Source organism: Dermochelys coriacea, chromosome 3, assembly GCF_009764565.3.
Source record: "Dermochelys coriacea isolate rDerCor1 chromosome 3, rDerCor1.pri.v4, whole genome shotgun sequence".
NCBI classification, from domain to species: Eukaryota; Metazoa; Chordata; order Testudines; family Dermochelyidae; genus Dermochelys; species Dermochelys coriacea.
Genome location: NC_050070.1, coordinates 19,955,210 through 20,027,298, shown reverse-complemented (window position 1 = coordinate 20,027,298; position 72,089 = coordinate 19,955,210). Strand labels below are relative to the sequence as shown.

Below are 72,089 nucleotides of genomic sequence, written 5' to 3'. Positions count from 1 at the left end.
AGATCACCAAGCTGTCATAGAATCACAGAATCATAGAATATCAGGGTTGGAAGGGACCTCAGGAGGTCATCTAGTCCAACCCCCTGCTCAAAGCAGAACCAATCCCCAACTAAATCATCCCAGCCAGGGCTTTGTCAAGCCTGACCTTAAAAACTTCTAAGGAAGGAGATTCCACCACCTCCCTAGGTAACGCATTCCAGTGTTTCACCACCCTCCTAGTGAAAAAGGTTTTCCAAATATCCAACCTAAACCTGTCCCACTGCAACTTGAGACCATTACTCCTCGTTCTGTCATCTGCTACCACTGAGAACAGTCTAGATCCATGCTCTTTGGAACCCCCTTTCAGGTAGTTGAAAGCAGCTATCAAATCCCCCCTCATTCTTCTCTTCCACAGACTAAACAATCCCAGTTCCCTCAGCCTCTCTTCATAAGTCATGTGTTCCAGTCCCCTAATCATTTTTGTTGCCCTCCACTTGACGTTTTCCAATTTTTCAATATCCTTCTTGTAATGTGGGGCCCAAAACTGGACACAGTACTCCAGATGAGACCTCACCAATGTCGAATAGAGGGGAATGATCACGTCCCTCGACCTGCTGGCAGTGCCCCTACTTATACATCCCAAAATGCCATTGGCCTTCTTGGCAACAACGGCACACTGTTGACTCATATTCAGCTTCTCGTCCACTGTAATCCCTAGGTCCTCTTCTGTACAACTGCTGCCTAGCCATTCGGTCCCTAGTCTGTAGCAGTGCATGGGATTCTTCCGTCCTAAGTGCAGGACTCTGCACTTGTCCTTGTTGAACCTCATCACATTTCTTTTGGCACAATCCTTGAATTTGTCTACATCCCTGTGTATCCTATCCCTAACCTCCAGCGTATCTACCTCTCCTCCCAGTTTAGTGTCATCTGCAAACTTGCTGAGGGTGCAATCCACACCATCCTCCAGATCATTAATGAAGATATTGAACAAAACCGGCCCGAGGACCAACCCTTGGGGCACTCCACATGCTACCGACTGCCAACTGGACATGGAGCCATTGATCACTACCTGTTGAGCCCGACAATCTAGCCAGCTTTCTATCCACCTTATAGTCCATTCATCCAGCCCATAATTCTTTAAGTTTCTGGCAAGAATACTGTGGGAGACCGTGTCAAAATCTTTGCTAAAGTCAAGGAACAACACATCCACTGCTTTCCCCTCATCCACAGAGCCAGTTATCTCATCATAGAAGGCAATTACATTAGTTAGGCATGACTTGCTGTTGGTGAATCCATGCTGACTGTTCCTGATCACTTTCTTCTCCTCTAAGTGCTTCAGAATTGATTCCTTGAGGACCTGCTCCATGATTTTTCCAGGGACTGAGGTGAGGCTGACTGGCCTGTAGTTTCCAGGATCCTCCTTTTTCCCTTTTTTAAAGATGGGAACTACGTTAGCCTTTTTTCAGTCATCCGAGACCTCCCACGATCACCATGAGTTTTCAAAGATAATGTCCAATGGCTCTGCAATCATATCCACCAACTCCTTTAGCAGTGCATCCGGTCCCATGGACTTGTGCTCGTCCTGCTTTTCTAAATAGTCCCGAACCACTTCTTTCTCCACAGAGGGCTGGTCACCTCCTCCCCATTCTGTGCTGCCCAGTGCAGCAGTCTGGGAGCTGACCTTTTTCGTGAAGACCTAGGCAAAAAAAGCACTGAGTACATTAGCTTTTTCCACATCCTCTGTCACTAGGTTGCCTCCCTCATTCAGTAAGGGGCCCACACTTTCCTTGACTTTCTTCTTGTTGCTAACATACCTGAGGAAACCCTTCTTGTTACTCTTAACATCTCTTGCTAGCTGCAACTCCATTTGTGATTTGGCCTTCCTGATTTCTCTCCTGCATGCCCGAGCAATATTTTTATACTCCTCCCTGGTCATTTGTCCGATCTTCCACTTCTTGTAAGCTTCTTTTTTGTGTTTAAGATCAGCAAGGATTTCACTGTTAGGCCAAGCTGGTCGCCTGCCATATTTACTATTCTTTCTACACATTGGGATGGTTTGTCCCTGTAACCTCAATAAGAATTCTTTAAAATACAGCCAGCTCTCCTGGACTCCTTTCCCCCTCATGTTATTCTCCCAGGGGATCCTGCCCATCAGTTCCCTGAGGTTGTCAAAGTCTGCTTTTTTGAAGTCCAAGGTCCGTATTCTACTGCTCTCCTTTCTTCCTTGTGTCAGGATCCTGAACTCAACCATCTCATGGTCACTGCCTCCCAGGTTCCCATCCACTTTTGCTTCCTCTACTAATTCTTCCCAGTTTGTGAGCAGCAGGTCAAGAAGAGCTCTACCCCTAGTTTGTTCCTCCAGCACTTGCACCAGGAAATTGTCCCCTATACTTTCCAAAAACTTCCTGGATTGTCTGTGCACCGCTGTATTGCTCTACCAGGAGATATCAGGGTGATTGAAGTCTCCCATAAGAACCAGGGCCTGCGATCTAGTAACTTCCATTAGTTACCGGAAGAAAGCCTCGTCCACCTCATCCCCCTGATCCGGTGGTCTATAGCAGACTTTCACCACGACATCACCCTTGTTGCTCACACTTCTAAACTTAATCCAGAGACACTAGGTTTTTCTGCAGTTTCATACCGGAGCTGTGAGCAGCCATACTGCTCGCTTACATACAATGCAACTCCCCCACCTTCCTGTCCTTCCTGAACAGTTTATATCCATCCATGACAGTACTCCAGTCATGTGAGTTATCCCACCAAGTCTCTGTTATTCCAATCACATCATAATTCCTTGACTGTGCCAGGACTTCCAGTTCTCTCTGCTTGTTTCTCAGGCTTTTTGCATTTGTGTATAGGCACTTGAGGTAACTTGCTATTTGTCCTGCTTTCTTAGTATGAGGCAGGAACCCTCCCCTTTCATGGTCTCCTGCTTGTGCTTCCTCTCAGTATCCCACATCCCCACTTACCTCAGGGCTTTGGTCTCCTTCCCCTGGTGAACCTAATTTAAAGCCCTCCTCACTAGGTTAGCCAGCCTGCTTGCGAAGATGCTCTTCCTTCTCTTCGTTAGGTGGAGCCCGTCTCTGCCTAGCACTCCTCCTTCTTGGAACACCGTCCCATGGTCAAAGAATCCAAAGCCTTCTCTCCAACATCACCTGCATAGCCATTTGTTGACTTCCACGATTCGACGGTCTCTACCCAGGCCTTTTTCTTCCTCGGGGAGGATGGACGAAAACACCACTTGCACCTCAAACTCCTTTATCCTTCTTCCCAGAGCCACGTAGTCTGCAGTGATCCACTGCAGTGATCCAAGAAGGTCATTCTTGGCAGTATCATTGGTGCCCACGTGGAGAAGCAGGAAGGAGTAATGATTCAAGGGCTTGATGAATCTCGGCAGTCTCTCTGTCACATTGTGAATCCTAGCTCCAAGGACATCACGTGAGAGAGACATGGAGATGGTCATGATCATAGAATATCAGGGTTGGAAGGGACGTCAGGAGGTCATCTAGTCCAATATGATGATAGATCCTGCAGTGAGTCGTGCTGCCTGAATTTTACATGCCCAAGTGTTGGACTTTTGATAGTACAAACACACAGATATTATTCTCGCCCTGAAGAGCTTACAATTTAATAATGGACCTGGTGGACTGCAGTGATGGTAAAACGGGAAGGAGAGAGGAAGGATAAGGGAGATTATTCAACAAGGAGATTGTTCATTTGCTCATCTTAAGTATGTGCATATCTTGGCATTGCAAGTTATACATATTAATTATTGACAAAAATGTCCAAAGTAATTAGTGATACTGAGTATCTCAATTTTTGGGTGCTGAATATGAGTCATCCTAAAGAAGCCTGACTATTAAAGGGTGGTGCTCAACCCTTTCTGAAAATCAGATCTGTGCTTTTGTAAAAGGAAATGAGTAAAAACAAAAATAGCAACAACTTTTGCAAAGATGGCCTGGTCTACAGCTCTAAGCAGAAGAGTAGTAGCACCTCTGTTTTAAACCCAGCTCTACCAGTGATGCACTGTATGGTCCTGTGGAAGTCACTTTCACAGGAATTCTCAAAGGGCTCCATCTAGGGCATTCTGCAGAGGATTCGGGAAGCCATTTGGGAATTTGGAAAGCAAAAGTGTGGGGAGCCACTGAACAATTTTCCAAGTAAAAGTGTAGCTACTGCTACTGGTCTGAAAATCTGCTGTCCTTATTGGGTGCACAAAAGGGTATGCGCTCCTGGCTGCCAGTTGAGCACTCGGGGATTTTCAAAACCTCACCACTGCTTCCAGCCAATATGCTAATGCCCATTTCAAAATTTCATACTTGCAAACTGCACCATCTAAGGTCACTTCTGACACTTTATCAATCCCATCACATGGTCCTTGTGTTCCAGGAGAACAGTAGGATAACATCATCAGCCCTTGAGCCGATAGAGAAGTGGTATAAGTAGAAATGGAGATAGCAGAGACAATAGGTTGTGTGTACAACTGACAATAGAGCTGTTGGATGCTCATGTTCCTTCTATGCCTACCTCTGGGCCCCCTCAGTACCTGTTTGAGCCAACCCAGTCCTATGAAAATTAAGATCCTCTGTGCTTGAGTTGTCCTATCTATAATATGGAGAGAATACGTACATACATCCTTCATAGGTGTGTTGTATTGCTTAATCAGGCAAAATCATCAATGGTAAGAATGGGTTATCAGTATCCAGAGATGGGGCTGTGCTAAGCAGGGTTGGGGAAGTCTCCCTTCTTTCCCTGCTTCATTTCAAATACTCAGCCTGAGCTATGGTGATCCTGCAGATTTCTACTTTAAGTGGGTAATTTATTTGGATTGCAGCAGTGGCAAATTTCTTATCATGATCCACTTTACAAATACCATTTGTTCATGTTTGTTAGATAACCTTAGACTTACAAGTTCTTCAGATAGATACCTTTTTGTCTGGTAATTCAATACAAGTAACTTAGTACCTTAACACAAGCGAACTCTCAGCTGAGAATTAATTTGTTGGAGAGTGCAAGTATTTGTATCTGTTCATGTGTTTGTAAATGATAAAGTCAATTACTAGCACTTTAAATAACTTTGTATGGTACTTAGCTCTCTTGCAACACTCTATGATTCTAAGCTCATATTTAAAACTATGCACAATTTTAATCTAATGCATTCTTCCCACTGTGAAATTCTGTAGTTCATCCCAATTTAATGCATAGTTTGTTTCATATGGAATATGTGAAAGTGTTCAACTTGAGCTTCAGTCTGTCTGAATTATAGTTATAAAATATCCTTTATCTACACTGAATCCGAGAGGGTTTTAAATATCAGTTGTCTGTCTTTTATTTCAGCTGATTATAATATGATCTAAGTTAATAAATCAGCCATATAGGGCAAGAGTCTGATATCTGTACTCTGGTTTAGTAGCAGCTTAATCCACAAGTAGTCATTCATTTCAATGTGACTCTTCCTGGACTGTTCAATAGAAGGATATCAAAATCTTGAATAATAATGAATGAAAAATAATAAAAGATATTCTTTGGGATAGGGATATATCTTTGTGTCTGTACAGTAACTAGCACTTATTGGTGTGGTTAGGGCCTACAAAAAACTTGACAGTGCTTAGTCTGCTCGTGTGTTGAGACCACAGCCTATCATGCTGACCAATATAGTCTCTGTTTCTTTGAACTCCCCATTCAGTCTGTCTGTATCCATCTGTTGTCTCTTGTCTCATACGTAGATTGTAAACTCTTTGGGGCAGAAACTGTCATTTTGTTCAGAGTTTATACAGCACCTCACAGAATGGGGTCCATGACTGGGACTCAATAATAATCATTAAAAAAAGACTGACTGGCACTTTAGAAGGTAACATTGTGGGGCTCTTAGTAATGGTTCTAAACTTATTCAAAGACATCAAGGTTCCTGGGATGATAGATTCTCAATGCTACTCGTGTAATGTTTTGGTCTCTTTGTATATACAGCCCTAGTATGTACTGCTCAGATGTTTACATGTTCCCTTTAAGAGTTCCGTTAGTATAAACTCGCATGCCAGTGTTTTTGGAACAGGAGACAGTGAACTAAACTCAGCAGGGAACAGAACTATAGGAAAAGTAATTTGAAAATAAGTAACTTTGTTCACTACTCCTTGTGGGGTCCTATTATTATTTATTGTATGTGAGTGTTAAGAAAGGCCCCAGGGCTTAATGAAAATATTTACAAACCCCCTTATTTTACAAATGTTAACACATGAAATTAGTTGTCTGAAAATTCATACCAGGAAGTGATTTGTTTGCTATTCATTATTCATTATTCTCTGTGAAAGGGTCAGACCAGCTGGCTACAGGAGAGTGATAGAATGTAGATCTATTAGCCTCATATTAAGCAGGTCCCTTTTCCCTGAGTAAGATCATGGGCTGTTCCAGAATATTCAGGAAGTTGCTGGTTCTAGTTAAGGCAGGCTAATTAGGACACCTGGCGCCAATTCAGACAGCTGCAGTGGCACAAGAGCTAGCAAACAGAGCTCTAAACAGGGGAGTTTGAAAGGGGAGTTTGGATTATGGTGCTTGTTTGGGGTTTGCTTTTGCTGGGGGTGTGTGTGGTCTTTTTGGTGTGGCTTGTGTTTCCCAGATTAACAGGATTTAGGTGGGAAGGAGATGACAGATACAGAGGCAGCTGTGGGAGTGACTCCTGTAGTGAAAGACACATTGAGGATGACTGGATGTGGAAGCTGTGGTATGTACATGATCCTGGAGGGGGAAACCGGTAAGAGTTTTTTCTGCATGAAATTTTCTGATAGAGCTGATGGAGCAAAAGATCCGAGGTTTGGAGAAGCAGGTGGAAAGTCTCGTTTAGTTTAGGAAGGGGTTTGAGCAGATGATGGAGCAAAGATATGAGGTATCTGAAGGGAAAAGCTCAGACTCACAGATGGAAGCAGGGCTGGGGAATTTTGAGGAGAGACTGGATGAGGAAAGTGGTCAGTGGAAACATGTGACTCAAAGAACCAGGCAGAGAAAAAGACGGGCTAATGAAGGAGAAATAGAGCTTAGGAACAGGTTTGCAGAGTTGGAAAATGAAGAAGGGGCTCAGCAGGTACTTGTTGAAGGTGGAAGGGTAAGGAAGAAGAGAAGAGAGGCTAGTTCTATAGAAAAAGGGGAAGAGTCAAGGGAAACTACACCAAATATGAGCCCCAGGAGTATACAGGATGGGTTGAAGAAGATTGTAAGGGAAAATAGGAATGGAAAGAACTTTCAGCCAGAGGGAACAGGGGAGAGACTGGAGAATAGCACTGTCACCAGGAAAAAGCAGGTCTATGTGATCAGGGACTCTTTATTGAGAAGAATAGACAGGCCTGTAACTAGAGCTGATCCTGAGAATAGAAGGGTGTGCTGTCTTCCGGGTGCTAAGATACGGGATGTAGACCTGAGGTTGAAAAGGATCCTAAAGGGAGCGGGAAAGAATCCCCTAATTATCCTTCATGTGGGAACAAATGATACGGCTAGATTCTCGCTGGAAAGTATTAAGGGAGACTATGCTAGGCTGGGGAAGACGCTTAAGGAAATTGAGGCTCAGGTGATCTTTAGCAGGATCCTTCCTGTTCCTAGAGAAGGGCAACAAAGGTCTGACAAGATTATGACTGTCAACAGATGGCTTAGGCAGTGGTGCTATAAGGAGGGCTTTGGGATGTATGGCCACAGGGAGGCATTCACGGACAGAGGTCAGTTCTCTCGGGATGGACTTCATCTGAGTAGGGAAGGAAATAGACTTCTAGGATCGAGGCTGGCACAACTGATAAAGAGAGCTTTAAACTAGGAATTGGGGGGAGATGGATGGGAGATGTCCAGAAAATCTCCATGCCAGATTTTAGCATTGAGAGGGAAGAAGACGAAGTAAGAAAGGATACAGCCGTGGGTAGGAGAATGTATATAAGGAGCGAGGGTGGTGTGGATACTAGTCTAATAGGTTATACTGGCTGTAGAATGACTGTGCCTAATAGGGTACAAAATGTGAGTGAGTCCAAACAGCAAAAATTAAGATGTTTGTACACCAATGCGAGGAGTCTAGGTAACAAAATGGAGGAACTAGAGCTACTGGTGCAGGAAGTGAAACCAGATATTATAGAGATAACAGAAACATGGTGGAATAGTAGTCATGACTGGACTACAGGTATTGAAGGGTATGTGCTGTTTAGGAAAGACAAAACAAAGGTAAAGGGGGTGGAGTAGCATTGTATATGAATGATGAGGTAGAATGTAAAGAAATAAGAAGCGATGCAATGGATAAGACAGAGTCCGTCTGGGCAAAAATTACATTGGGGAAGAAAACGAGTAAAGCCTCTCCTACAATAGTGCTTGGGGTGTGCTATAGACCTCCGGGATCTAATTTGGATATGGATAGAGCCCTTTTTAATGTCTTTAATAAAGTAAATACTAATGGAAACTGCGTGATCATGGGAGACTTTAACTTCCCAGATATAGACTGGAGGACCAGTGCTAGTAATAATAATAGGGCTCAGATTTTCCTAGATGCGGTAGCTGATGGATTCCTTCATCAAGTAGTTGCTGAACCGACTAGAGGGGATGCCATTTTAGATTTAATTTTGGTGAATAGCGAGGATCTCATAGAAGAAATGGTTGTAGGGGACAATCTTGGTTCAAGTGATCATGAGCTAATTCAGTTCAAACTAAATGGAAGGATTAACAAAAATAAATCTGCAACTAGGGTTTTTGATTTCAAAAGGGCTGACTTTCAAAAATTAAGGAAATTAGTTAGAGAAGTGGATTGGACTGAAGAACTTATGGATCTAAAGGTAGAGGAGGCCTGGGATTACTTTAAATCAAAGCTGCAGAAGCTATCGGAAGCCTGTATCCCAAGAAAGGGGAAAAAATTCACAGGAAGGAGTTGTAGACCAAGCTGGATGAGCAAGCATCTTAGAGAGGTGATTAAGAAGAAGCAGAAAGCATACAGGGAGTGGAAGATGGGAGGGATCAGCAAGGAAAGCTACCTAATTGAGGTCAGAACATGTAGGGATCAAGTGAGACAGGCTGAAAGTTGAGTAGAGTTGGACCTTGCAAAGGGAATTAAAACCAATAGTAAAAGATTCTATAGCCATATAAATAAGAAGAAAACTAAGAAGGAAGAAGTGGGGCCGCTTAACACTGAGGATGGAGTGGAGGTTAAAGATAATCTAGGCATGGCCCAATATCTAAACAAATACTTTGCCTCAGTCTTTAATAAGGCTAAAGAGGATCTTGGGGATAATGGTAGCATGACAAATGGGAAGGAGGATATAGAGGTAGATATTACCATATCAGAGGTAGAAGCGAAACTGAAACAGCTTAATGGGACTAAATCGGGGGGCCCAGATAATCTTCATCCAAGAATATTAAAGGAATTGGCACCTGAAATTGCAAGCCCATTAGCAAGAATTTTTAATGAATCTGTAAACTCAGGAATAGTACCGAATGATTGGAGAATTGCTAATATAGTTCCTATTTTTAAGAAAGGAAAAAAAAGTGATCCGGGTAACTACAGGCCAGTTAGTTTGACATCTGTAGTATGCAAGGTCCTGGAAAAAATTTTGAAGGAGAAATTAGTTAAGGACATTGAAGTCAATGGTAAATGGGACAAAATACAACATGGTTTTACAAAAGGTAGATCGTGCCAAACCAACCTAATCTCCTTTTTTGAAAAAGTAACAGATTTTTTAGATAAAGGAAATGCAGTGGATCTAATTTACCTAGATTTCAGTAAGGCATTTGATACCGGGCCACATGGGGAATTATTAGTTAATTGGAGAAGATGGGGATCAATATGAACATCAAAAGGTGGATAAGGAATTGGTTAAAGGGGAGACTGCAACGGGTCCTACTGAAAGGCGAACTGTCAGGGAGGTTACCAGTGGAGTTCCTCAGGGATCGGTTTTGGGACCAATCTTATTTAATCTTTTTATTACTGACCTTGGCACAAAAAGTGGGAGTGTGCTAATAAAGTTTGCAGATGATACAAAGCTGGGAGGTATTGCCAATTCGGAGACGGATCGGGATATTATACAGGAGGATCTGGATGACCTTGTAAACTGGAGTAATAGTAATAGGATGAAATTTAATAGTGAGAAGTGTAAGGTTATGCATTTAGGGATTAATAACAAGAATTTTAGCTATAAGTTGGGGACGCATCAATTAGAAGTAACAGAAGAGGAGAAGGACCTTGGAGTGTTGGTTGATCATAGGATGACTATGAGCTGCCAATGTGATATGGCTGTGAAAAAAGCTAATGCAGTTTTGGGATGCATCAGGAGAGGCATTTCCAGTAGGGATAAGGAGGTTTTAGTACCATTATGCAAGGCACTGGTGAGACCTCACCTAGAATACTGTGTGCAGTTCTGGTCTCCCATGTTTAAAAAGGATGAATTCAAACTGGAGCAGGTACAGAGAAGGGCTACTAGGATGATCTGAGGAATGGAAAACTTGTCTTATGAAAGGAGACTTAAGGAGCTTGGCTTGTTTAGCCTAACTAAAAGAAGGTTGAGGGGAGATATGATTGCTCTCTATAAATATATCAGAGGGATAAATATAGGAGAGGGAGAGGAATTATTTAAGCTCAGCACCAATGTGGACACAAGAACAAATGGGTATAAACTGGCCGCCAGGAAGTTGAGACTTGAAATCAGACGAAGGTTTTTAACCATCAGAGGAGTGAAGTTTTGGAATAGCCTTCCAAGGGAAGCAGTGGGGGCAAAAGATCTATCTGGTTTTAAGATTCTACTCCATAAGTTTATGGAGGAGATGGTATGATGGGATAATGGGATTTTGGTAAGTAATTGATCTTTAAATATTCAGGGTAAATAGGCCAATTCCCCTGAGATGGGATATTAGATGGATGGGATCTGAGTTACTATAGAAAATTCTTTCCTGGGTATCTGGCTGGTGAATCTTGCCCATATGCTCAGGGTTTAGCTGATTGCCATATTTGGGGTCGGGAAGGAATTTTCCTCCAGGGCAGATTGGAGAGGCCCTGGAGGTTTTTCGCCTTCCTCTGTAGCATGGGGCATGGTTGACTTGAGGGAGGCTTCTCTGTTCCTTGAAGTCTTTGAACCATGATTTAAGGACTTCAATAGCTCAGACATGGGTGAGGTTTTTCATAGGAGTGGGTGGGTGAGATTCTGTGGCCTGCGCTGTGCAGGAGGTCGGACTAGATGATCAGAATGGTCCTTCTGACCTTAGTATCTATGAATCTATGAATCAATTAAGAAGCTACCAGAATCAATTTGGACAGACGGGCTAATCAGGGCATGTGGTTTTATAAAGGACCTCACTTCAGTTAGAGGGGCGTGTGTGAGGAGCTGGGAGCAAGAGGCGCAAGAATCTGAAAGTGAGTAGGTGTACTGCTGGAGGACTGAGAAGTACAAGCGTTACCAGACATCAGGAGGAAGGTCTGTGGTGAATAAAGAAGGTGTTGGGAGGAGGCCATGGGGAAGTAGCCCAGGTAGTTGTAGCTGTCACACAGCTGTTACAAGAGGCACTGTAGACAGTTGCAATTCACAGGGCCCTGGACTGGAACCCGGAGTAGAGGGCGGGCCCGGTTCCCCCCATCCCTATCAACTCCCTATTTGAGACAAGAGGAGGTGACCTGGACTGTGGGTACCATCAGAGGGGAAGGTTCCTGGCCTATACCCCAACCCACTAGGTGAGTCAGCAGAGACTGTGGGGATTGTTCTCCTCCCTTTCCCTATGCTGGCCAGTGATGAGGTTAGCTGAGTAAACAACAGGTTTGAGCCACTAGCAAAAGTGGCCAAACTGAGGGCTGCTGTGAATCTCTGAGTTGAGCAAATCTGCCAATAAGCGCAGGACCCACCAAGGCAAAGGAGAAACTTTGTCACATCTCCTATTTAAAAAGAGCCAACCAATCCGGGTACAATACTATATGACTTAGATGACACACTAAAAATAGTGAACAGTCCATTGTTACAGATTTATGTTACCAATCTGCCTGGGATGTCAGGTGACCAGGGTGAGGCTACAGGATCGTTAAGGGAGGAGATGAAGGAGCACACCAGGTGACTAAATTTAAAGCTTTATTAACCAAATAACAGTGGTGAGTGCTGGGTGTGCCCCATGTAATATAATATAATATAAATGAAACTTTTCAAAAATATTTAAAATAAACAAAACCAAAACCAACCAGCACAGCCTTACCCAAAGAGGGAAAGCAATTGGTGGCTACATTATCTTAGGTAAAACCTCTGTTGTTTCACACTGGTAGACCCAACAACAGCTGATGTAGAACCTTGTTTCAGAGATGAGAGAAATCCAGCATGTTTTGTTCACATTGGCTTGTGACATAGTGGCACTGGTTTTGAGTGGCCTGGTTTTGTAACTAAGTTTTGCTCCGAGTTGCAAGTTTCAACAAGCCCAGAAACGCACAGTGATACTCATTCAAACTGAATGAGTAACTGAATTATATTGTCAGCTGGCCCAGCTTGGGTTCAATTATATTTGTGGAAGTTTTCATGAACGTGGTCTGAGTTTGTAACAAAAACCAGAACTTGGTAAGTTTCTCATGGTTTTATATTTAATTAGGGACATTTTACACAACTGCTTTCCATGAGCATCAAGATATACTGAACTTGTATGTTACCAGCATTAAAAATGGCATGTATAATAAATGTTTTAAATGTGTAGTTCCTTTCTTTGTATATTATACATGTATTATAAAGGCTGAAATGTCATCCTCATACTATATTACCTTTTTGTACAGCTCACTGTGGGATTTCCAGTAAAATATAATTAGATTGTGAGGTAACAAATGTGTCTACATATCTCTGTGTTTGCACAACAACAGTGTAATGCACTGTGTCATATAACCATATAGTGGCTGATCCACATAGAGGACAATATCCTAGAACTTCTGCCACTTAACCAAAATATTTCCTTAGCTCCACTGACAAAAGTCAATGCTTTGAAGCTGAAGATCCAGGGTTATTTTCCTACTGACAATCTTCGACAGGTAGGCTGTTGAATCTATCACTATAGAAAACTTCTCCTTATTAGAGCCCTGAGATGCTACCAAAATACAAGGAAATAATAACATATATTCTAAATGATGATGATTATTATGTATAGTTGTGCATGGCACATTACAGAAAATAAACAAGGCATAGATATTTAATAATACCGACACTAAGAATAAGAATGCTTCATTTTTATTTTTTAGCTGCCAATACACTATTATTTTCCCTTATGCCCAGTACAGCTGGGTAATTGATCAATGGATGTTACTGAGTGCATAAACAGAAAATGCTGTGTGAGCTGATGAGGAAGAAAGTGCCTGAGGAAAAGCTTATTCCTAAGCATCAAAACCTATAAACAACTGCTGTTTTAGTGAGCTATGTTTGTCCATCACTGGTATTCTAGCTGGGCAAAGTAATTTGGATGCTTGAATTGTCATAAATAAAAGTAAAGATTGTTTTGTTTTATTCCTCCTCAAGGTGGTTAAAGGTGATAACTGGTGAGAAAGACCAGAAGACTGAATGCACCTTCCCTCCATCTGCACTGTACAAGATGGGGGGGAAGCAAGGCCATAACCTCACTCCTTGTATCAATGCCTTCCCATCTCTTCTCGAGAGTCTAGTATCGTGAAATCAATGGGAGTTAGCGACGTAGATGCTTTTGAAGATTGCAATAAGCATCTGTATGCTTTTTAGGTGCCTAAATGCCTTTAAAAGTCTGGCCTTTTGAAAATGGCACTTAGGCTCCTAATTTACTTAGGCACTTTTAGAAATTGTACCCATACGTTTGTTCTTGTTAGAGTGATATAAAAGGATCGCATCATTAATGAGAATAAACTATATGTAGAAGTGGACAATTCCCATGACTAAAGTGAGTCAGAGTGTTAACAGGAATAAAAGGGAGTGTGTGTTTTCAAATAATGGAAAATGTGAAGCATTTGACTGCAGAAAGAATGTTTTTATTTTCAGATTCACAGATTTGCATACAACAGTCAGAAGTGGAGCGGAGCAGAAAAGTCTATGGATACTTAATCACAGACTATGAACAGAAGTCATGTTGTGAGCTAATGCTGGGCATCAGGATTCCCCACACTGCACATCAAGTTCAGTATCATTTGCTTGTCATGCGGTGTTGGTAGCTATTCTGCATTGTTCTGTCCTTTCCTAAAATTGGATCCTTTCATTGGCTACAATGGGATAACTTGCAGAGTAAGGCAATACTCAGTGTGAGTAAAAGCCCCATGACCTGGCTCACAGTCCTGGGAGCTGAGATTGTGTTAGATATATAGGGAAAAGTAACTTCACCTAGATATTCAAATAGCTGCAAAGTTCTTTATTTAACTGGCAACCTCAGTATTGTGAAGTGGTAATGATTTTCCTATCTGGATAAATAAAGAAACAAATGTGCTATTTTTCCCTTGTGGATTGGTGGATTTGTGTTAATTTATAAGGATGAACTCAATTAAAAAGAATGTATTAATTTCTGCTGTTTAACTTATTTACAGTAACTATCCCTGTCCTGTGGATGGATAGCTCTGCTGGTATATAAATATTACACTTTTTAGAATAAAAGCCTAGAATTGTTTGCAGAGCTTTTCTTGTCTCTGTCCTACTTTTTGCATAGTTTGCTTGACAAAAAGTTTCTATGGTTTACCTACCTGAATTTATTACAAAAACCTTTGGGACTAATTAGGATTTGTATAGTAAAGCAATGAGAGAGATTGTCTCTCTCTATATACATAGATCCCCAGTTTTGTGCCTTGGGTTATTCTTGGGGCTACCAGAGTCAGATTCAATTATAGAAGCACATTTGTTGCTCATCTGCATTAATAGGGCACAGTACAACACCACCAGCAGCAAAGATCTTGACAAATTCTAATATCTTCCAGTAAGCTAAATAATTTCCCAATTGTCTTCAAAAGACTCTCATGAAAAACAAAAGAGAACATGCAATCATTAATGTAGGAGAATGTGATTGTTAGAAAAATATTTTTAAAGAAATATAAGTAATATTTTGTTTTGTAGGTGAATTTAATCAGTCGACTAATAAAGGACTAGTAACATGGGCTAGAGCCAAGTACAGACCTTTCTGTTTCCCTCTGCAATTGTTCACAAAGCCATGATGCTGGCAGGTCTTACATAGGCTTTATTCTGGCTATGACGTTCACACATGTCAGCGGAAGGGAGTATCCAGTCCTTAATTCCCAAATCTGAAAGGTGCCAATTGCCTGAACTCAACTCCCATTGGGTGATGAGGGTACTGGCATCTTCCAACAGGCTCAGGAACTCACCAATCAGGTTCTTAGGCAGTTACTGGAGCAAGCTTCCTGACCTACTTCTGGAAATTTACCTGCATTCTATCTCTCTCTCTCACTCTCTGGCATCAAACACCATATACTCTAGTCTGGTCCCTTTAGTGCCTAAGCCCTGGTCTACGCTAGGCATTGAGGTCGAATTTAGCAGCGTTAAATCGATGTAACCCTGCACCCTTCCACATGACGAAGCCCTTTTTTTCGACGTAAAGGGCTCTTAAAATCGATTTCCTTACTCCACCCCCGATAAGGGGATTAGCGCTGAAATTGGTTTTGCTGGGTCGAATTTGGGGTACTGTGGACGCAATTAGATGGTATTGGCCTCCGGGAGCTATCCCAGAGTGCTGCTCTGGACTGCTCTGGACAGGACTCTCAACTCAGGTACACTGACCAGGTAGACAGGAAAAGGCCCGCGAACTTTTCAATTTCAATTTCCTGTTTGGCCAGTGTGGCAAGCTGCAGGTGACCATGCAGAGCTCATCAGCAGACGTGACCATGATGGAGTCTCAGAATCGCAAAAGAGCTCCAGCTTGGACCGAACGGGAGGTACGGGATCTGATCACTGTATGGGGAGAGGAATCCGTGCTATCAGAACTACGTTCCAGTTTTTGAAATGCCAAAACATTTGTCAAAATCTCCCAGGGCATGAAGGACAGAGGCCATAACAGGGACCCGAAGCAGTGCCACGTGAAACTTAAGGAGCTGAGGCAAGCCTACTAGAAAACCAGAGAAGCGAACGGCCACTCCAGGTCAAAGCCCCAAACATGCCGCTTCTATGATGAGCTGCATACCATTTTAGGGGGTTCAGCCACCACTACCCCAGCTGTGCTGTTTGACTCCTTCAATGGAGACGGAGGCAACACGGAAGCAGGTTTTGGGGATGAGGAAGGCGATGATGATGAGGTTATAGATAGCGCACAGCAAGCAAGCGGAGAAACCGGTTTTTCCGAGAGCCAGGAACTGTTTCTCACCCTGGACCTGGAGCCAGTACCCCCCGAACCCACCCAAGGCTACCTCCTGGACCCACCAGGCGGAGAAGGGACCTCTGGTGAGTGTACCTTTTAAAATACTATGCAAGGTTTAAAAGCCAGCATGTTTAATGATTAATTTGCCCTGGCATTCGTGGCTCTCCTGGATATACTCCCAAAGCCTTTGCAAAAGGTTTCTGGGGAGGGCAGCCTTATTCCATCCACCATGGTAGGACTTTACCACTCCAGGCCAGTAGCACGTACTCGGGAATCATTGTAGAACAAAGCATTGCAGTGTATGTTTGCTGGCATTCAAACGACATCCGTTCTTTATCTCTCTGTGTTATCCTCAGGCGAGTGATATCTCATGAATGAGACCATCATTCATGGTCACCTGGTTGAAATAGGGTGCTTTTCTTAAGGGGACATTCAGAGGTGCCCGTTCCTGCTGGGCTGTTTGCCTATAGCTGAACAGAAATGTTCCCCGCTGTTAGCCACGCGGTGGGGGGAGGCAAAATGCGACCTTGTAACGAAAGCACATGTGCTATATATGTAATGTTAACAGCAAGGTTTACTGTGAAAGAGTGTACCCATTGTTCTATAAAATGTGTCTTTCTAAATACCACTGTCCCTTTTTTTTTCTCCACTAGCTGCATGTGTTTCAAGGATCACAGGATCTTCTCATTCCCAGAGGCTAGCAAAGATTAGAAGGCGAAAAAAAAGACTCGTGATGAAATGTTCTCTGAGCTCATGCTGTCCTCCCACAGTGACAGAGCACAGACGAATCCATGAAGGCAGACAATGTCAGAGTTCAGGAAAACACAAAATGACCGGGAGGAGAGGTGGCGGGCTGAAGAGAGTAAGTGGCGGGCTAAAGAGAGGGCTGAAGCTGAAAGGTGGCGGCAGCGTGATGAGAGGAGGCAGGACTCAATGCTGAGGCTGCTAGAGGATCAAACTAATATGCTCCAGCATATGGATGAGCTGCAGGAAAGGCAGCAGGAGCACAGACTGTCGCTACAGACCCTGTGTAACCAACCGCCCTCCTCCCTAAGTTCCATAGCCTCCTCACCCAGACACCCAAGAACGCGGTGGTGGGGCCTCCGCCACCCAGCCACTCCACCCTAGAGGATTGCCCAACTAACAGAAGGCTGGCATTCAAGTTTTAAACTTTTAAAGTGCTGTGTGGCCTTGTCCTTCCCTCCTCCACCACCCCTCCTGGACTACCTTGGTAATTATCCCTCTATTTGTGTGATGAATTAATAAATGAATGTGAAGCAACAATGCCTTTATTGCCTCTGCAAGCGGTGATCGAAGGGAGGTGGGGAGGGTGGTTAGCTTACAGGGAAATAGAGTGAACCAAGGTGCGAGGGGTTTCATCAAGGAGAAACAAATAGAACTTTCACACAGTAGCCTGGCCAGTCATGAAACTGGTTTTCAAAGCTTCTCTGATGCGCACCACACCCTCCTGTGCTCTTCTAACCACCCTGGTGTCTGGCTGTGCCTAACTAGCAGCCAGGCGATTTGCCTCAACCTCCCCCCCCACCATAAACGTCTCCCCCTTACTCTCACAGAAATTGTGGAGCACACAAGAAGCAGCAATTACAAATGAAATATTGGTTGTGCTGAGATCTAACTGAGTCAGTAAACTGTACCAGCGCATTTTCAAATGTCCAAAAGCACATTCTACCTCCATTCTGCCCTTGCTCATCCTGTAGTTGAACAGCTCCTGACTACTCTCCAGGCTGCCTATGTATGGCTTCATGAGCCGTGGCATTAAGGGGTAGTCTGGGTCCCCAAGAATAACTATAGGCATTTCAACATCCCCAACGGTTATTTTCTGGTCTGGGAATAAAATCCCTTCCTGCAGCTTTTGAAACAGACCAGAGTTCCTGAAGATGCGAGTGTCATGTACCTTTCCCGGCCATCCCACGTTGATGTTGGTGAAACGTCCCTTGTAATCCACCAGTGCTTGCAGGACTATTGAGTACTCCTTGTGGTTTATGTATTGGCTGCCAAGGTGGTCCGGTCCCAGGATAGGGATATGCATTCCGTCTATCGCCCCACCCCAGTTAGGGAATCCCATTGCAGCAAAGCCATCCACTATGACCTGCACATTTCCTACGGTCACTACCCTTGATATCAGCAGATCTTTGATTGCGTTGGCTACTTGCATCACAGCAGCTTCCACAGTAGATTTGCCCACTCCAAATTGATTCTCGACTGACCGGTAGCTGTCTGGTGTTGCAATTTTCCACAAGGCTATTGCCACTCGCTTGTGAACTGTGAGGGCTGCTCTTATCTTGGTATTCTTGCGCCTCAGGGTAGGGGAAAGCAACTCACAAAGTTCCATGAAAGTGCCCTTATGCATGCAAAAGTTTTGCAGCCACTGGGAATCGTCCCAGACCTGCAACACTATGCGGTCCCACCAGTCTGTGCTTGTTTCCTGGGCCCAGAATCAGCATTCCACCGCTTGAGCCTGCCCATTAGCACCATGATGCCCACATTGCCAGGGCACGTGCTTTGAGAGAAGTCTGTGTCCATGTCCTCATCACTCTCGTAACCGCGCTGACGTCACCTACTCGCCCGGATTCGCTTTGCCAGGTTCTGGTGCTGCATATACTGCTGGATAATGCGTCTGGTGTTTAATGTGCTCCTATTTGCCAAAGTGATCTGAGCGGGCTCCATGCTTGCCGTGGTCTGGCGTCTGCACAGAAAAAAGGCGCGGAACGATTATCTGCTATTGCCCTGATGGAGGGGGGGCGACTGATGACATGTTTTACAGGGTTGGCTTTCAGGGAATTAAAATCAACAAAGGGGGTGTCTTTGTGAGAAACTGAATGGCCGCCTCAAGAAGAGAACTCAAAACCTCAAGGACAGAACTCAAAACTGGGTTTAGCAGGCCGTTGATTTCACAGAGGGAGGGAGGGAAGAGAAAATGAATACAAAACAAATTTGGTCTATTTCTTGTTTTGAGCCACTTCATCTATCTTTATACATCTTGCTGGCAGCAGACTGTGCAGTATGACTGCTAGCCATCGTCACCTCCTGGGTGCTCGGCAGAAGATGGAGCAGTAGGACTGCTGGCCATCGTCTTCTGCTGCAGATTAAAAGACAGTGCACTGCCAGTAGTACTCAATCGCCATGAGATGAAACAAGGGAAATGACCTGGCTGAGTCACTCCAGGCGCCCGGTTAAAAGAGCACCCAGAACTACGTTGACGACAGCTACCAGTCATACTGCACTGTCTGCTGTCAAAAGGCAATAAACTGCTGCTGTGTAGCAATGCAGTACCACGTCCGCCAGCAGCCAGGAGACATACAGTAACGGTTAGCTGAGCAGATTCCATGCTTGCCGTGGTATGGTTTCTGCACAGGTAACTCAAGAAAAAAGGTACAAAACGACTGTCTGCCCTTGCTTTTACGGAGGGAGGGAGGGAACGGGGGCCTGACGATATGTACCCAGAACCACCTGCAACAATGTTTTAGCCCCATCAGGCACTGGGATTTCTACCCAGAATTCAAATGTGTGGTGGAGACTGCGGGAACTATGGGATAGCTACCCACAGTGCAAAGCTCCGGAAGTTGATGGTTGCCTCAGTACTGTGGACACACTCCACCGACTACATGCACTTAGAGCATTTGTGTGGGGACACAACACTCGACTGTATAAAAACGCTTTCTACAAAACCGACTTCTATAAATTCGACCTGATTTCGTAGTGTAGACATAAGCACTTTCTAGATCTAAACACAATCTAGGCCTAAGCACTGATGATCAATTCTGCAGCTCCCTCATTCCCAGTTCTCCCCTCAGTGGAGACTGCAGTGTTAATCATGCTAAGTTTTGCAGTGATTTTGTGATATAGAAAAATGCTCAGTAGAGAATAAGTTGATAGCAACAGAGACATTTTCACTTAAAGACAGACTTCCAGAGGTGCAAATCTAGCCACTTACTGTGCCATCAAAACCTCAGCAGAGTTTTTTTTCTAATTGTGACATTTTTCAACAAGATGCTAGCATACAGGTCAATGGAAATAAATGTGCGTTAGATCAGGTTAACAGAAATAAGCTAGTATGCACAGAAAGCTTCACTATATTAGCTCAGCAGAATTTAAACTGAATAATTAATTCCTTTTACTATGTCAAAGTAAAGCCTGTTATTAAGCATATAACCTAAAAAGCAAGTCCCACAGATTCTGAAAATGGTTAAAGTAATATTGATAATACAGTTGGTGATAGTGACAAGTTTTCCAGCTTACACAGAGCCTTTCTTCAGGTCATTCTTGAGCACTTTGCTGGATCAGGGCCCTATAGTGCTTTCATTCATAGATCTAATAATTCTATGAAAGAAATGTAGTTAACAGTTATTCTTATTGTACTGAGACATAGAGTTTTTGCTCAAGCTCACCCACAGGATAGTGGCAATGCCAGGGACAGACCCTAAGTAGAGCTGCTTACGTTTTTTTATTCCTGCAGAAAACAATACTTTTTCAATGAAAATTCAAATACTGAAAAATTTTGTCCAAAACCTTAAATATTTAGATTTGGAAATGTTGCTGTGCTGCCTCAAGGGAGTTGTAGTTCAGTTTTCTCATCTCCCCATTCTCCTCTATGGGTTGGGCTCCCCAGTTGGACTACATCTCCCATGATGCATCACCATTTTCCCTCTGGGAGAGGAGAGGTGTCCCTGGTTGTGGTGGATCATGGGAAATGTAGCTTGGCCAGTGAGCCAGCCCATAGAAAAAAATAGTGACATGCGGAAACAGAACTATTGCTTCCATGAGGCACTGAAGTAACATACCCATATAGAATTAGTTCAGTTTTGTGGCCAAAAAGTTTCTGTTTTCAATTAAAAGAAGGTCAATTTTCCAAGGAACAAATACAGATTTTGAAAAAAAAAAAAGTTTGTCAAAAAACCAATTTTGCATTAAAAAACAAGTTTGATGGACTATTTTTTTAACCAGTCCTAAACCTGGGTTTCGAGGCTCACAGCTCTGCTTTTGTTAATTTACTAGAGATGGTCGAACAGGTTAGTTAAAAAAACAACTAACCCCCATATTTGCCAACCTTCATATTGTAGCAGAGCTTTTTTTTTTTCAAGTTTGAAAAAAGTACCAGTATTGTTTTCTCTTCACTTTTTTATTTATCTCATTGGTTTCTGTGATTCATATTCCAGCTGGTATTGGAGGCAGAAGTTCAAAATTACTGACATGAGAATTCTGACCTGACCTGAATCAGAAAGTACAGTACCAAAAATATCTTGAGAAATCTTTTCTGGCCAAGTTTTGCAGCAAGAAGGAATTTATAAAAGCACCTATATGAATTAAGCACCTTATTCCCTTATTGGCCCTTAACCTTCTTAAGCACTTTTGAAAGCCCCATTAGGCACCTAAATACTTTAAAAAATCTGGACCTTGGCTGTCTTTTTTTAAAATGTTACTCCCAATCTGTTAAATTTCAGGGCATGCTGCATGACCAATCTTTTAGGCATTTGAGAAGGTAGAGAGTTGTGGTCAAGAAGTTTTGTTTGTTGTGGGAGTTTTTGGCATGTTTGTATTTATTCAGAGATGGGAGGAATAGTCCACTGTATATTTTCTGTTATATTAAATTATGCCAACATAACAAGACCTTAGAATGGGCATCTCTGAGTGTTCATATAAATTAATAATGTTCAGTAGTAAACATTGCAAACTGAGTAACAGTGAAGTTGTGTCTTGATCAAGATCATAATATGATCATTGCTCAGCAAAGCATAAACCCCAGTCATCTGATTATCCCTCCATCTACACCAGTTTTACACTTGTGTAACCCCACTGATTTCACTAAAAAAAAGGAAGGAGGAGTAGTTGTGGCACTTTAGAGACTAACACATTTATTTGGGCATAAGCTTTGGTGGGCTAAAACCCACTTCACTGCATGCATGCAGTGGAAAATACAGTAGGAAGATATATATACACAGAGAACATGAAAAAAGGTGGGCTATTATCAGCAGGAGAAAAAAACACAGCGATATTGCAGAATTGGAATTAATTTGTAAACTGGACACCATTATATTAGGCTTGAATAAAGATTAGGAGCAGATGTGTCACTACACAAAGTAAAACCTATTTCCCCATACTCATTTTCCCCCTACTGTTACTCACACCTTCTTGTCAATTGTTGGAAATGGGCCATCCTGATTATCACGACAAAAGCTTTTTTTTCTCTCCTGCTGATAATCTTAATGATTGCCCATCTTAATTGATTAAATGCATCCGATGAAGTGGGTTTTAGCCCATGAAAGCTTATGCCCAAATAAATGTATTAGTCTCTAAGGTGCCACAAGGACTCCTCATTCTTTTTGCTTATACAGACTAACACGGCTACCCCCTTTCACTGTAGCTAAATACTGATTTACACTGGTGTGAGAGGAGACTTAAACCCCAGAAGTTCTGATTCACAATCCCATCCTCTAACTACTACAATCTACTACCTCTGTTCAAAAAAATTCAGCCTACACACAGTATAGATTTAAAACTAATGTAATGGAATATTTCCCTGAAGACATACATTTCCTGACTTTTTTTTCCCTAATGATAGTTATAGATTGTACGACATTAGCTAGCTTGGAGGTGCAAACACACCCCAGAGGAATAGCCTCATTTATTTTTCATGGAATAATTGCTTATTTTAAATAATGTATGCAATGGCTAGGTAATGAGTGGAAAAACAATATCTAAACTTGATTTGGTACCACTTTCTATTGTGTCTGTGGTTTGACAGCATATCATATTGGGGTTGGTCTCACTGGACAGGATAACTTATGTTTTCCTCTGATAGTGAAAAATCACCCTACGTTTTCCCAAAGTATTTCATATGTAGAATTCCCAGATTTCACCTTTTGATTTGAGATGCTGCTACAGTGAGAATAAAACAGAATTTTATTAGGTCTGAAAACTTTCATTGGAATGATTTATTAGAAGGGATGGAAACAAATAAGAGAAAAGTATTAAAGTTGAAATAGGACTTTGAGGCATTATGGGAATTGTAGTCTGACTGGCAAACCTGGCCAATAGGCACAAAGGGAGACATGAGCCATCTCAACTACAATTCCTAGGAGATGGTGAGGCAGCAAGATGGACGTAGAGATCCAACCCAGAACTCGACATTTTCTTTTGGGTCAAAAAACAAAAATAAAATGTTTCAACATTTTGAAACATCAACATTTTCCTTGGGACACAAATTTTGTTTTTTTATTAGCTAAGACAGATAGTATAAGTATTGGGGTTACTCTGTACCCCAAAACCCTAGGGTACCAGTAGCATGCCCCATGCACTGTGTCTCGGAGGCAAGCTCTATCAGTGCTTCTGCAGGTAGGCCTTGTGTGTGCTAGCCCTGATGGGTCCCAATAACTCAGACAAATTTTTACTAGAGCTGTCAGGAAAGGGGAAAGGTTGCAAAGACCCTAGGCTCAGAGGCTTAAACAGTTACAGTTCAAAATGAGTTATAATGGTTTTTGTTTGGGTCCCTTGGGGCAATCCAGTTGAGAGTCAGGACTCTTCAGCAGGGCCAGCCCACAACGTTTTGGCACCTGAGGCAGGGAGCTCAAATGATGCCCCCATGCCCCCTCACTTGGGCCAAAACTTAATTCTTCCTGTTCTACTCCTCTCATGGTACTGCTCTGCTACCTACCCCAATAAAGGAGAACTAACAACTTAAAATGCCTTATTCAAAAATTTTAAGAAACACTTAACTTTCAAAAGCCTGAACAGCAAATGTAACTTTTCTGTCCGCATAGTAAACACTGGCATTTTTATCTGTTTGAAAAATCAAAGTGGTGCTTTCCATGCTTTCTTGGTTGCAAAGATTTGAACTGCTTCCTGCTGAAGGTCCACAGTCTGGGCCAGCTCATGCTCTATTGAGATGGCTGGAAGGTCAACCAGCCTTTCCTATGTCATTGTGGAGCATAGCTGTGTTTTTATTAACTTCAGCTTGGAGAAGCTGTGTTCTCCACTGGCAACTGTTACAGGAAGTGTTAGAAGTATGTGTAGAGCAACAAAAGCATTTGGAAAGAGGGTGGTCATCTTCCTTGTGCACATATATTCCAGAACAGCCTTTGGAGTTGATCCTGCTGAAATGTATCTTGAAGGGGCTTTCAGTTCATCACCTAAATCACTCACATCAATATCACGCATGTCATCATGTGTCAACGCTGTCTCTAGTGCCTGGCATTGCTGGTGTAGGTCTTCTTCAGGTATAGTGAGGAGTTTTGGAATATCATACAACATCCAAAATACACTGCTGTGTTCCTTGAGCTGCATGAAATGTTCTTCAACTGACTATATTGCACAATCTAGCACCTGGTTAAAGAATTCAACTTTGAATTGTTGTTTGGGGTCTCTTATGGGATTATCCTGTGCCTTGTAATCAAAATGTCTTCTTCTTCGGTGACTCTTGTATTCTTGAATGGATGGGAAAATAGCTTCAGTGTGAAGTTCCTCTGCCAACTTCTGTGCACTGTTCAGAACGTTTTGAAATCACTTATCTGACCAGTAAGACTGTAGGTATGACTTTTCTTTGCTCAGTTGTTCCATTGCTCCAGATATATCAAGGTCAACACCTTGGAGTCTCTTGCTTACAACATTTATTTCAAACAGTATGTCGTGCCACAATACTAAGCCACATAGAAATTTGAAGTTATGTATGTTTCTGGTGATTCAATTCCCTCTGCCACTGTTCTCCCATGAACAGATCCTGTCATAGCATTTTCCTCCATAATGGCAACTATGGTATCATCTATCTTCCCAATTTGGTGTTTGATAGGCTTTATTGCCTCCACTCAACTTTCCCATCATGTGGCACTCAGTGGTTTCAGTGTCAGAGAGGATGTTCCCAGATGTTGCTTCAAAATTTGCCATCAATGAGTTGATGCAGAGAAAAATACATAGATGCTTCAAATTCCATTAAGAAATTCAGCAGCCTCACTAGAAGCTGATGCTGCATCACTGACCACTAAGTTCAATGAATGAGAACTGCATGAGACAAAAAAAGCCTGAGGATTTAACTCTCAGATCCGTGTCTGCACTCCTCTCATGTTGGCACCATTATCGTAGCCCTAACCTCTCATGTCAGCTATCACAATTCCCATATCTTCCAGCTTTTTAAGAAGCACATTTGTCATACCAGCTCCTGTAGAATCATCAATGTCAATAAATTCTAGAAAATGTTCTCTGACAGTCATCATTGGAGGGACATTTTCACTAGGTTCTGTTGTTGTTGTCACAAAATGCACCATTAAAATCATTTGTTCCATATGGCTGATGTCAGGTGTGCAGTCCAGAATAACAGAGTAATATCTTACTGACTTCAGATCTGCCACAATCTTCTGTTTGACTTTTGTTGCCAGTAACTGCATGATCTCATTTTGAATTGTTTTTCCAAGGTAGTGATGTGTGTACATCTTCTTAGATGCTCCTGGAATACAGTATCAAACTCAGCCATCAGCTCCACAATTTTAAGTAAGTTTCCATTGTTTGGCACATACAGCTGATCAGAAGTGCCACGCAGGGCTAGGTTTTGGGTAGCAAGCATTCTCACAATGGCAATGAGCCTTTTCAGAACATTTTGCCAGTAAAGAGACTCTGATGCAATCTTCTCTTGATGCTGATCATCTATGGTGGCCTTTAACCTTAGTCTCATCTCAGGCTCTTTCCACCTATGGAATGCTCTCTGGTGATTTGCTGCCTTCTCATGGCATGCCAGATTTCTAGTCTCTACAACTAGTCTCAAGGTACCACAAGTACTCCTTTTCTTTTTGTGAATACAGACGAACACGGCTGCTACTCTGAAACCAGATTTCTAGCCAGATTCTTCCAGTCCTTTGTTCCTGTAGAACCCAATGTGCCTGGAACATTAGACTGGAAGAGTTTACAACAAAAACAGTATGCAGCATTCTGGGTTTTTGAGTACGTAAGCCATGGCTTCTCCACTTTGTCACCATGGGGGATTTCATGCAGTAATGTGTTGGATGGAAACTTCTATTTTCATTGTCTTTGGGGAACATGAAGTTTTTCACTTGCTGTGGCCCATGCAGTGCAAGCAAGTCCCTCAGGCTACTGCTCATGTGGGTCCACAGTCCTGGATCATCTAGACTTAAGGAACTAAACTCAGCAACAGCTGTTTCTTCCACCTCAACCACACGCTTCTCTGTTCTACACTTTTCTTCAGGAATGTGCATGGTTACACCCATTTGAGATGGAGATATGGATGCTGCAGTAGCTGCCAGGTCATCTGCACTCTGACTAACTGGAAGATCAGGCATCTCCTCACCATCCACATCCTCACTGGAATGGAGGCTGGAAGGTTTACTGTGAACATTTGTGTCTATGTATCTCAGGAGAACTCCTTCCTGCTTAGATAGAAAAGCTTCCTTTGCTTTCTTCCTTTTTCTGAATGCTGCCCCAGAGGGGCCTTTTCTTCTTTCACTCATGACTGCTGTTCTGTGCCAGTTATAGTGGCTGTCAACACTCAGCTGAGGGAGACAAATAAGCAGGCTGGTAGTAGGGCCTGAGTGAGGGAAGATATCAGCATCTTAAGGGTCTAACTGGCTCCTACTACTTCAGTTGTCTGCCTGTTCTCCTCAAGTGTGTTCAGGGTAGCAGTGGGAAACAGGAAGCTCCCTGAGAAGCTGGTGTTAATCAGTCCTGTCTCTTGGGGGTGCTAGAAAAGTACATAAGAGGCTCCTCCTCCTCTCTCTCCCTTCAGCTCCTGCTGCTTTCTGTTATTCCCTCTCACCTTTTCTCCTGCCTACCTGTTATGTCTCTTGTGCCCTCCTTCCTCCACCACAGCACTCCACCATCTCTGTGCATCTAGAGCAGAGAGAATACATATGCACCAGCAGCAGACAATTTTCTACACTCTGGGTTGTCGTGGCACCCCTCGCCCCCAGTCTAGAACCTGAGGCATCCGCCTCAGTTCGCCTCATGGTAAGGCCAGCCGTGCTCTTCAGGTCTAGTGCCTGGGATGCCCTCTCCAGGCCAGTCTCTATTCCAAGAAAATAGGTGCTTGCAGATTTCCAGGCCAGGCTCAATTAAGTATCTCTCATTGGGGCCCCTCTGCACTGGCTCCCTGCCCAGCCACTACTGCTCTCCCATAAGTCCCACTAAGACATGCACCCAGCTGTAACATCCGGCACTCGCAGTCTGCTCCACATGTGGCTCTGCATCTGTTCCTGCTTCCAGTTTCTCTCCAGCCCCCTGTTTGCCATGTGGCTGCTGCTTCAGCTTTCAAACAGACCCCAGCCACTTCCTGGTTCAGCATCTCTCCCTTTCCTTGGCCAGGGGATAGGAAAATTCCTTGGGAGTTGTTGGGAGCTGTTAAAAGAAAAGGAGTACTTGTGGCACCTTAGAGACTAACAAATTTATTAGAGCATAAGCTTTCGTGAGCTACAGCTCACTTCATCGGATGCATTTGGTGGAAAAAACAGAGGAGAGATTTATATACACACACACAGAGAACATGAAACAATGGGTTTATCATACACACTGTAAGGAGAGTGATCACTTAAGATAAGCCATCACCAGCAGCAGGGGGGGGGAAAGGAGGAAAACCTTTCATGGTGACAAGCAAGGTAGAAGTCACCTACTACAGGACAGGCCCAACAAAGAAAACAACAGAACGCCACTAGCCATCACCTTCAGCCCCCAACTAAAACCTCTCCAACGCATCATCAAGGATCTACAACCTATCCTGAAGGACGAGCCATCACTCTCACAGATCTTGGGAGACAGATCAGTCCTTGCTTACAGACAGCCCCCAAATCTGAAGCAAATACTCACCAGCAACCACACACCACACAACACAACCACTAACCCAGGAACCTATCCTTGCAACAAAGCCCGTTGCCAACTCTGTCCACATATCTATTCAGGGGATACCATCATAGGGCCTAATCACATCAGCCACACTATCAGAGGCTCGTTCACCTGCGCATCTACCAATGTGATATATGCCATCATGTGCCAGCAATGCCCCTCTGCCATGTACATTGGCCAAACTGGACAGTCTCTACGTAAAAGAATGAATGGACACAAATTAGACGTCAAGAATTATAACATTCAAAAACCAGTTGGAGAACACTTCAATCTCTCTGGTCACTCGATCACAGACCTAAGAGTGGCTATCCTTCAACAAAAAAGCTTCAAAAACAGACTCCAACGAGAGACTGCTGAATTGGAATTAATTTGCAAACTGGATACAATTAACTTAGGCTTGAATAGAGACTGGGAATGGATGAGTCATTACACAAAGTAAAACTATTTCCCCATGGTATTTCTCCCTCCCACCCCACCCCCCACTGTTCCTCTGATATTCTTGTTAACTGCTGGAATTAGCCTACCTTGCTTGTCATCATGAAAGGTTTTCCTCCTTTCCCCCCCCCCCCCCCCGCTGCTGGTGATGGCTTATTTTAAGTGATCACTCTCCTTACAGTGTGTATGATAAACCCATTGTTTCATGTTCTCTGTGTGTGTGTATATAAATCTCTCCTCTGTTTTTTCCACCAAATGCATCCGATGAAGTGAGCTGTAGCTCACGAAAGCTTATGCTCTAATAAATTTGTTAGTCTCTAAGGTGCCACGGGTACTCCTTTTCTTTTTGCGAATACAGACTAACACGGCTGCTACTCTGAAACCTGGGAGCTGTTGTAATCCCTAGTTTGCAGATCTATCTGGGATAGATAGCTAGATAGAAGAAGAAAATCTTACCCCAATAATGTAGAAAGGGACAGCAGCTCATGCTTGAATCTAATTTTGATCAATAAAGGGTGCAATGTATTGATGGATGATTCAGTACTTAATTAAAAATCAAAATCTGAAAGATTCTGAGCAGCTGCAATATCTAGTGAAATTCACAGGTGATACAAATTCCCAGCATCTCTCAGAATCAGGCACTAAAAGAAAATGTGAGTGGGAAAAAATGGAGGCATGCAGCGAAGATAAATGGTATTTGAAAGCCTGGAGACTATTTATCTCTGTACTTTATATGGCCCTCACCACGACAGTGTTTGTGCACCTCACATGGTCATGAATGTATTCTGCCAATACACATGTGAGACTGGGAGCTATTATTATACATGCATTACAGGTGAGGAAATGATTGCTCAGAGGGATTAAATGACTAACTTATAGTCATATAGGAAATCTGTAGCAAAGTGATTGAACCCAAATCATAGTGCCCAGTGTTAACCATTACATCACCTTTACTTTATATAAAAACAAACTGCTTCTGAAAGTTGTGCTTTCGTTTACTTATGACAGCTAGTAAAGGTCATACTGTGTCTAACTCAAATCAGGAAAGGCGTTGCTTACCCTGTCCACCTTGAGGGGCCTCTACAGGCTGCCAATGTTTAGAAACAGATTCATTTTTGCAGATAGGATTTGTGAAACATCAAATTTAATGGTCTTCTACACTGTAAACTCTACCTGTAGCAAAGGGAATGTATTAAAAAAAATGCACAGTGAACATGTTTTTTGTTACGTTTTTTTTTTTGGTTACAGATTGTTTGTTGCTGAAGGGAAACATAAACGATTTGATGGATTTGGTTATATGTGAAATGGATATGCAACAAGGGAACTAGAAAATCTTTTACATTTGCAAAGATCAGTACTCCCAACCTACCATATAATACCCCATTCCAATTTCATCCAACTGTGACTGAGGGAAAAATTCCATAATATCAGTGTGCACTTAATTTTCATAGGGAAATAAAATTACAAAGTTTAGTAACACTATAAAATGTGCAGTGTTATGCAAGAGCTTAAAATTACATGCTCTCTAAAGTAAAATTATTATACTTCAGAGGCTCGCAAAAGCTTTCAAAATGAAGCAGTATAATCTAACAGTTAAGAGCTGTTACTTCTGGTTGAGTGGGAGAATAGAAACACAAATGCCATTGCTGTTAGGACCAAACAGGAGGACAAAGAGTGAAGGTGACTTCTTTTTGTGGTTTCTGATCTCATTGTGCATGCTAAGGGAGAGCTGAGACAAACGCAGACATGGTATTTGTATTTTCTATGCGAAAGTATGGGAATAGGGGCCAGGTGAGACTAAAGAAACATTCAGGATTACTAAGGCTATGTCTAGGCTGCTAGTGGTGTGATTCCTCTGCTCACATACCTATATTCATGCTAGCTCTCATGAAGCTAGTGTAGCAGCATCACCATAGACAGTGGCAATGAAGGCATGGATGAACCATGCCATGTACACCCCCTCAGTTTCAGGTGGGTTTGTACTCAGCACAGCGCTGCCATGCCTCTGCTGCCACTACCAGTCCTACTCTGGCTACACTGCTATTAGCATGAGTATGTGTGCATGAGCAGGGCAATCACACCCTTAGCTGGTAGTGTAGACATAAGCAAGTTTGTATAGGAATAGGTGAGTCCCAGGCCATCAGATGGTTACAGCTGATCACAGCTGGACAGAGGAAATCTACAGGATGTTCAGTCTTATGTGTTGACCCCACTAAATCCAGGTGTTGATTATAACCTACCCTCCATCCCACCATGGGAATGAGCAGACACAGCTGTTTTGCATGTGAAAACTTTTGAATGCTCTAGGTTTTCAGCATGCCTCAGAAAGGCAAATCATCCAACTACGAGGCCAAAGGGCTGATGAGCAGACAGAATAGCATAATGATGTGTCAACCATATCTGTCACTGCCTTGGCCCTAAATGGACATTCCCTGACATTAACTGTAAAGATCACCATGGTTCACTACTACATGGATTAACTACTTCAGGTGAAGCATGTTGGAAGAAGAATAGAACACTGGAGATGCCAGGTGCAGCCCCTGCTCTGAACACATCCTTCAGCAGCACAAAGAATTACAGCAAGACCGTTATTGTGGGAAAGGAGGCAAGAGACCTTTCTAATTTTCCACCATCAGATCCATGAAATCCTGGCCAGTGCAGTTATTTCAAATTGTGAACCAGCTGATCATCCTGGACTGTACAAATATTGGACCCAAATACCAACTACTGTTAGGAGCTCTCATCCTGCTATGTAGATAACATAAAACAAATATAAGACCAGAAAAACTTACGCTGCACCGTATATACCTATTGTAGTTTGGTCCTATCTTACACAGTAAAACTCTAGGAGCTCTCAGGATTGTCCAATGAACTGTGAAACAGATCCATCTTCCTTCTGGATGGTGAAAGCCAGTAAGGAGGAACCTTCTTCACTGTTAACAGAAATTATCAATGTCTCCTTTATAGAAGAGAACAAACCAACCCCTCTGAAAAGAACATTACTGCAATTTGCTCTATCTGGGTCTGTAGGTGGATGCAGTGCAGACACTCCAGTTCCTTTCGAGTGCATTAGCCCACCTCCTCAATGGACTGAAACACTATGAGCACACCACCCCTGTGCTCTGATCCTGCCACTGGCTCCCTCTCTGCTTCAGTTACCAATGCAAAGCATAGGTGCTGGAACTAAGGGTGCTGAGGGTGCTACCAGTGCTTGAAGTGGTTTCCATTCTATATAGGGTGCACAGCTCTCAGCGCCCCCACTATACAAATTGTTCCAGCATCACTAATGCAAAGGTTGGTCTGATGTTCAGAGACATTAATGAATAAGGAAACATCCACATCAGTGAAACCACCACCCTATATGATGACCATGCTATGTTACTCTTGGACAAGACATTTGAAAAAGACCAATACAAAGCATGAGAGCTGGAGATAAAGGCCTTGATCCTCCTGTCCAATAAACTGAGCTCAATGCAGGATCTGAGGGGAGCAGGGCAAAGGGGGCTGTACAGTGTAACAATCTTGGGGTTCATTAAATAACAAACCAATGAATGAGAAACTAATAAAACTTTAATAAAACAAACTGGAGAGTGTCTCTGGTGAACGGCTTCACATAGCCATGTGGTGTTCCCAACCCCCTGTTTTCAGGACACATCTCCAAATTCCTATGTTCGTAATACTGTCCCTTATGAGCCAGCATCTCTAAATTATAATCTTCTTCAAACATATTTCTACATCTTTCCTCTTAAAGAAAAACAAATTACCATAAATATATAGTAGATATAAGGATATATATAGATATAAACAGCTAGTAACTATCTAATAACACATGCATTAAATTCTCAACCCATGTAGTACATTTCCATAAACCCAATGTGTCAACTATCTAGAGAGGAGCTGTTACCAGCACATCATTCTCACGTGAGTCTTTTCTGCTCACTTTCCTCAAATACTCTTTCTCCAGGCATGTTAGCAAGTTTCTATGAGTCTTTCAGAGTGTTTAATTTCCCGCTCTGATCATCTCAGTATCAGCCTTTCATTAGAGTCTGAGTTGTTCTCTTGTTCCTTGACAGTTTCTCCTTTGTGCATTGATGATAAAGGATCAGTCAGATGGGAAATGTCAGAGGCCACATCTACTGTCCATGTGTTTGAACTTTCTGAGATTACTCGTAAATCCCTTAGATTATGTTGAAATGTGTCCCCCGGTCTGTCTGGACTATATAAGACCTTGGATGCAGCTGTTCTTTAATGGTACCCCTTTGGCCCCAATTATTAGAGGTGCAATTCCTCAAGCCCACTTTCTTGTCTGGGTTAAGAGATGGGAGATCACAGGCCTATTTGTCAAAATAATATTTCTGCTTCCATTTCTGATTTTCTTTCATCTTCCATATGGTTGCATTGTTATGAGATTTCAGGAAGTTATCAGTAATCGGTAAATTAGATCTGATCCTTCTTCCCATTAATAGCTGAGCTGGAGAAAAGCCATTCTCCAGAGGTATACTTCGGTAAACCTCTGGAGTAAATGCATCCGATGAAGTGAGCTGTAGCTCACGAAAGCTTATGCTCAAATAAATTTGTTAGTTTCTAAGGTGCCATAAGTACTCCTTTTCTTTTTTCGGTAAACCCATAACACTTTATACAAATCATCCCCACCGTCTAAAGACTTTTTCGTAAGGTTCTTTATTATCCATATATTATGCATATTTTCCACAAGTCCATTTGATTGGGGGGTGTCACAGAGTCCCTGGGCAATGCTCTGGAACTGCTTCCTACGAAGCCAGTCAGGATCAGAATTTACTGGGTGTGTAGGTCACAACCAAATAATACTTTTGCAGCTTTGTCATCATTCTTTGAGTGCTTAACGTACAATCATTTAGCAGTTTAGCACAGGCAGTTTCCTAAATAGAGCGATCAGGGGCTTGTGGTTGATTTCAACTTCCACTATCTATCCATAAATATACTGATTGAATCTCTCACAATGTTCCTAAAAGCTCCTCTTCGATCTGTGTGTATCTGGTTTCCACCTCAGTCAGTGATTTTGATGCATATGCCACTGGTTGCCAACAATCCTCATGATTCTGTAAAATCATTGCACCTAACCCAGACTGTGAAGCAACTGCTGAGATTTTAATGGACCTTCCTGGTACATAGAACTTCAACACTGGTTCTTGTCTTCCCATGATTCTTCCTGTTCTGCACCCCCATACCATTCATTTTTATTCTCTAGGAGTTTTCTCAAAGCTGCTGCTTTTGTGAATAGAAAAGGTATGAATTTTCCAGTATAATTAACCATTTCCAGGAACCATTGGGCACCTTTCTTTGAATGGGGACATGGCATCATTTCAATGGCTGAAATCTTCCTCTTATCAGGTTTTACACCTTTGTTGGAAAAGAAATGTCCCAATAAAAGTCAGTACTGTAACCCCTAAAACATATTTCTTACTATTTAATTTGCGGTTTGCAGCTCTAATTGCATCCAGGACTTTCCAAAGTCTATGATCATGCTCCTCTTTCATTGAACCCCAGATGATGATGTTTTCCACAGAGATATCCATTAATATCCATTAATATGTTCATAGATCATATGTATGGTTTTGTGGAACACTTTTGGCACTGAAACTAAGGTGAAGGGTAAGCATAAGAATTTGTATCTTCCAAATGAGGTATTAAATGTGCATATTTTTGAGCTTTCTTTAGTTAATTTTAGCTGCCAAAAACCTGAGGATGCATCCAATTTACTGAAATATTAAGCATTTGCAAATTGAGCCATAATCTCTTCTCTGGTTGATAGTTTGAATTGTTCTTTTTTTACAGAAAAGGTATCTGGGATCTAAGCATATGCATAGCTGGCTGTTACTTTTCTCCACAATGACTAAGGTGCTCACCCATTCTTTTGTCGCCTAAATTTTTTGTATCACTTGCATTGCTTACATCCTTGCAAGATCAGCCTTGAGTTTATCACAGAGTGCAACTGGCACCTTTCCACCTGGATGGATAACTGGAGGGACCTGCTTGTTTATCCAGATTGTATGTTCGCCCCACAAGCAACCCGACCCTTGAAAGGAGTCATGACATTTCCAACAGAGTGCCTCATAGCCAGGTTCAGTGAGAACACCCATTTCACCAGACTGAGTTTCTCACATGCAACCAGGCCTAAAACTGGTGTCACCTCTTTTGGCACTACAATGAATGGCAGTCTTTACATGGTATTTTTATGGTTTGATGCTAGCAATGCATCTCTCCTTCACTTATATATTTGTTCCAGAAAAAACAGTTACTTTTATTTGTGTTGGTCCCAGTTTTAGTCTTATTTTTAGTCTCTCGTAATCTTGTTCAGACAGAATATTAGTCTGAGCTCCTGTGTCCAGTTTCAGTGAAATAATTGTTCCATTCACTGTCATAAGCAGAATCCAGTCCCTCTCATCAGGCTTGCTAGATCCCAGTACATCAATGAAAAACTCCTCAACCAGATTGTCTTTAACTGAATGTACTTGACTTTTCCGCATTTGGGGTTCATTAAATAACAAACCAGTGAATGAGAAAGGGATCAAACTTTCATAAAACAAACTGGAGAGCATCTCTGGTGAAATGCTGTTTCCAACCCCTGTTTTCAGGACACATCTCCAAATTCCTATGTTCATAATACTGTCCCTTATGAGGGAGCATTTCTAAATTATAATCTTCTACAAATATATCTCTACATACAACATCTTCACCCAAACTCTCTGAATTTGGCACTGGTCATTGGCAAATTCAGCCCCTACTGGACATTACAGCAGCACACATAGGATTATGAAAGTAAAGCGGTATTTCCCACTAGTTACTGCGAAGATGACATGGTGATGGGTACAGCATAAGAACCTGAACAGAACAGAACAGATTTAATGCAATGAAAGTGGGACAATCAGTGGGATCAGCACCAGCACCACAGGCAAAATATACAAAAGCTTTCACATTTCAATAAGAAAATGGTAGAGTGGAATACTTGACGAAAGCAATCCTGGTCTTCTGTGCAATTGCAAGAGGCATTTTATACATAAATATGCAAAGAATTTTGATTAATGGCTTGGAAGGTAACAACCTGAAATTTATCATCTCCTGGCATCTTGGATAAATACAGTACTTAGTTACTTAGCTTAGTTGTTTTTTTAAAGAGTTCCTTACATAGCAGAAGGCAGAAGGGACTGGCTTCTCATAGTTCTTTTGCATGGAGAGAGAGACATTTTTTTTTATCTAAGAGCATAAACAAACTGTCTACTTCATATTCAGATGCCCAAATATGAACTGATCTTTATATTTGTTTCATGAGAATTCCAGGTCTAAATATACATTCATTATTGGGTGTGTATGATTGTGGACTAGTTCAGAGTTCATGTCTGGATAAGCACCAAAACCTTTATGCTAAAATACTCAAACTTGGGACCAAGTGTCTATACACTGCTAAGCATAATGCTTACCACCAATGAATAGTCCCACTGACTTCTATACCTCAGATTTTCTTATCTACAAAACTGAGATAATAACACCTATATGTGGGACAAGGGAGATAGTAGCTTAATTTATTAATGCTTGTAAACTGCTTTGTGATCCTCCAGTGGAAGTTTCCATGGAAAGAACGAAGTAATAGTAATATTATTCTGAAGCAAGTAAAGTTAATTTTGCTGAAGTTCCCGATGTAACAGGATAACATTTTAATGAGATTAAGAACATATTTAAGATTGGCAAATTTATAAGATATCCTCAGAGGATACAAGCGTGTAAAGCTGTTTGGCATAACTTTTGCAATTGCATTTGTAATAGTAATTGGATATTATGAGACTGTGAATAGTAGAGAAATGCAATTGGGAGTTCTGAGTTGTGAATTGTATGACATATTTTATTGCTTAGACCCTGAGAGTTGCTACTGTTACAGCATCCAAATGGGGCTTTCTTTGATTTATTTACATATGTACAGTATTTGACTAGTATTATGCTCACTTATTTATATTTATATCAGCTATTTGATCACATGGTGATGTGAAGAAACTGTTGCAATATTGTAATCTAAAATTTTATATTTTCCTACTTGCAATAACTGTGACATACTAAAACATCTGTAATCATTTCTGTGTCAGACATGAGAATGCAGATGGAGATTCTAGGACCTGATAACAAAGTGATTTGCTAATAGGTGCTAAAGAAATTTACTTGTGTTCAGAGGCGTTCACAATGGGGAGCAAGCAGGAGCACAGCCTCCACCCCAATAATCAGCAAGGGCACAGAACTCCTCTGGACCCGGGACTGTGGTGGGGAGAATGAGCTCCTCTGGCCTTGGGGCCGTGCGGCGGGAAGTGTGAGGAAGGAGCAAGCTCCTCCGGTCCTGGGGCCATGGCAGGGACACAGAATGTGCCCCTCCAGATGTAGTCAAATTTAAATTCCTGTGCATGCCCGTGTGTGTGTGTGCGCGTGCATGTATTGTTTCTTCATAAGAACCTGAGTTAGGCCTGATTTTGAATGAAACTGTAGTAATTTGAGATAATTAGCACAGGTCAAAATGAATTTTTTCCATCATGGAAAACTGAAATGACAGTTCCCTTGCTGACCACCTAGAAGGCTGACAATTCCACTTCCATCTGCCTTCCAGTTCGCCCAAAGCTGAATTTTTTTGGAAATTCTTTCTAATGAAGATTTTATGTTTTTGACATTTTAGGATTTTTTTTTCAGAAACATGAGAAAGTTCTATTCTCACCCAGTTTTAGAGATGACTTAATAGTCTTTTGGATCTTTTATTCTCTGCTATCCAGAGGAGAGGACAAGATGGCATCATTCAAGTTTTGGGTGGTTTCCTTTACAATTGTAAGATCTAGAAATGTAAGGCAATATTTTTAACTATAGGTGCCTGAAACAGTGTAGTGCACCTTAATCTGTACTTAGGCACCTTATTAAGTGGCTTGACTTTCAGAAATGCTGCGCACTTGCATCTCCCATTGACCTGAAATCATAAGGTGCACATCTTCAAAAGGGGTACTTGTGGCACCTTAGAGACTAACAAATTTATTAGAGCATAAGCTTTCGTGAGCTACAGCTCACTTCATCACTCTTAACAGAACTCCTTTATAGAAGGAATATAACTGAAGTCCTGGTCAAGAATGATCCTATAGCATTATTCACAAAATTAGATGTTGTTAGCCCCATTTCCCCAAATGGCAATGCCACATTTTACACAAATAAGCTCCCTCTGCAATTTCAGTTTGAGGAAATTAATTTTTATTTTATTGTTTTTGTAGGAAACCAATCCATTTCTTGTGGTGGGATCAGTTCTCTGTCCTATTTAGTATCTGCTCTCCAGACAGTCTGAGTCCTCAGAGTGGATTTCATGCTTGCTCTGTCTGACCTAGATTTGAGCAGCAATAGTATTTGCTCTTGATCATAGATTCGCATGTCCTGGTTCAGACTGTACTCAGTGCTAGTACTGGGGTATAGAATCATAGAAGATTAGGGTTGGAAGAGGCCTCATGAGGTCATCTAGTCCAACTCCCTGTTCAAAGCAGCACCAACTCCAACTAAATCATACCAGCCAGAGCTTTGTCAAGCTGGGTCTTGGATGAGGCTACTGTTTTGTCTCAGTTTTTCAGCAGTCTTTACTCTCAAAGATGTGGAAGACATTGTTGCCCTGTACATTTTAACCTCAGATTCTTGAGCTGTCCCTTATAAAGCAATATTGGCCAATTCTTATATTCTTCTTTTATGGCATAATGATACCCTCTTGAACTTAATTATGGTGTCTTATAGGATCCCCTTCCACCCTGTTATTTTACATTAATACACTAGTGTTCTGATTATCTAGGCCTCTCTGTCTAAGACATGTCCATAATTTCTTCCTGTTTTTATTCCTTGCCATTGACTCCTGATTATACAAACTCCCAATTGTCTGAACAAATATGATGTGACCCTGCTGTTTGGATAATCAAACATACTTCCTCCTCTAACTGGACCTTACTCACTGAGGGCCCAATCCTACCTCCGCTGTCATCAATGAATAGGTTCCTACTCACTGTAGATGGACCAGAATCTAGATTTCTTAGTTCTTCTTTAATTGCCTTGCCAGAAATAATTTGCGTTGTGTGAACCCTTTCCTACTATGCTGAATTCAGGTGGCTCAGAGTGGGTGTTGCATATTGCCCTATTATTTACAGATTCTCAATCAGTGTATCTGTCAATTAGAGTAGATCTAGACTATCTTCCCCTCTAGTGGGTGTCTCCACATTTTGGATCATAAAGTTGTCTTTATTACTTCAGAACCTCTTTGATAATGCTTGCTTCCCTGGATTTATTACTTAAAACAAATACTGAAGTAGTTAAACATCCTGCTTGGACATAATATTCCCTGTGGGTTTAATAATCCTGAGAGCTGGCCAAGGAATTTTTAATTTTCTCTCGAATTATCATTCTTCTCCTCCTCATTTTGCCTTTATTGTCAGTTCCTTGTTTCCTGACTCAAAGGACTTTAGACCTATTCTCTTCATTGTGGATGTGTAGTGGTCTGACATTAGACACTGAGCCACTCTTCTTTCTGTTCTCCTATACATTCTGTATCTATTCCTTGTTACTAATTAATTATTATCACTGATTTTTTAAGGTTCAGATCTTCATCTCCTATCATTATGATCAATGATCAAATTTATAACACTTTAGCATCTGCCCTGTATGTTGCAGTAACGATTAAAGGCCTGAATGAGGACAGGAGCCCTACTGTTCTGGACAGTGTACAAACAGAAGGGTACCGTCTCTCCCCTATGCTGTCATTCTGGCCATGAAAATCATCCCAACAGGTTTTAGTTATACTAACTAGAGCACAATTGCCATGATTTAATAACAGTTCTAATTTTCCTGGTTTCCTAGATTACTTGCATTTGCATACAGAGGCTTTATTATTGCTCTTGTTAATCTCCATCTTTTGTCGTCTTTGTGGTGGCTGATTTTTATTTCCGCTTCTACACTCTGAATATCTAAGAGTCTAACATTCCACTTATGATGCTAGGTACTTGGCAGATTTAGTGGACCTTCAAACCAGCTGTATAAAACAACATTTCCATGGGGTACTACGTTTAGAAATGTATAGTACACATAAAAGCAGCTAGTGCTCAGCTGAGAATATTACTGTGTTTAGAACCACACAGGGCTCTTTCGAACCCCATTAAACGTTATGATATGTACACAGGGATAGCGCAAGAGAAAACAGTATAAAATATTAGTTTACAATGATCAGATTAATGTGTATTCATCTGAGCCACCTGAATTCAGCACAGTAGGAAAGGGCTTCACACAATGCAAAAGGGCAAGGGCATTATTTCCAGCAATAAAAAACCTGTAGCTGGCCTTTATCAGCTGATTCAGGTTTGCAGGACTCAGTCTGTGGGCTATAAAATTGCAGTGTAGATATTTAGGCTCATGCTGGAGCTCAGACTCTGAGACCCATGAGTCAGCTGAAATGGGCCAGCCGCAGGTGTTTTACTGCACTGTAGACATACCTTCAGTGTATCCCTTGCTGGTGCTCAGGCAATGAGGAGAAGAAAGAAGCAGCTCTTTACTCCATGACTTGTATATTTGCTGCAATGAAGAAACTTTACTGCTTGAGAGATGGGCTGAGAGTGCCCAGGGTCATAGCTTAAATAAGTTTACTGGTATTTGAAGTACTGATCAAACTAGCTGGGTATAGGTGGGACTGGGGGATAGTTTTTGTTCCAGGAGCTCTAGTAAAGGCTGATGCAGAAAAAGCTATAGATCTCATTCTCCCTTTGCATCAGTGCAGAGAGAGTGCAAAGTGGGTTTGTGATTACATAAGGCATAAAGTAGTGGAGAATCACATCCATAGTTTTTTAAAGATCATGACAAAGAAAACTCAACAATGTTTGCATGTGAAAGAGTGTTGGTATTCGGTAGGTACAGAAAGGTTCCCCTATCTCCTCCAGAATCTCCAACAGAGCATCTGAGATCTTTATAGCTCTCATGAGGTCCATAGAAAATACTCAATGTATCTATCTCTAGTGTTCATAGCCTGTTTTTCTTCTTTTCATTCTTTCCTAGGGTTGGACAATTGCTTCTTTTCAAGAGAGGCAGAATGGTCTAGCAGACTGCACCCAGGGCTGGAGCCAAGAACTGCTGAGGTCTAATCCTGCAACTGACACAGTGTGTGACTTTGAGGTAGTCATATAAACTTTCAGTTGCCCCATCTATAAAATGAGACGAATACTTACCTGTCTCCCAGTGGTGTGGATTCATTAAATAATGTTTGCACAGAAAGCACAGAAAAAAGGAAAGCACTCTGTGAGTGCCAAGTATTACCTCTGAGGTATTGTTTCTCAGTGGCAGGTGCTAATATACTATATCATGGGTGACCAATATACTTGTGTATGGCATTAAATTATTTCTAAGCCAATCATTGCAAAGGAAACAGCTTTAAAGGGGCTGATTCTCCTCTTACACCAATTTTATGCTAGTATAACTGTCAGTTTCAGGGGAATCATCCCTAAATTTCAGCAATGTAAATAAGATGGCATCATGTCCTGAGAAGCAGGGTCTTCAAGCCACTTTATAGTTGCTATGTAAAGGGGCCATAGAACTGTGTGGGCTAACTTATATGCTCAGTAGGCCTATTGACATTAATAAGTTTGTATGGGTACACACACAATCGGACCCTAAATAGGTAATAGATCATTTATTCAACAAATAGCCTCTTTTTTCTTCCCATAAATATATCTGTGAACAGGTCAGAGATTAATATATTCATAGATTACAAGGCCAGAAGGGATCACTGTGATCTTCTAGTCTGACCTGTATATCACAGGCCATAGAACTTCCCCAAAATAATTCCTAGGGCATAGTTTTTAGAAAAATACCTATCTTGACTTAAAAATTGTCAGTGATGGAGAATCCATCACAACCTGTGGTAAATTGTTCTAAATGTTAGTTACTCTAACTGTTAAAAATATCCACCTTATTTCCAGTCTGGATGTGCCTAGCATCAACTTCCAGCCATTGGACTGTGTTATACTTTTCTCTACGAGATTGAAGAACCTATTACTAAATATTTTTCTCCATATACACTTATAGATTGTAATTAAGTCAGCCCTTAACAGTCTCTTTTTTAAGCTAAATAGATTGAGCTCTTTGAATCTATCACTAAAAAGTATGTTTTCTAATCCTATAATCATTCTTGCGGTTCTCCTCAAACACTCTCCAGTTTGCAAATATCCTTCTGGAATTGTGGACACCAGAACTGGACACAGTATTCTAGCAGTGATCACACCAGTGCCAAATACAGAGGTAAAATAAATTCTCAGCTCCTACTCAAGTCCCTCGGTTATGCTTTCAAGGATTACATTAACCCTTTTGGTCACAGTGGCACACTGGGAGTAGATCTTCAACTAATCAACCACCAACAACCCAAAATCCTTTTCAGTCCCTGTTTCCCAGGATAGAGTCCTCCATCCTCTAAGCCCTGGTCTACGCTAGGAGTTGAGGTCGAATTTAGCAGCGTTAAATCGATGTAACCCTACACCTGTCCACACGACAAAGCCCTTTTTTTCAACTTAAAGGGCTCTTAAAATCGATTTCCTTACTCCACCCCGACAAGGGGATTAGCGCTGAAATCAGCCTTGCCAGTCGAATTTGGGGTACTGTGGATGCAATTAGATGGTATTGGTCTCCGGGATCTATCCCAGAGTGCGCCGTTGTGACTGCTCTGGACAGCACTCTCAACTCAGATGCACTGGCCAGGTAGACAGGAAAAGGCCCGCGAACTTTTCAATTTCATTTCCTGTTTGGCCAGCGTAACAAGCTGCAGGTGAGTGCAGAGCTCATCAGCAGAGGTGACCATGCAGAGCTCATCAGCAGACGTGACCATGATGGAGTCTCAGAATTGCAAAAGAGCTCCAGCTTGGACCGAACGGGAGGTACGGGATCTGATCGCTGTATGGGGAGAGGAATCCGTGCTATCAGAACTACGTTCCAGTTTTTGAAATGCCAAAACATTTGTGAAAATCTCCCAGGGCATGAAGGACAGAGGCCATAACAGGGACCCGAAGCAGTGCCACGTGAAACTTAAGGAGCTGAGGCAAGCCTACCAGAAAACCAGAGAGGCAAACGGCCACTCCAGGTCAGAGCCCCAAACATGCCGCTGCTATGATGAGCAACATGCCATTTTAGGGGGTTCAGCCACCACTACCCCAGCTGTGTTGTTTGACTCCTTTAATGGAGATGGAGGCAACATGGAAGCAGGTTTTGGGGATGAGGAAGATGATGATGAGGAGGTTGTAGATAGCTCACAGCAAGCAAGGGGAGAAACCGGTTTTCCTGACAGCCAGGAACTGTTTCTCACCCTGGACCTGGAGCCAGTACCCCCTGGACCCACGCAAGGCTGCCTCCCAGATCCGCCAGGTGAGAAGGGACCTCTGGTGAGTATACCTTTTTAAATAGTATACATGGTTTAAAAGCAAGAGTGTTTAATGATTAATTTGCCCTGGCATTCGCGGCTCTCCTGGATGTACTCCCAAAACCTTTGCAAAAGGTTTCTGGGGATGGCAGCCTTATTCCATCCACCATGGAAGGACACTTTACCATTCCAGGTCAGTAGCATGTCCCTGGGAATCACTGTAGAACAAAGCATTGCAGTGTATGTTTGTTGGCATTCAAACAACATCCGTTCTTTATCTCTTTGTGTTATCCTCAGGAGAGTGATATCTCATGAATGAGACCATCATTCATGGCCACCTTGTTGAAATAGGGTGCTTTTCTTAAGGGGACATTCAGAGGTGCCCATTCCTATTGGGCTGTTTGCCTATGGCTGAACAGAAATGTTCCCCACTGTTAGCCACGGGGAGGAGTGAGGGGTGAGGAGTTAGCCATGTGGTGGAGGGAGGCAAAATGCGATCTTGAAACGAAAGCACATGTGCTATGTGTGTAATATTAACAGCAAGGTTAACCATGAAAGAGTGTATCCATTGTTCTATAAAATGTGTCTTTTTAAATACCACTGTCCCTTTTTTTTTTCTCCACCAGCTGCATGTGTTTCAAGGATCACAGGATCTTCTGCTTCCCAGAGGCTAGTGAAGATTAGAAGGTGAAAAAAACACACTCGCAATGAAATGTTCTCTGAGCTCGTGCTGTCCTCCCACAGTGACAGAGCATAGACGAATTCATGGAGGCAGACAATGTCAGAGTGCAGGAAAGCACAAAATGACCGGGAGGAGAGGTGGCGGGCTGAAGAGAGTAAGTGGAGGGCTGAAGAGAGGGCTGAAGCTGAAAGGTGGTAACAACGTGATGAGAGGAGGCAGGATTCAATGCTGAGGCTGCTGGAGGATCAAACTAATGTGCTCCAGCATATGGTTGAGCTGCAGGAAAGGCACTAGGAGCACAGACCACCGCTACAGCCCCTGTGTAACCAACCATCCTCCTCCCCAAGTTCCATAGCCTCCTCACCCAGATGCCCAAAAACAGATGCCTTCGGCCCCCCCCCAGCCACTCCACCCCGGAGGATTGCCCAAGCAATAGAAGGCTGGCATTCAGTAAGTCTTAAACTTTTAAAGTGCTATGTGGCCTTGTCATTCCCTCCTCCACCACCCCTCCCAGGCTACCTTGGTAGTCATCCCCCTGTTTGTGTGATGAATTAATAAAGAATGCAGGAATGTGAAACAACAATGACTTTATTGCCTCTGCAAGTGGTGATCGAAGGGAGATGGGGAGGGTGGTTAGCTTACAGGGAAGTAGAGTGAACCAAGGGGTGGGGGGTTTCATCAAGGAGAAACAAATAGAACTTTCACACCGTAGCCTGGCCAGTCATGAAACTGGTTTTCAAAGCTTCTCTGATGCGTACCACACCCTCCTGTGCTCTTCTAACCGTCCTGGTGTCTGGCTGTGTGTAACCAGCAGCCAGGCGATTTGCCTCAACCTCCCACCCTGCCATAAACGTCTCCCCCTTTCTCTCATGGATATTGTGAAGCACACAGCAAGCAGTAATAACAGTGGGAACACTGGTTTCGCTGAGGTCTAACCTAGTCAGTAAACTGCGCCAGCATCTTTTTAAATGTCCAAATGCACATTCTACCACCATTCTGCACTTGCTCAGCCTGTAGTTGAACAGCTCCTGACTACTGTCCAGGCTGCCTATGTATGGCTTCATGAGCCATGATATTAAGGGGTAGGCTGGGTCCCCAAGGATAACTATAAGCATTTCAACATCCCCAACGATTATCTTCTGGTCTGAGAATAAAATCCCTTCCTGCAGCTTTTGAAACAGACCAGAGTTCCTGAAGATGCGAGTGTCATGTACCTTTCCCGGCTATGCCACGTTGATGTTGGTGAAACATCCCTTGTGATCCACCAGTGCTTGCAGCATTATTGAAAAGTACCCCTTTCGGTTTATGTACTGGCTGCCAAGGTGGTCTGTTCCCAAGATAGGGATATGCATTCCGTCTATCGCCCCACCACAGTTAGGGAATCCCATTGCAGCAAAGCCATCCGCTATGACCTGCTCATTTCCCAGAGTCACTACCCTTGATAGCAGCAGCTCAGTGATTGCATTGGCTACTTGGATCACAGCAGCCCCCACAGTAGATTTGCCCACTCCAAATTGATTCCCGACTGACCGATAGCTGTCTGGCGTTGCAAGCTTCCACAGGGCTATTGCCACTCGCTTCTCAACTGTGAGGGCTGCTCTCATCTTGGTATTCTTGCGCCTCAGGGTAGGGGAAAGCAACTCACAAAGTTCCATGAAAGTGCCCTTATACATGCGAAAGTTTCGCAGCCACTGGGAATCGTCCCAGACCTGCAACACTATGTGGTCCCACCAGTCTGTGCTTGTTTCCTGGGCCCAGAATCGACGTTCTACTGCATGAGCCTGCCTCATTAGCACCATGATGCCCACATTGCCAGGGCACATGCTTTGAGAGAAGTCTGTGTCCATGTCCTCATCACTCTCGTAACCGAGCTGACATCGCCTACTCGCCCGGTTTCACTTTGCCAGGTTCTGGTGCTGCATATACTGCTGGATAATGTGTGTGGTGTTTATTGTGCTCCTAATTGCCAAAGTGATCTGAGCAGGCTCCATGCTTGCCATGGTATGACGTCTGCACAGAAAAAAGGCATGGAACGATTGCCTGCCATTATTCCGACAGAGAGAGGGGTGACTGATGACATGGCTTACAGAGTTGGCTTACAGGGAGTTAAAATCAACAAAGTGGGTGGATTTACATCATAAAGAAACAAAAACAACTGTCAAACAGAATGGCCCCCTCAAGGATTGAACTCAAAACCCAGGGTTTAGCAGGCCACTGCTCAACCCGATGCTCCACCCACTGAGCTATCCCTCCTCCCAGTATTTCAGGCAGGACTGAATCTCCATTAAACTTTTCAAGGTGCCCCTGACAGACCTCACCCAAACAATTGTCGGCCGTTGATTTCACAGAGGGAGGGCGGAGCAAATGAATACAAAACAAATCTGGTGTATTTCTTGTTTTGATCCACTCCATCTATCTTTTACATCTTTGGCTGGCAGCAGACGGTGCAATAGGACTGCTAGCCATCCTCATCTCCTGCATGCTCGGCAGAAGATGGTGCAATAGGACTGCCAGCAGGACTAAACAGAATGACCTTGTCGAGTCACTCCTAATTTAGTTCCTGTGCCCATGTCTGCCCAGGCACTCCTGACCGACCTTACCGAGGCAGCCAGGAGCACCTCGGACATGATGACGATGGTTATCAGGCCTATTGCACCATCTGCTGCCACAAGGCAATGGGTTGCTGCTGCTGTGTAGCAATGCAGTACTGCGTCTGGCAGCACCCAGGAGACATAGGGTGACAATGAGCTGAGCGGACTCCATGCTTGCCGTGGTATGGCATCTGCACAGGTAACCCAGGAAAAAAGGCGTGAAACGATTGTCTGCCATTGCTTTCATGGAGGGAGTGAGGGAGGCAGGCCTGACGACATGTACCCAGAACCACCCACGACAATGTTTTTTGCCCCATCAGGCATTGGGATCTCAACCCAGAATTCCAATGGGCGGCAGAGACTGCGGGAATTGTGGGATAGCTACCTACAGTGCAACACTCCGGAAATCGATGCTAGCCTCGGTACTGTGGAAGCACTCTGCTGAGTTAATGCACTTAATGCATTTAGAGCATTTTGTGTGGGAACACACACAATCGACTATATAAAAACAATTTCTAAAAAAACGACTTCTATAAATTCGACCTAATTTCATAGTGTAGACATACCCTAAGTATGGTCTACAATCTTTGTTCCTCCATATGTACATTTACATTTAGCCATATTAAAATGCATATTGTTTGCTGGTGCCCAGCTTACCAAGTGATCCACATTGCTCTGTATCAGTGACTTGAGCTCTTCATGATTTACCATTCCCCCAGTTTGTGTCATCTGCCAACTTTATCAGTGATGATTTCCTATTTTCTTCCAGGTTATTAATAAAAATGTTAAATAGCACAGTGCCAAGAACCAAACCCTGTGGGACACCGCAGAACGCATGCCCGTTCAATGATGATTCCCTGTTTACAATTAGATTTTGAGACCTATCAGTTTGTCAGCTTTTAATCCATTTAAGGAGTACCATGTTAATTTTATATCGTTCTAGTTTTTTAATCAAAATGTCATACTGTTCCAAGTCAAATGCCTTACAGAAGTCTACATATATTACATCAACAAAAATTACCTTTATCAACAAAACTTGTAATCCATGCATCTGTTCACTGTTCATTAGTTTTAGAGAAAGCTTTTGTTAGAAAGATATCCATATGCACCGTCCATGACAGGAGTTTTGCTATTCAAACACCAGTTGGGCATGTAAATCAAAAATATCGTTTCTGCTCCTTGAACTTGCAAGCACTCCTTGCAAGCACTGGTGCATTGTACATGGGTACTTGTTGTAGGGAGGTTAGGGTGACTAGATGTCTTGATTTTATAGGGACAGTCCCGATTTTTGGGTCTTTTTCTTATATAGGCTCTTATTACCACCCACTCCTTGTCCTGATTTTTCAGATTTGCTGTCTGGTCACCTTAAGGGAGGTGCATACCTAGCACAGATCCATGTACATTTGTGTATTACGGACCCTGTCTCTTGGGTAGACAGAAGATAGACACACATTGATTTCATATTAAAAAAGAAGGTACCTCAAAGCCCCTGATCCGGCGTCTGATTAAGACACAAGCTGAAGGGAGACAGAAGCACAGCCAGGACACTGAAGTGTTCATAGATATTTAGGGCCAGAAAGGACCATTATGGTCATTTAGTCTGTTCTCCTGCTTAACACAGACCAGCACATTACACCCATCTTGATTGCTTCCCTAGGGAAGCAACTTGGTTTCTGTAAGAGGAGGTGTCCTGCTGTTCGAAGGATCTTGCAAAAAGAATGAGTACTTGTGGCACCTTAGAGACTAACAAATTTATTTGAGCATATTCGTGGGCTAAACCCCACTTCATCGCATGCTTCAGTGGAAAATATAGTAGGAAGATATATACACACAGAGAACATGAAAAAATGGGTGTTGGCATACACACTATAAAGAGAGTGATCAATTAAGGTGAGCTATTATCAGCAGGAGAAAAAAACCTTTTGGAGTGATAATCATGATGGCCCATTTCCAACAGTTGACAAGAAGGTTACTATACTATAGAAAATTCTTTCCTGGGTATCTGGCTGGTGAATCTTGCCCATATGCTCAGGGTTTAGCTGATTGCCATATTTGGGGTTGGGAAGGAATTTTCCTCCAGGGCAGATTGGAGAGGCCCTGGAGTTTTTTCGCCTTCCTCTGTAGCATGGGGCATGGTTGACTTGAGGGAGGCTTCTCTGCTCCTTGAAGTCTTTGAACCATGATTTAAGGACTTCAAAAGCTCAGACATAGGTGAGGTTTTTCATAGGAGTGGGTGGGTGAGATTCTGTGGCCTGCGCTGTGCAGGAGGTCGGACTAGATGATCAGAATGGTCCCTTCTGACCTTAGTATCTATGAATCTATGAATCTATGAACTGAGGTTATAAACAAGGTGCCCAAAGAAATTGTGACTTTGATTATCTCAGGGAGAGGGCAGACTGGGAAAAGAAGTAACTTGGAGACAGACGCAGAGAGAAATCAGGAGATTATGAGGTCCAAGGGAATTTAAATCTCTTTTCCTGTCCTCTTTTGTACAGGAAAAAGCATTGCATTTGCCTGTGTGAAAATGGCTGGGTTCCCCCAAGACAGAGGGAGAGACAAAGACATGATATTTATTGGCTAACACTGCTCTATCATGGTATTAGCTAGGATAGGTATCTACCATCAGTAACCTTTTCTAGTGCTGGCACTTGATAGCTTTTTCCCGGTATTGATTGTTGCCTTCCCCACTTCTCCCTATGACTCCATTGCATTGGTTCCACCTTTCTCTGATGACTGGGAGATGACCCATCCAAGCCCAACACAGCACACACCTCTGGATTCCACCTTCCTAGCTGATATCACAGGGAAACTGTTCTATGGTGTTCATTCCGCATGTCAGTGTCTGGCCACATATAGAAAAGGAGGACTTGTGGCACCTTAGAGACTAACAAATTTATTTGAGCATAAGCTTTTGTGAGCTACAGCTCACTTCATCGGATGCATTCGGCTCACGAAAGCTTATGTTCAAATAAATTTGTTAGTCTCTAAGGTGCCACAAGTCCTCCTTTGCTTTTTGCAAATACAGACTAACAGTTCTGTACAATCTTCTTTCCCTCCTTCTGTTTCCACTTTTAGAGCCACGAAGGGTTTTAGGGATGGCCATGGAAGCACTTCTAGTGTGTGTATTCTCAGAAGTGTTTACGTGTGCTGAGTAGTCACATTGCTTTTGCTTTCTGCAAGCATCCTTGCACATAAAATCTCTCCCAAATCTCCAAGAACAAGTGTATAAAAGGAGCTGCTAATAAGAGAACAATATTAACAGGTTTCATTCACAAGGCTGCGCCAATACATGGTTTTCTGTCATTTACCCGTTTCTAACAGCTCACATGAGTAGTTTCAAACACTAAAGGCAATATAAATTGCATCAACTGGGCAGAAGGGCTGAATGTCAGTGTGAGCTTCATAATATTGGAATTAGGAAGCGATTTGGCACAGCATATAGCTGAATAATGCAGTTTTTATTGGGTTTACAGTAGCAATATAACTTGTTTCTGGAACCTTGAGGGTGTGGGTTGGATGTCAGAAGGAACTGACCAAATCTCCTGACTTTTGTCTGTCGGTACTAAATGCTCTTGTTTGTGTCTTTTTCCAGAGTCTTTTGACGCAAGCATATTTCTTCTTATCACAGAGGCACATTCTCTTTCTCCTGACAGGCAGTCTTATAAAATTGCTTTGCTCCCCCTTTGTTTGAGATCTATCGTATACTAAAAAACATAAAGACAGGTTTCAGAGTAGCAGTCATGTTAGTCTGTATTCGCAAAAAGAAAAGGAGTACTTGTGGCACCTTAGAGACTAACAAATTTATTAGAGCATAAGCTTTCGTGAGCTACAGCTCACTTCATCGGATGCATTTGGTGGAAAAAACAGAGGGGAGATTGATATACACACACAGAAAACATGAAACAATGGGTTTATCATACACACTGTAAGGAGAGTGATCACTTAAGATGAGCCATCACCAGCAGCGGGGGGGGGAAGGAAGAAAAACTTTCACAGTGACAAGCAAGTTAGGCTATTTCCAGCAGTTAACAAGAATATCAGAGGAACAGTGGGGGGTGGGGTGGGGTGGGGTGGGGGGGAGAAATAACATGGGGAAATTGTTTTACTTTGTGTAATGACTCATCCATTCCCAGTCTCTATTCAAGCCTAAGTTAATTGTATCCAGTTTGCAAATTAATTCCAATTCAGCAGTCTCTCGTTGGAGTCTGTTTCTGAAGCTTTTTTGTTGAAGGATAGCCACTCTTAGGTCTGTAATCGAGTGACCAGAGAGATTGAAGTGTTCTCCAACTGGTTTTTGAATGTTATAATTCTTGACGTCTGATTTGTGTCCATTCATTCTTTTACGTAGAGACTGTCCAGTTTGACCAATGTACATGGCAGAGGGGCATTGCTGGCACATGATGGCATATATCACATTGGTAGATGCGCAGGTGAAGGAGCCTCTGATAGTGTGGCTGTGATTAGGCCCTATGATGGTGTCTCCTGAATAGATATGTCGACAGAGTTGGCAACGGGCTTTGTTGCAAGGATAGGTTCCTGGGTTGGTGGTTGTGTTGTGTGGTGTGTGGTTGCTGGTGAGTATTTGCTTCAGATTGGGGGGCTGTCTGTAAGCAAGGACTGGCCTGTCTCCCAAGATCTGTGACAGTGATGGGTCGTCCTTCAGGATAGGTTGTAGATCCTTGATGATGCGTTGGAGAGGTTTTAGTTGGGGGCTGAAGGTGATGGCTAGTGGCGTTCTGTTATTTTGTTTGTTGGGCCTGTCCTGTAGGTGACTTCTGGGTACTCTTCTGGCTCTGTCAATCTGTTTCTTCACTTCAGCAGGCGGGTATTGTAGTTGTAAGAATGCATGATAGAGGTGTTTGTAGGTGTTTGTCTCTGTCTGAGGGGTTGGAGCAAATACGATTATATCGTAGAGCTTGGCTGTAGACAATGGATCGTGTGGTCTGATCTGGATGAAAGCTAGAGGCATGTAGGTAGGAATAGCGGTCAGTAGGTTTCCGATATAGGGTGGTGTTTATGTGACAATCACTTATTAGCACCATAGTGTCCAGGAAGTGGATCTCTTGTTTGGACTGGTCCAGGCTGAGGTTGACAGACTCCAAAGAGAGACTGCTGAATTGTAATTAATTTGCAAACTGGATACAATTAACTTAGGCTTGAATAGTGACTGGGAATGGATGAGTCATTACACAAAGTAAAACTATTTCCCCATGTTATTTCTCCCCCACTCCACCCACCCCCCACTGTTCCTCAGATATTCTTGTTAACTGCTGGAAATAGCCTACCTTGCTTGTCACCATGAAAGGTTTTCCTCCTCCCCCCCCCCCCTGCTGCTGGTGATGTCTTATCTTAAGTGATCACTCTCCTTACAGTGTGTATGATATACACACAGAGAGACCATGAAACAATGGGTTTATCAATCTCCCCTCTGTTTTTTCCACCAAATGCATCCGATGAAGTGAGCTGTAGCTCACGAAAGCTTATGCTCTAATAAATTTGTTAGTCTCTAAGGTGCCACAAGTACTCCTTTTGTTTTTTAAAAAACATAAAGACACCTTTCAAAATCACTAATGAGTGTGTATAGTAGCAGGCAGTAAATCTACATCATGTATCCAGATAGGGATCTGTCCTTACAGGGATATAAGGAAAGGCTTCGCTTTTCTCCTGAGTCTCTCTGCCACAGCTGGAAAGAAAGGCTTGAAAAATAAACTTTATGATAGCAACTAATATTACAAATTGTAACACCACAGAATAAATCACAGAAGCCATGAAACACAACCTACCCTGTTTTCAGCCAAATGATTTATTCATGAATGTTTGTAATTTAAATGGATTGTCCATGAATATTCATGGATTACTCCTGTGAAACTGGATATTGCAAGGAAATCTAGGCTAATTACAACAGAGGCTCTCTGCAGTGGGAACACTTTGGAAGTTGGAAATTCTTATTGGAGTTCCAGCTGCAACTACTTCATGCGGCTGAATGTATACATAGGTCAACAAAGCAAATATGAAGTAGTGCTTGGATGTGGGCTGCTGGCATCTTTCCAGCATATTTGCAGATTGTGCATCATTAAACCAGGAATGTTACATAACTTACGGGGACACGAATAATATACATTCATGCATAGCCAGCCCTACACGCAAGTAAGTCAAATGGCTCTTGGGACTATGTGCCATTAGAGGCAATAGGTCAATTTTTGCTCACAGTTACAGTGATGCACCTCCATTAACTTCAAGTGAGTTACTCTGGTGTAAATGAGATCTTAGGATGGCCCTGTTATGTAGACTCACAAATCACAAGCTGACTTGATTTCCCCTCCAGTAACAGCACTGCAGTACTTTCAGAGACAGCTTTCAAGGCAATTTTCTGTCTGTTCCCTGTAGAATACAGCAGCAAATAGACCCTTTCCTCTTTTCTTTCCCCCAAAAGTGAGCTCCTGTGTGGAATTATTCCGAAGAATTCATAGTCTAGAGATGGCTGAGGAAGAGCTATGTCATGTGTGTGATATTGCTGACAAACAAGAAAGTTGTGCTAAGCAAGATGTAATGTCTAGGTTTTTGCTAATTTAGTGAATGGCAAACCAGGTAAATTTCTTAGGGAGCTAATAGATTTTAAGGCCAAAATTTACCACTATGTTAATTTAGTTTGACCTTCTCCTTAACACAGACCATAGAACCTCACCAAATAATTACTGAATCAAGCCCATAACTTCTGTTTGAGCTAGTGCATATATTTTAGAAAGATATTCAAACTTAAAGACTTCAAATGGAGAATTCATGACATCCTTAGGCAAGTTGTTCCAACAGTTAATTAACTTCACTATTAAAAATATGCACCTTATTTCTACTCTGAATTTGTCTGGCTCCATCTTCCAAATAGAGCTGGTTAAAATTTTTTGTTGGAAAAGGGGAAAATTTTTTCAGCCTGAATGCTGCCAAGAACTACACTATTGCTCCATTAAATGCGAGTTCCAGGATGCTATGGAGTCCTGGTTAGCATGGACAATGAAAGACAATTGGCCTGAAAATTCAGATTGCTTGTGTCTCTAAAACCATCAAGAAATAACTTAGCAAAATGTCCAATTAGTGTCCAATGGCAGCTTGTCCATTTTCTCTGATTGTCCCATTGCCATTGTTAAAATATCTTTAAAATAATCTAACTCACAGGGTATAAAATGATATTACAAAATACATATTCTGCATGAACCCTCCTCTCTCTGGTATTTGTAAACTAAAATATGAGAATTCATTATGGTACAGCATGATTAATGAGAATTAACTTGAATTTATGAAATGATAATTATATATGTCATAAATAATAATGAATTAGCATTTTCCCACCTATATGCAAATGATCTATTTTTGATGTGTTTAAATTAGTTATGTCAAGGATTCTTTTTATTTTTTTCCCCTCACAGATTATTCTTGACATGAACATTCATCTAACTGTAAGCATTAATATTTCCTTTTCAGTGGGGCAGGGAGAAGGAGCAGGGTTTTTGGTTTTTTGTTTTCTTTTTTGGCGGGGAACAAGTTATTTTGTTTTTCTTTTCTTAACTAAGCATCAATCTCTGAGAACCAATGAAAAGATGAGTCTCCAGGTTTTTAAATGGAGGTATTTAAGGGCCTATGACACTACACTGGTTTACACCAGATGAGGATCTGGCCTTTGGTTAATGGATTTTCTGTACTTAGAGTTTCCCGTCTGAGATTTTTCTCTGGGTTGACGATTTGTGTGTTCAGTACTCTCCTTGTATTCATAAGTGACTTTTTCAGTTAGTTTTCTTCTTGTGCATTTGTCTGCTGACTTTGAATAGCTCACATATCATGAAAGTTTAGATCAAGGTTTTTGTTTGGCCTTGTGATGGGGTGTACAAACACCACACAGGACAGAAGAGGGGTAAGGAACTGTTCTGGGCCCGTGCGGCCCTGCTCCACTGCATCTGCAAAGTTGCCCAGGCTGGAGAAATATCGTAAAAAAGGAAGCAGAGTATAGAATCATAGAATCATAGAATATCAGGGTTGGAAGGGACCCCAGAAGGTCATCTAGTCCAACCCCCTGCTCAAAGCAGGACTAAGTCCCAGTTAAATCATCCTAGCCAGGGCTTTGTCAAGCCTGACCTTAAAAACCTCTAAGGAAGGAGATTCTACCACCTCCCTAGGTAACGCATTCCAGTGTTTCACCACCCTCTTAGTGAAAAAGTTTTTCCTAATATCCAATCTAAACCTCCCCCATTGCAACTTGAGACCATTACTCCTCGTTCTGTCATCTGCTACCATTGAGAACAGTCTAGAGCCATCCTCTTTGAAACCCCCTTTCAGGTAGTTGAAAGCAGCTATCAAATCCCCCCTCATTCTTCTCTTCTGCAGACTAAACAATCCCAGCTCCCTCAGCCTCTCCTCATAAGTCATGTGCTCTAGACCCCTAATCATTTTTGTTGCCCTTCGCTGTACTCTTTCCAATTTATCCACATCCTTCTTGTAGTGTGGGGCCCAAAACTGGACACAGTACTCCAGATGAGGCCTCACCAGTGTCGAATAGAGGGGAACGATCACGTCCCTCGATCTGCTCGCTATGCCCCTACTTATACATCCCAAAATGCCATTGGCCTTCTTGGCAACAAGGGCACACTGCTGACTCATATCCAGCTTCTCGTCCACTGTCACCCCTAGGTCCTTTTCCGCAGAACTGCTGCCGAGCCATTCGGTCCCTAGTCTGTAGCGGTGCATTGGATTCTTCCATCCTAAGTGCAGGACCCTGCACTTATCCTTATTGAACCTCATTAGATTTCTTTTGGCCCAATCTTCCAATTTGTCTAGGTCCTTCTGTATCCTATCCCTCCCCTCCAGCGTATCTACCACTCCTCCCAGTTTAGTATCATCCGCAAATTTGCTGAGAGTGCAATCCACACCATCCTCCAGATCATTTATGAAGATATTGAACAAAACGGGCCCCAGGACCGACCCCTGGGGCACTCCACTTGACACCGGCTGCCAACTAGACATGGAGCCATTGATCACTACCCGTTGAGCCCGACAATCTAGCCAGCTTTCTACCCACCTTATAGTGCATTCATCCGGCCCATACTTCCTTAACTTGCTGACAAGAATGCTGTGGGAGACCGTGTCAAAAGCTTTGCTAAAGTCAAGAAACAATACATCCACTGCTTTCCCTTCATCCACAGAACCAGTAATCTCATCATAAAAGGCGATTAGATTAGTCAGGCATGACCTTCCCTTGGTGAATCCATGCTGACTGTTCCTGATCACTTTCCTCTCCTCTAAGTGCTTCAGGATTGATTCTTTGAGGACCTGCTCCATGATTTTTCCAGGGACTGAGGTGAGGCTGACCGGCCTGTAGTTCCCAGGATCCTCCTTCTTCCCTTTTTTAAAGATGGGCACTACATTAGCCTTTTTCCAGTCATCCGGGACTTCCCCCGTTCGCCACGAGTTTTCAAAGATAATGGCCAAGGGCTCTGCAATCACAGCCGCCAATTCCCTCAGCACTCTCGGATGCAATTCGTCCGGCCCCATGGACTTGTGCACGTCCAGCTTTTCTAAATAGTCCCTAACCACCTCTATCTCTACAGAGGGCTGGCCATCTCTTCCCCATTTTGTGATGCCCAGCACAGCAGTCTGGGAGCTGACCTTGTTAGTGAAAACAGAGGCAAAAAAAGCATTGAGTACATTAGCTTTTTCCACATCCTCTGTCACTAGCTTGCCTCCCTCATTCAGTAAGGGGCCCACACTTTCCTTGGCTTTCTTCTTGTTGCCAACATACCTGAAGAAACCCTTCTTGTTACTCTTGACATCTCTTGCTAGCTGCAGCTCCAGGTGCGATTTGGCCCTCCTGATATCTTTCCTACATGCCCGAGCAATATTTTTATACTCTTCCCTGGTCATATGTCCAACCTTCCACTTCTTGTAAGCTTCTTTTTTATGTTTAAGATCCGCTAGGATTTCACCATTAAGCCAAGCTGGTCGCCTGCCATATTTACTATTCTTTCGACTCATCGGGATGGTTTGTCCCTGTAACCTCAACAGGGATTCCTTGAAATACAGCCAGCTCTCCTGGACTCCCTTCCCTTTCATGTTAGTCCCCCAGGGGATCCTGGCCATCTGTTCCCTGAGGGAGTCAAAGTCTGCTTTCCTGAAGTCCAGGGTCCGTATCCTGCTGCTTACCTTTCTTCCCTGCGTCAGGATCCTGAACTCAACCAACTCATGGTCACTGCCTCCCAGATTCCCATCCACTTTTGCTTCCCCCACTAATTCTACCCGGTTTGTGAGCAGCAGGTCAAGAAAAGCGCTCCCCCTAGTTGGCTCCCCTAGCACTTGCACCAGGAAATTGTCCCCTACGCTTTCCAAAAACTTCCTGGATTGTCTATGCACCGCTGTATTGCTCTCCCAGCAGATATCAGGAAAATTAAAGTCACCCATGAGAATCAGGGCATGCGATCTAGTAGCTTCCGTGAGTTGCCGGAAGAAAGCCTCATCCACCTCATCCCCCTGGTCCGGTGGTCTATAGCAGACTCCCACCATGACATCACTCTTGTTGCACACACTTCTAAACTTAATCCAGAGACACTCAGGTTTTTCCACAGTTTCGTACCGGAGCTCTGAGCAGTCATACTGCTCCCTTACATACAGTGCTACTCCCCCACCTTTTCTGCCCTGCCTGTCCTTCCTGAACAGTTTATAACCATCCATGACTGTACTCCAGTCATGTGAGTTATCCCACCAAGTCTCTGTTATTCCAATCACGTCATAATTCCTTGACATCACCAGGACCTCCAGTTCTCCCTGCTTGTTTCCAAGGCTTTGTGCATTTGTATATAAGCACTTGAGATAACCTGTTGATCGCCCCTCATTCCCAGTATGAGGCAGGAGCCCTCCCCTCACAGACATTCCTGCCTGTGCTTCCTCCCGGTATCCCGCTTTCCCACTTACCTCAGGGCTTTGGTCTCCTTCCCCCGGTGAACCTAGTTTAAAGCCCTCCTCACTAGGTTAGCCAGCCTGCTGGCAAAGATGTTCTTCCCTCTCTTCGTAAGATGGAGCCCGTCTCTGCCCAGCACTCCTCCTTCATGGAACACCATCCCATGGTCAAAGAATCCAAAGCCTTCTCTCCGACACCACCTGCGTAGCCATTCGTTGACCTCCACGATTCGACGGTCCCTACCCAGGCCTTTTCCTTCCACGGGGAGGATGGACGAGAACACCACTTGCGCCTCCAACTCCTTTATCCTTCTTCCCGGAGCCACGTAGTCCGCAGTGATCCGCTCAAGGTCATTCTTGGCAGTATCATTGGTGCCCACGTGGAGAAGCAGGAATGTAGCTCAGTGGCAGGTAGAGGTGAGCTGACCTGTGCTCTGAGCTCCTGAGAAGGAGCACCACAGGAACACTAGCTGCCTGAGGCCTGGCGATAGTGGCCTGACCAAGCCTGCAAAGGAGGGACCTGTGACTTTGCGAGGGTACAGATTGTATCTTTGTGGTTTAGTTATTTATTTGTACCCTGTGAGAAGAGAGGGGACTGGTAGGAAGTGATACAGGGAGACAGCCAAGTAGCACCCCGACGTGCAGGACTGCGCTCCTTACCATTGGGCCCTGGATTGGAGTCCAGTGGAGCAGGTGTGCCCAGGCTCCCCCTAGCAACCCCTAAAGAAGGAAAATGATGGAATCTATCCCTCAGCTGGGAACCTAGTTGGAGGAAGAGCCTGTTGGTACAAGGATACAGATGACAAGGCCCCCACCGTGAGTGAAGCCCTGAGGGAAGCCCTGAATTCCTTGTTGAATTCTGAAGACTTCCCCATTATTGGACTCTGTGTATACACACCAAAAGGGGTGGACCTGAAAGTCTGACCTCACTATATGGCAGAGTCACTGAAAAGACAGACCACCACAGGGCAGAGTTGTAGTAAGAAAGGAGAATGCCTAGGAGAAAGACAACCTGCAACAACCCTGACTGGATGCTAGGCAGCATGGCCAGTGAGTGTTCCCCATCACGGGCCTGTTTTAATTAGAGGGGTTGTTTGCAAGATTCACATCAGCATGAACACACTCAAAGTACAGGGTCAATCTGAGCTGAAGTTTTGGTTTGGACCCACTGATTCTCAGTAACTCCAAAGAAGCAGGCCATAAGCACTATTTAAGATATTAACAATAAAAATAATTTTCAAATACCATGGTAAATAGACAGATGCCAATGTATTTTAACTTATCCTTTGGAATGGCAGTTGTGAATCCATATAATTGATACACAGCAGTCAATTGTGTGCAATTAGCAATGAATCAAAAATTCACTTCCAAAGGGTGAAGTTAAAATGCAATAGCAATTGGAACTGGACAGGTTGCAGCTCAAAGAGGAGTTTGCCCATCTGCCTTGAGACCATTTTCTGAAGTGCATTGAACATTCTCCCCTGCAGCATACATCATTTGTGCTAATGAATACCTAGACCCATAAACTCAAAAAGCAGTAATTTATTTTTTATGTTAAATAATGATCACTTCATAAAAATCCAGGCGATTTCATATTTATAATAATGTAGCATATTGTAGAAGGTGTCAAATATCACCTCATTTATGAAAACTGAACACTTGGCTAACAAAATCAGGAGAAAGATCTGTATTTATAAATTTCAAGTAGTGACATTCTATTTTTACTTTGGCAATGTCAGTCATTATCAGAATGTCACCTACAAGAATGATTTACCACCAAAATAGCTGTTACTTTGTTTCACACTTAGAATGAAAGTAGACAGATTTAATATGAAAGCTTGGAGAGAGACTACATAATGTTTACAGACCACCCTTTATTGAGTACTGAGTAGTGTCTTAGTAGATGAGTCATTCCATTGACTGTTCAATGGCACTACTCACAGAGTAAGGCACAGCTCAGTCTGAAGAAGGGTAGCAAAACTGGGCTGTAAAAGATCGTAAGAGTTACTTTGCTAGATTATGCCTCTTTTGAAAACCAATTAAGGCAATTACTATGCAATATTTAATTCAAAAGTTCAAAATGGAAGCTATTGCAAGATGTTTTATTGTGTTTCTCATTTCATTAATCTTTCTCTATAACCTGTTTTATTGGATGTGAATTGCAGAAGCACAGCTCCACATTCACATTGTTCAAAGAGCAGTATGAGGACTCAGGCAACATATGGCAATGGATAATGGTTATGAATAAACCATGAATCGTCAACATTATTAATAACTGATAAAGACCTAAAAAAGCCTTTAGCTGAACAACATGAAAGAATGAGAGCATGCAATATACCTTGGAGAAATGTGCCCTCACTTAAGAAGTGAGCATTCCCAGGGCCTGGAGCCCTGGATTTTGCAGGCGACTGTGTGGAGCCAGCTATCAAAATGGCTTTAGCAGTAGTGACTTCAACAGAGCGTATAGTCTCATGGAGTCTCATAGAATCGAATGGTGGAGGTGGTGATAGACAGGCAGAGACTAGATTGCTTAGGGGATTGATAATGGGATCATCATGGTATCATTTACCACTTTTATTGAAACATTCATCAGATGATCTCGGAGGGCTTTTTCATAGATTTTTACATTTTTAAGGCTAGAAGGGATATTAGATCATCTAGTCTGATCTCCCACCTAACACAGGACATAGAATTTCATCTAAACCCTACACTGAGCCCCAAAATGTGGCTGCTTTACAAACACTAAGGCCCAGATCCTCAAAGGTATTTAGGTCACTAATTCTCACCTAAAAAGCTTTGACAATCTGGGCCTAATGGCCTGATTCTGTAACTCTTACTCATGCCAAGAAGCACGTTCACACACAAGTACTCCTATTGATTTCAGTGGGAGTTCTGACATCTGTAAACATCATAAGGCATCAGCGTTGCAGAACTGTATCCATTAAAGATTTAGGACTTAGTTGTGTGTCCAAGACACAGTCCTGGGCAAAGGTATAACCACTGGAAGGCCTGGTTGGGACATATTCCCCCCAATCATTTTCCTCTTTGTTGATGCTCCCAACCCCCTCTCCAATCTTCCCACTTTTGTTTGAGGAGTTACACATTAAAGGCTTCTGTTCCTTCCCCAGGAAGAAAGGTGACCCTTAGACTGCTGCTTCTCTCCACCTAATGGAGTAAACCATTCAATTCCTTTGCCCTAGTTTCTGGGTTGCAGACCACAGGAAAACCTGCAGGGGGAGAAGGAAGTGCAAATATTATAGTATTACCTTAGATGGAAACAGAGCCTTGGAGGTTTTTATTTGGATAGTGCCAGTTGAAATCCAGCTCTATGCAGCAGTCACTAACTGCCATCCAATGGCACTTTGCTGAGCTATGAGAAATTAGTGTATACAAACCTTGTGTGCCAGCAGCAAGCATAAGCACATAGTGCTGTTTGAATGGTGCTCATCTATTAAAAAATGTGTCTTCTGGAAGCTGCCATACCGTGGGAAACAAACACAAACCACCCTGTTTTCTGCTTTTACCAGACATATTGCAATCCATCATGGACAATCAATACTTCCATTATCTCACGTTTTTTCTAAATTCCCTCTTTTCAACTCACAGAAACACTTCTAATGCAGTATCCCTAACTCTAGCTGATCAGGAAAATATTAGCTTGTGGAGTATTATTCCTATCCAAAATTGTCAGGGGATCAGTTTGAGCAGAAACCCTGTGAGGAAGTAACTACAGTGTTAGCTAGCTTGATTCAGCAACACCAAGATTATGAGACAATAACATTCCCACATTTAGAAAGCTGGATATAGTAGCCAACCATTAGAAAGCCTTTAACCTTATGCAGCACATTTTAGATGCAAATAAACATCCCCAGGCATACTCATCTGGCAATACCACAGATCATTGGCCTATATGTTATCTCATCTTAGTTCAAATAGTTAATATGATTTTGTTTTAATACAGGTGAACAAAACATTCAAAGTCTGGGTTCTGTTCAGATAAATACCCCAAATTTGGGATACTTAAATGATTGTTATCCACATTATTTGACCCTCTTAAATTTGCAAAATTTGGTAGAGAACTTATGAGAACAGGCTTTCTTGTGAGAATTCTGCTGGCTTCTGTCTTAAGACAGGCCAGGAATACTGTTGCACATAGAGCCTTTGAAATTTGTGGAATTTCAGCACTTCGAGCTTGGAATCTGGAAGCCCAAAGAAATGTCTCTAATTTGGGGACGTGAAATTAACAGGTTACATGTAACTACATTTTGTAACAAGACATGATCTCTCAGATAAATCTGCTCAGTTTTGGGTCAGGTCATTTGACCTATGGTAACTGCAAATTCCGTTTTTTACAACTAGTACTTACAAGCAATGAACCTGTCACTGTGTGACATGGAATTCTTTAAAGCAAACACAAAATGCAGGGATAATTGAACTGCCCTATCTCATGCCGGTGGTGTGAAGATAAATACACTGAAGATGGTGAGATGTTTAGATTCTACATTGATAGGATGCATATAAGTAAGGTGGAAGGATTGGTAGGATAAAAACATTGTACATCAGTGTGAAGTAGTATATAATTAATTATTCTAAAAGTTTTCCAATATATTATTGGATTAGTTTTTAATGGTGGTTCACTTTATTCTTAAAAATCTGTCTCATGCATTTTAAAGCCAGAAGTGATCATCATGATCACCTAGTCTCACCTCCTGCACATCGCAGGCCATAGCACCTCACTCATCCACTCCTGCAATAAACCCCTAACATCTGGCGGAGTTACTGAAATCCTCAAATCTTGTTTTAAGGATTTCAAGTTACAGAGAATCCACCATTTACTCAGTTCAAACCAGAAAGTGACCCACGCCCTACAATACAGAGGAAGGTTGTAGAACTCCTTGAATACCTAGTTGTCTGAACTTCATGATTATATACATATATGGACATAGGAACCTAAAACACTTGCAGTGCTTGACAGCCACTCTAGGATGGATCCTGTTAAAGGAAACAAAAACCAAACATACTGTCAAGCTGTCTTGGTTTCAAGGAATATGTATGTGTGAATTGTGGCACAGAATTTATGCACAATTCATGAACAAATGAGGTGATTTATCTCATGTGCTTAATAAGACAAATAATTTGAGGATGATTACAGAACTTGAAAAATTTCATATGGTGAAACTTATCATATACCTTATTTTAGGAATATTTAAAGGGACAGATTACCCCCGGGTAACTAACTCATTCTTCCAACAAATTGAGGTGAGAATCTGAGTGGCATTTCAGGACATGCTCAATTCTTATGGAAAAATTGGTATTGGATGTAATACTTCCTGAGATTATATAAAGTACATGGAGTATGCTGCCACTTACTGAGCAGCCCACACGTAGAGATGGGCAAAAAGGAGATGGTCGAGTGGCTTTAGCCTGTAGAAAGAACTTCACTGCTTGGATTTTTCTTTTTGAAACTAAACTGAAGGATGGTTCTGATCCACATTCCATGTTGTTTAAATACCCCTCTGTTGAAATTATTAATAATATTTGAAATTGTTAATATTAATATGGGAAACTACCAAAGACTAATTTAACTATAAATTCCTTTATTAAATCCAAAGGCCAAATGGTACTTATACAATTGCTCTAAACATACCTAAAAAGCCTAAATAAAAATCAATTTATTAAATCAAAACAATAAGAAAATATAAGCATTTGATCAAGATACTTACAAATTGGCTAAACCCAGGGGCACTTAGGCCCAACATGGTCAGACTGGTATTAGCAATGAACCCTTTAAGAATTTACTTTTTATTACCCTTTAACAAACAAGTGTGGTGTCACTGCCAATTACTAACTTCAGCTAAAAAAAAATTTGAGACAGCTCCCCCTTATTTCCAGTCTTAATCCACATAAAAGTTACAACCTTTCTTCCCAAGGTCTTTCCTCCCCTCTTTCTTGCTACCCAACGATTTTTGCATTGCACCTGGGTTGATGAAGCCTTTGACATTGGTGTGTGGATTGGGAAGGGCCATGCTGTCTCATTGTAAAACAGATTATTTTCGTCTTATTTAAAAACATCTGCAGTCACCCCTATTGGTCCGAGGCCTTCATTTTAGAAACTTCCTCTTAAGTCATTAGTTATTCTTTGAACAAGCCTTCCTCCCTACATTTCTTCTGGCCTTATAACTTATTATTTTCAAAGCCTTCCTTTTACTTGCTTGTCAGGGCCTTTCTTTACAACACATCTATTTTCTTAACCAAATCTAAGTTAACCCAAATTCTTTAATTTCATATTTATCATACACCCTAACTTTAGGATGGAGGGGAATTAACATCCACCTTCCATTTTACTTGACACCTTCCCCTACATATCTCAGGGGTAAAGGTTCAGCTAGGTAGTTCTGATTTTGGATGAGCTCCACCCAAATGCCAGCACACTGCAAGCTTTAGGGATAGCTAAGCAACCCAAATGATCTGTAATTACAGTACACTGCAGATGACATATTGTTTATGCTTCTCATAGCATCACTCATGTGAAAAACTTCCATATGTGAAAGGGACAAAAAATCAGAGATAACAGGAGAGAGCTGGACAAAACGTCACTTTGCAAAATACTTATAGCAAAGGTGCAACATAGCCAAATATTCCTGAAATTAGCCAAAAATTCTTCTGTGTGAAATTTCTCATTTTCTCTGAATCTAGCAAAACTGGTACTAATTTGTGAATGCTGAAGTTATTTTGTCAATCGTATGGTAACAAACTTCAAACTTCTATGATTTTTTTTATGTTTCTAGTTAATTTATATCAGAGATACTTTCACGCTGCAGGTTCCCATCACACATACCCAACCCCACATAAAGACTATTTTTATACCACAGTTCTTATAGTGCATAAGTTTCCCTCTTAGACTTCTCACTCATCTTAGTGATTGTTATGTTCACAGCATACAAACAGAGAACTTAGACAAATCTTAAAATACTGTTGCTTGAGTGTTGCAATGTAACACAGCTTTATTTCTTAAAATTCAGAATGATAACACACAAGAACACCAAAATAGAGAGAGAGACAAAGCAGGCTGCTCCCAAACACAGAGAGGCACAACTCACCCCACCTTACTCTAGTCGGGCTCTCTGCAGAAATGACTCTGATCACACACTTCCCTGCAATCAGGAACAACAAACCCCTTAGAAGTTCAAATAACGAGGAGTCCTCGTGGCACCTTAGAGACTAACAAATTTATTTGGGCATAAGCTTTCGTGGGCTAGAACCCACTTCATCAGATGCATGGAATGGAAAATACAGGAGCAGGTATAAATACATGAAAAGATGTGAGTTGCCTTACCAAGTGTGAGGTCAGTCTAATGAGACAATTCAAGTGACAGCAGGTTACCAAGGGAGGAAAAATAACTTTTGAAGTGGTAATGACAGTGGCCCATTTCAGACAGTTGACAAGAAGGTGTGAGTAACAGTAGCGGGAAATTAAGTTTAGGTTTTGTAATGACCCAACCATTCCCAGCTTTTATTCAGGCCTAATCTGATGGTGTCCAGTTTGCAAATTAATTCCAGTTCTGCAGTTTCACATTGGAGTCTGTTTTTGATGTTTTTTTGTTGAAGAATTGCCACTTTTAGTTCTGTTATTGAGTGAGACAGGAGATTGAAGTGTTCTTCTACTGGTTTTTGAATGTTATGATTCCTGATGTCAGATTTGTGTCAATTTATTCTTTTGCATAGAGACTGTCCGGTTTGGCCAATGTACATGGCAGAGGAGCATTGCTGGCACATGATGGCATATATCACATTGGTAGATGTGCAGATGAACAACCCCTGATGGTGTGGCTGATATAGTTAGGTCCTATGATGGTGTCCCTTGAATAGATATGTGGACAGAGCTGGCACTGGGGTTTGTTGCAGAGTTTGGTTCCTGGGTTAGTGTTTTTGTTGTGTGGTGTGTAGTTGCCTGTGAGTATTTGCTTCACGTTGGGGGGGCTGCCTGTAAGCGAGGACTGGCCTGTTCCCCAAGGTCTGTGAGAGTGAGGGATCATCCTTCAGTATAGGTTGCAGATCCTTGATAATGCGCTGGAGAGGTTTTAGTTGGGGGCTGTAGGTGATGGCTAGCGGTTTTCTGTTACTTTCTTTGTTGGGCCTGTCTTATAGTAGGTGACTTCTGGGTACCCTTCTGGCTCTGTCAATCTGTTTCTTCACTCAGACAGACAAACACCTACAGGATCTCTATCAAGCATTCTTAATACTACAATACCCACCTGGTCAAGTGAAGAAACAGATCAGGACTGGCACAGGTCAGGAAGTAAGCTTTAATTGGCTGTAGTATCTGTCATGCTGTCATAACACTCCCACTGTATACCAGGGAGCTCCAGTAACTCCCTCTTGATCAACGGACGTCTGCACTGTCCTGTTACATGCCTTAGAGCCATGATCTAACCCATAATGTTCTGTGTAATTTTAGGAGGCAAGAGAATCCAATTGAAAATGTAAATCTTCTATATCTTTTCATACAGCACTTGGCAACCAGGCTGATTTATCTCATACATATTCATTAACTTTGAGAGCTTTTAGTCAATCATTTGACACTTAATTTAACTTACTTGTATTATTAACCCTGAATACTTACTTGCAATGTTTAAAATAACTCCTAATTATTATGGGGGAATAACAAAGATTATTAAAATTATGTGTGAATGTACTGAGGAGTCTTGTTTATATATATATATATACACATGCACACCCTACATAACTGTGTACACACACATCTGTATTGTCTATCTCAATATTGTTTTTATACCCTTGAGTCCAATTCCACTCTGAGGCCTGGTCTACAGTATGCATTTATTTCGGAATTAGCCAAGTTAATTCAAAATAAAACTGATTCCGTCCACACAACCAAACCGTTTTTTTCCTATTTAAAGGGCTCTTTAATCCAATTTCTGTACTCCACCTCGGCAAGTGGAGTAGCGCTAAAATCAAGATCGCAGTTCCAGGTTACAGGTACTGTGTATGCATTTCGACGATATTGGCCTCTGGGAGCTATCCCAGAATGCTCCCTTGTGACTGCTCTGGACAACACTCTCAACTCCGATGCACTAGCCAGGTAGGCAGTAAAAGCCCCGGGAACTTTTGAATTTCATTTCCTGTTTGGTCACCATGACAAGCTCATCAGCACAGGTGACCATCAGCACAGTCCACCATCACAGGCGACCATACAGAGTCCACCATCATAAGAGACCAAGCAGTCCTGGATTCGCAGATAAGCTTCAGCATGGTCTGAATGGGAGATACTGGATCTCATTGCATGTTGGGGAGACGAATCTGTTATGGCAGAACTATGTTCCAAAAAAAGAAACCCAAATACATACGCTAAAGTCTCCAGGGCCATGATGGAAAGAGGCTACTCCAGAGACACAGAGCAGTGTCGTACAAAAATCAAGGAGTTCAGGCAAATATACCAAAAAGCCAGGGAGGTGAACGGGTGCTCCATACATACCGCTTCTACTGTGAGCTGCATGCAATTATGAGGGGTGACGCCACCACTACCTCACCACTGTCCGTGGACACCTGCCAGGGGGGAGTTGCATGGAGCGAGGAGGATGAATTATTGGAGGACGAAGAGGAGGAGGAAGACAGTGCACAGGCGACAAGTGAGGAATCCGTTTTCCCCCCACCAGGAACTATTCTTAACCCTGGAGCCAATAGCCTCGCCCCACTCCCAATGCAGGCTCCCAGACCATGACCCTGGAGAAGGCACTTCTGGTGAGTGAGAGCCTGATCTCAACCATGCGGTGTGGGTGGGGGGAAACCCAGCTGTGCTGGGCTGTTCGCGTTTAGTTTAAAGGGCTCATCCCTGCTCAGAGCCTCATTGGAGCCACATGGTGGGGACGGGGGTTGTGTGAAGAAATCATCCCAGAGATCCCACAAGTCCTCCTTTTATATGGCAAACCCAACAGGCATTGCTTGCTATGGGAAAGGGAGCTCAGCAGTTTGAAAGCATTGAAATGAATGCGAAAGAAGCAAAACCCCGCGTGCCCCTAGGGCTTCCCATGTTTGCCTGCAATCTGAATTCTGTTGCCCGGCCACGTGTGATGGCTAACTCACACCAAAGTAGCAGGTACTTCAGTATAAGAGGCAAAATGAGACCTTGTACAGAAAGAACATGTGCTGTGTACTATGAATTGCCTTTTTCACTGAGAAAGAGTGTCCCCTTTGTTCTCTAAAATATGTCTTTTAAAATACTACCCTCCCTTTTCCTCCTCCTGCAGATGCAAATGTTTCAGCGTGTCCCCTATCTACTCTGTCCCACAGGCTGGTCCAGATTAGAAGGTGGAAAAAACAAACTACGGAGGACATGTTTGCTGAGCTCATACAGTCCTCCTTCATTGATAGGGCCCAGCTGAATGTGTGGAGGCTGTTAGGATATAGATATTCAGGCCTGTCTGTAAAGGCCTATACTCTAAGAATTTAGGTGTAGTCTTATCACTTGGCTAGTTATAGAGGTATAAAAGAAAGAATCAAAATCATTGTCTGCTGGTGTAAGGTCCTTCTCTTACTGTGACAGTCTGAGGTCATGTTCTCAGGGCTAAGCAACAGAGGCAGCCATAAGCTGGGAAGCGAACAGTCACATCCTCACATTCAAAACTAGTCACATTGAAAGAAGGTGCTATTGGGCTGTTAGGAATACAATCCTGTCCTGATAATGCCTATTGCCTCCAGAGAAAGGGAAGTGCCTAGAAGATGTAAAAGGAAACTTTTAGTTTGATAGCATCCTGTCTGGTAAGAACTCACTTCTCAATAGCTGGGATGTGAAATCCTCACTTCTGTATTGTTTTGCCATTATCGTTCCTACTTTGCTATTGTCTGTCTGTATAATCTCTGTCTGGTTCTGTGATTGTTCCTGTCTGCTGTATAATTAATTTTGCTGGGTGTAAACTAATTAAGGTGGTGGGATATAATGTTACAATATGTTAGGATTGGTTATTTAAATTTAAGGAAAATGATTGGTTAAGGTATAGCTAAGCAGAACCCAAGTTTTACTATATAGTCTGCAGTCAATCAGGAAGTGAGTGGGTGTGTGTGTGGGGGGGAAATGGGAATGGGGGTGGGGAAATTGGAATCATGTTTTGCTAAGGGGGGGAATGGGAACAGGGACACAGGTGTAAGGCTCTGTGGTGTCAGAGCTGGGAAGGGGGACACTAAGGAAGGAAACTGGAATCATGCTTGCTGGAAGTTCACCCCAATAAACATGGAATTGTTTGCACCTTTGGACTTCGGGTATTGTTGCTCTCTGTTCATGCGAGAAGGACCAGGGAAGTAAGTGGGTGAAGGAATAAGCCCCCAACAGAAGCAAACTATTGTGGAGTCCTGTAAAGTGTTCAATGAACACGAAGAGAGGAGAGACGCACGCGATGAGAGCAGACAGGATGCTATGCTCAAGCTCATGGGGGAGCAAACTGACATGCTCCGCTGCATTGTGGATCTAATGTGGGAAAGGCAGCAAGACCACAGACTGTCACTGCAACCCCTGTATAACCTCCCACCCTCCTCCCCAAGTTCCATAGTGTCCTCACCCAGACGCCCAAGGACACGGGCGGGGAGAGGCTACGGGGATCCACACACTCAACCCCAGAGGTTTGCACAAGCACCAGAAAGTTGGCATATATGAAATTTTGATTTGGTTTATGGACTTGTCCTTCTCCCCTCCACCACCCTCCTAACCCAACCCCCCGGTCTAGCTTCTCATTTCTCTCAATGTGTTGTACAACAAATAATAAAGAACATTTTTTAAACAACTGTGACTTTATTTCCTTTCATATATATAGGGGGTGGGTAACTTCAAGAGAAGCAAACACAACTATCACACCGTACCCTGGCCAGTCATGAAAACTGGATTTCACAGCTTCTCTGATGTGCAGCGCACCCTGCTGCACTCTTCTAATTGCCTTGTTGTCTGGCTTAGCAAAATTGGCCGCAAGGCGAGTTGCCTCACCCTCCCACCCCACCATAAATGTCTCCCCCTTACTCTCACAGATATTGTGGAACACACAAGAAGCAGCAATTACAGTTGGAATATTGGTTGTGCTGAGATCTAACTGAGTCAGTAAATTGCACCAGCGCACTTTCAAACATCCAAAACCACATTCTACCTCCATTCTGCACTTGCGCAACCTATAGCTGAACAGTTCCTGTCCAGGGTGACTGTGTACGGCTTCACGAGCCATGGCATTAAGGGATAGGCTGGGTCCCCAAGGATAACTGTTATTTTCTGGTCTGGGAAGTAAGTCCCTTCCTGCAGCTGTTCAAACAGACCAGAATTCCTGAAGATGCGAGCATCATGCACCTTTCCCGGCCATCCCACGTTGATGTCGGTGAAACATCCCTTGTGATCCACCAGTGCTTGCAGCACCATGGAAAAGTACCCCTTGTGGTTTACGTACTGGCTGCCCCGGTGTTCCGGGGCCAAGATAGGGATGTGCGTTCTGTCTATCACCCCGCCGCAGTTAGGGAACCCCAGCACATTAAAGCCATTCACAATGGTCTGCACATTTCCCAAAGTCACTACCAGCTGGTGATAGCAGCTGGTCAATGATTGCATTGGCTACTTGCAGCACAGCAGCCGCCACAGTAGATTTGCCCACTCCAAACTGATTCCTAACTGACTGGTAGCTGTCGGGAGTTGCAAGCTTCCACAGGGCTACGGCCACTCGCTTCTCAACTGTGAGGGCTGCTCTCATTTTGGTGTCTTTGCACTTCAGGGCAGGGGACAGCAAGTCACAAAGTTCCATGAAAGTGGCCCTATGCATACGAAAGTTTCACAGCCACTGGGAATCATTCCATACCTGCAACACTATGTGGTCCCACCAGTGTGTGTTTGTATCCTGGGCCCCAAATCAGCGTTCCACGGCATGAACCTGGCTCAACACCACCATGATCTCCCAATCGCCACATGCCATGCTTCTAGGAATTCCTGTATCCATGTCCTCATTGTTATCATAATCATGCTGTCTTTGCTTCCTCACCCAGTTTTGCAGGTACTGCATGTACTGCTGGATAATGTGTGGGGTATTTACAATGGTGAAAACAGCAGCAGAGATCTGAGCAGGCTCCATGCTTGCCATGCTACGGCGCCTGCATGGGTAATCCTGGAAAAAGGGTGCAAAACATAGGAGAACAGAGTGGCAGCAAAAAAGGTGCTGTTCGGTTCAGGATAGCCAAAAAAAGGTGGGAAATGGTTGTCTTCTGTAGCTTTCAAGGAGGTGGGAGCCCAGGGCAGATAACATGGAGAGGCTCAGTAGTGCAGCAAGAGCAGGAGAGCAGAGTTGGTGGTGGAAGTTGTGCTGCTCGGTTCACAATGGCCAATTAGAGTTGGCAGCGGAAGTGGTCGACGAGGAAGAGAAAGATTAGATATTATGGAGATTACAAGGAAGACAAGAAGAAATGTGAGCTGGATTCATAGTAGCAGGAGAGCAGCGGTGCACCGTACTGCACCGTCTGCTGAGAGTAGTATGGCGTCTGCATGCCAAAAAGGCACGAAACAGTTGTCTGCCGTAGCTTTCGCGGAGGGAGGAACAACTGATGACACACACCCAGAAACACCTGCAAGAATGTTTTTGCCCCATCATGGACTGGGAGCTTATCCCAGAATTCCAATCGGCGGTGGGGACTGTGGGAACTGTAGGATAGCTACCCACAGTGCACCGCTCCAACATTCGATGCTAGCCTCGGTACTGTGGACGCACTCTGCCAAATTCACGCGCCTTAGTGGGGACACACAGGACCGAATGTATAAAATCATTTCCAAACATTCAAATACAATAATTTTGAAATAATTTCATAATGTAGATGTACCCTGAGTTATGTTGCTGGAATGCTACATGTCATCACTAAGGCTACTTGGGCATATATCAGGGCAGATTTTGGCTCCTTGTCTATAATCCCAATAAGGAGACAGGCCCTGATCCTGGAAGGTGTCTTTGCAGATTAATACTTGCAGGATCACGGTCATATTCTCAATATAGTGATAGACAAATCTGGAAGACTTGCAAAGTATCGTTTGAATAAGCTGTAGTACTATGGCTTTTAATCAACATCTTGAGGTTGGAAATCATGTGAGAAAAGTTTCTCTTACAAGATCTCTGTTATTTCCTCCTTCCAGATCAGCAGAATATGCCACAAGAAAAGAACAGCCTTTCTCATATGATATTTCACTACTTCAATTTTAGCCCCTGTTTGAACCCTGAAGGGTAAAAGCAGAAAAAAAAAGAAAAGAATTGAAATGTTGCTAACCATAAAAGGTTAGGTTTGAGTTTTTGGCAAAGAGTAACCTCAGCCATGCAGAACACAGTGCCATCCACAGCCTCAGAAACAACTCTGACATCATAATCAAAAAGGCTGACAAAGGAGGTGCTGTCGTCATCATGAATAGGTCGGAGTATGAACAAGAGGCTACTAGGCAGCTCTCCAACACCACTTTCTACAAGCCATTACCCTGTGATCCCACTGAGAGTTACCAAAAGAAACTACAGCATTTGCTCAAGAAACTCCCTGAAAAAGCACAAGAACAAATCCGCACAGACACACCCCTGGAGCCCCGACCTGGGGTATTCTATCTGCTACCCAAGATCCATAAACCTGGAAATCCTGGACGCCCCATCATCTCAGGCATTGGCACCCTGACAGCAGGATTGTCTGGCTATGTAGACTCCCTCCTCAGGCCCTTCGTTACCAGCACTCCCAGCTATCTTCGAGACACCACTGACTTCCTGAGGAAACTACAGTCCATTGGTGATCTTCCTAAAAACACCATCCTAGCCACTATGGATGTAGAAGCCCTCTACACCAACATTCCACACAAAGATGGACTACAAGCCGTCAGGAACAGTATCCCCGATACTGTCACGGCTAACCTGGTGGCTGAACTTTGTGACTTTGT

The 72,089-nt window shown here is 42.8% G+C and overlaps 2 long non-coding RNA genes across 2 annotated transcripts in view; both read left to right on the top strand.

Moving 5' to 3' along the window:
* Positions 1-3,155, top strand: part of LOC122459618 — a 20,076-nt gene extending 16,921 nt beyond the window's left edge. The window contains exon 3 of the long non-coding RNA XR_006280423.1: positions 3,143-3,155. This is a non-coding gene — a long non-coding RNA (uncharacterized LOC122459618). The remainder of the gene's footprint in view (positions 1-3,142) is intronic.
* Positions 3,156-13,768: 10,613 nt separating this feature from the next.
* LOC122459617 lies at positions 13,769-41,925 on the top strand. Its single transcript, XR_006280422.1, has 3 exons — positions 13,769-14,180; positions 40,603-40,719; positions 41,759-41,925. It is a non-coding gene; the product is annotated as an uncharacterized LOC122459617 (long non-coding RNA).
* Positions 41,926-72,089: the final 30,164 nt, after the last annotated feature.